Below are 72,089 nucleotides of genomic sequence, written 5' to 3' on the forward strand. Positions count from 1 at the left end.
CCATTAGATTGGGACAACACTCCTGTAAAAACTTGTGAAATATATACACCTGCCTGTGATCTGCAAGTTTGGCAGAAACATACACAGATCGCTGTGATCCATGTATGTTTCTGCCTGTAAATAGGTTTAAAGAGATTAAACGTTAGAAAAAAAAAATTACATGGCTTTAAGAGGGGGAGGGGCCTAAAGCTTAACCAGTTCCGGACTTGCCAGCCAGTCCTGGTTTCTAATATTACAGGGAACAAAATGAGTAGGGTTCCACCATAATTTAGAAACAACACCAGGCTGCAGCACCAGTCCTGGTTTTAATCATAGGGGAAAAAAATTGCGAAGGGGGTCCCCCTATAATTAAAACCAGCACCGGACCCAAAACGGCCGGCTGGGCTGTAATGCCACAGCACAGAGACCCTATTATCAGGCCAAGCTAGAGTTCTCAGGGGCGGTGGGGACCCACCCCAAAAAGATCCCCCCCTCTCCCTTAACCCCAGGCTTGGACTGAAGCCCGAGGCTCCTCCCCCGCACCGCACCCCTGGAGCGTTGTGCCAGCATACCTGCCCTTCGGCACTTGTGGAACTACAAGTGCCAGCAGATGGCTGGCACCCATACCCCACTGTAAAAGTTAAATAAAGTCAAAACTCGCACACCGTGCCTAGTAAAACTTTATTTCATACACCTACCCATTCACACATACTTACCTGTACCAGCCGGTATGTCTTCTTCTCCAAGTAGAATCCGTGTGCCTAGGCCTGCAATAAAGATTGTATACTCTCCTACATCCTGGCACTGCTCTCCGTAACATCCCCGGGACTTCTAAAAAAAAAAAAAAAACAGAGTCACCCAAGCCAGACGGGCCCAGTAACTGTATTTGTGTTGCCACACATACAGATACCTTGCGAATGGCAGCTGAGGGGATGTCTCGGGATTTCCCACGTCCTGCCAGCCAATCAGCGGGTGCTCTACCACTAACTGTAGAGCGCCCGCTGATTGGCTCCAGCTCCTGACCGTTCCCACGTGAGAGCAGCGCCAGGCTGTAGGAGAGTATACAATCTTTATTGCAGGCCTGGCACACAGATTCTACTTGGAGAAGACAGACCAGCTGGTACAGGTAAGTATGTGTGAATGGGTAGGTGTATGGAAAAGTTTAACTAGGGACAGTATGTGTTTTGACTTTAACTATTTATTTTACAGTGGAGTACGGGTGCCAGCCATCTGCTGGCACTTGTAGTTCCACAAGTGCCAAAGGGCAGGCATGCTGGCACCTGTAGTCCCACTGAAAAATACAATAGTTTGCTACTATTCTTCACTTTATTACCCCTGCACCCAACGCTCCAGGGGTGTGGGGAAGAGCCCCGGGCTTCGGACCAAGCCTGGGGTTGAGAGGGGGGGACCCCTTTTTTCAGGGATCCCCACCTCCCGAGATCCCCCGGCTTGGGCTGATAATGCTTTGGCCACTGAGCCCCGGTAATAGGGTCTCTGGGCTGTGGCATTACAGCCTGGCTGTTTTAGGTCCGGTGCTGGTTTTAATTACAGGGAGACCCCTACCCAATTTTTTCAACCCCTATAATTAAAACCAGGACTGGCCCTGCAGCCTGGTGTTGGTTTCTAAATTATGGTGGAACCGTACTCATTTTGTTCCCCATAATTTTAGGAACCAGGACTGGCTAACAAGTCCGGGGCTGGTTAAGCTTTAGGGGGAACCCTATGTCATTTTTTCTTCTAACATTTAACTGTTTTTTTATCAGCCTAGAACACAAGCAGCTGTCACATCTCTCTCTTTTATGTGCAGGCTGCTAGCTCGGTTGAGATTTGCAGAGAGAAAACACTGCAATCTCGGGTGCGTAATCTCCTGCAAAACGTGCTACTCCTCGGAGATCTCTCGATCTGCTTCACCATCGGACATCTGACTCTCAGCTAAACTCACTTCTGGGTAAATTTGAGAGTTTCAGGAGCCTCAAATCACCAGAGTTTCGGCGAAGCTAATCGAGTATAAAAAAAAAAAAAAATGCAGACTTGATTCTTAGTAAATTTACCACTAATGGTGCATACACACGGTCAGATCTGTCAGATGAACGATTTAAGACAGTATTAAAATGAATGAAATCGTCAAAATCTGACTGCAAAACACAATGTCAGATATCGTTCTCTGACATGCGGGAACGCGCATCGTTCATCGTTGCTGGCTCACGTCAGATTTTCTTTCAGATATGAACGATTTTTAAAATAGTTATCGTTCAGATCTGACACAAATTCTGACCGTGTGTACGCACCTTTAGTCTCTGTGGTGTCACAAGTATCATCTAATACCCCTTTTACACCAGAGCAAAAACCTGGGTTTTTGATGGGTCTACCCAGGTTGCAGCTCAGTGTAAATGGGTCCCTGAAAAATAACCTGGGTCAAGTGACCCTGCAATCCAACCCAGGTAGCCACCAGGGTTGGACCTGGATCATGCCTAAAATGAGCTGATTGGTGGCTGCTCCACCTCCCACTTTTAATGACCTCACAGGTTTAGCAGGGCAGACCTGAGTTCAGTGTGAACAGGGCTGACCTGGGAGTAACCCAGATGAAAGGTGCAGTGTAAATGGGTCTGACCAGGGTTGAAACCATGTCCAAAAACCCAGGTCGGACCTGGGTTTTTGGTGGAAAAGAGGTATTATGAATGGACGACGAGCAAAAAAAAAAAAAAAAAGCGCAATTGAATAAAAAGTTAACCCCAATGTGTTTCTCATTTAACAACTTCTGACTGCTCAAGCATCTTCAGCTAGTATAGAAATATTTCAGTCTAGTTCATTCGAAGCTTTGAAACAGACTGGGAACTGAAAAGGCCTCTAAACTAATGTTTTTAGTCAAAATGTTTAATGCCAGTGACATTTCCAGGTCTAATGCTTAAGTCCTTTTTTTGCGTTTGTGTGTTTCTCTGAAAAGTGCTTTTACATGTTTTAATTAGGTTTAGTCTAAAATTGGTTTTATTGAAAGATGTCAAATAAATCATATCAAACCCTAATAACTTTGGTTGTTAATGTTAGAAAGCATTAAAACGTGATTGATCAAGGTTTCTAATACATAGCAAGATGCATTTTTTTTCTCCATTTAAACAAAAAAAACTGGTTTTAAAAAAAAAACAAAAACAAACAGGGTTTTAAAAAAAAAAAAAAAAAAAAAAAATATTTCCAACCCTGTCCCGTCACCCCGAGATACTAATTAAAATTTGTTAACATGTAAAGCATTACCTCAGTGATTCCCAACCTCGGTCCTCGAGGCACACTAAAGCTGGCCACACATCTAAAGATTATCTGTCCAACCAGCCAACTAGCTGGAATGAATATCTGGTAAGGTATGAAAGCAAATGACAATCAGCAATTTGCTCCCAGACGCCGGAAAATGGACAAACTGTTGTTTGAACAAATTATTTAGATCAAACATTTAACAAACTTGTCTGATGACCATTTTCATCTGTTTTCTGGCATTTAGGAGCAAATTGCATTTAATTCCAACCAATTAACAAATTGGCTGGTTGGATGTAAGTTGGTCCAGTGTGTGGCCAGCTTTACAGTCCTGGTTTTAGCGATACCCATGTTTCAGTACACGTGGTTAAATCAAAATAACTGAGGTACTAATTGAGTCACCTGTGCTCAAGTATGGCTATCCTTAAAACATGGACTGTTAGTGTGCCTTGAGGACCGTGGTTAGGAACTCCTGCATTACTTCCATACGTACAGCTAAAGCCCATTCCAGAACTCAGTATATTGAGCTGCTGTGACATCACTGGCCCTGCCCTTGCATTTGAATAAATCAATTTGCACTCTACTGCTGCAGAGCCTATCAGTCACACTGCCAGTCCCTGCCTGCCTGCTCAATTAGAGATCTAACCATGATGGACACATGTAGCTCAGTACACACACTCCAGCTATTTCATCTTTGTGATTCAGCTCTATAATGCGCAGCCTTTGATGTGAAATAAGGATAATTAGTTGCTTTAAGTAAAAGATCTTAGCAAAATGTGTTCAGCTGCATAGCTTGCAGGTGTATCCGTATGTGCTCAATAGACAGCCGTTTACAACGCCGACATCTACAGACGGACAAAAGATAATGTGGTTGGTGCAATAATTATACCATAGAATAATGTAGACTTGCTAACATTTTTTATTGAAATACATTTTTACTTTTTTTTTCCAATTTGATTTAACACTATGGGTTATATTTACTAAAGTTCGTGTTTTATAGAAGTGGAGATGTTGCCCATAGCAACATATCAGATTCTACTTAACATTTATCTAGCACCTTCTAGAAGATAATAGCTAGAATCTGATCGGTTGCTATGGGCAACATCTCCACTTCAAATAACCGGCACTATTAGTAAATATACCCCCCTACATGTTAAGAAACCATGATGAGGGTACCAGTCCCATAATATGATGACTGGCAGGGCACCACTGGAAACATACAGAATATGGGTGTGGTACAAAGTAAACCTGCATTGTGTGTGCTCAATGTTTTAAAGTAGAAATATTATATTATATTAAAAAAAAAGGGACAATCAACCTAGTTTTTAGCCTTTTAAACTATTGCTACCTATTTTTAGCCTGAAATAGCGCCGATCCCTGCATCTCTCAGGCTATTACGTTGTCCCCTGTATCCTGAATAGTTGTCTCTCTAAACGTCACAAATTATCTGGTTCCCTCCTGGTCTGGGCAATTTCACAGGATCACACATATGATAAGTGATCTTAAGGATCTGCTCTAATAATTGGAATTTTTGCATTTGTGGATTTAGGGATGTACGCTAACCCAATGGTTAGCGCACATCTACGATGTTTTGTACTCTGCGCTTGCGCAGAATGGGCCCTGCGATAGCTCAATGGATACGGTCTCTGAATGATATTAATAAATGCAACAAACATTCGATGAGCGTTAATGATCGTATGCGTTTAGGCTTTTACATCATTATGACTAGATAAATGAGTCAATCACTTAAAACGTTCACACACATCCACAGTAGCGACGCCCCGCTGCAGTGAATGTAATGGTGTGTGAAGATCTCAAGGTGCGTATCCACTAGCAGCCTGTGAAACGACTGCACGGTTCCGACATTGTAATTGCGTAGTCGTTTCACAATTTGTGCTGTGCCTACACTGAACGATCAGTCATTCAGCGTATGCACCTCCCTCATCCTCGAACATGGCCAATCTGTCGTTATCGGCAGATTGACCAACATGTTCGGGCGATGATAGATGTGAAAAACGACTAGTGGGAGCGGGCATCGCTGGTAATTTTTTACATTAAACTGCCTGAATTGTGCCCGATTAACAAGTGATTGAATGATGATGACTTATCGTTCAATCGCTCTGTTTAATCGGGTAGTGGATACTCGCCTTTAACTGTAAGATAAGTCAGCGACCACAAATATCCTTCCCTACTGAGGATTGCTACTCTATTATTAAGAGATCACGGGGGAGAGTTATCAAAGCCTGGAGAGACAAAAGTACCAACCCAATCCGCTCCTAGCTGTCATGTTACATGTATGAAAATGACAGGAGCTGATTGGTTGGCACTTTATCTGTCCAAGGTTCCATACATCTCCCTCCATTATATCCATTGCTACTTGAATATTCAAAATCTTTACATCTACCAAACAACTTTTTTTTTTTTTTTTTAGCTGATGTGGAATGACTGCCCCCTAGTGTCCATCAGTCATTGTCACAACACATTCCAAAAACAGTTATATGTTAACTTTATTGTACAATTCAGGGTGGAAAAAAAACATTCCAAACAAGTTTTAAAAAAAATACAAATAATAATTAAAGTCCTTTTGGTTAAGATGATTCCCTGAAAACTCAATAGTGCAGTCAAACTGTATTAACATAAAGGTGTTATATAACAGTAGCAACTTCACGAGGCACCTCAAATAATAGGAGGTACTGTCTGAATCATGATGTGTCATTGACTTATCCGAATCAAAAAAATACAGGAGGAAAAAAAAAAAAAAATGTACAAAATTCTGATTTTGCACTGTACGCAGACTGCTGCCAACCTATTACTCGCTAGCAGTGGTGGTACTACAAGTACCAGCCCAACCTGAGTCAAAATAAACCTATCAATATATGACTTGATATAAAACATTCCATAAGATTAAATAAAATTGTACTTTTCAATTACTTATTGCAGTTAATATTGCACTGCAAAAAAATGCACCAACAATGTATCATTGCATTAGGAGTCATCTCCTCCTTAGGTCATTTGTTCAGTCCAACTATATTTAATTTCACACATTTAAACTGTGGCGTATGGATCAGATCAGGCCTGGACAATCTGTGGCTCTCCTGCTATAGTGAAACTACAAGTCCCAGCATGCTTTACCAGTTGATCGGTGGGAGGGTATGCTGGGATTTGTAGTTTCACAACAGCTGGAGAGCCGCAGATTGATTAGGTCTGGATCAGGCCGTCGACTGTAGTAGCCGATTCGGTGCTAACAGACAAAGAATAAGGCTGGACAACCGGTCATAGAAATCAAAAAGTTCAACAGAATACGACTGCAGAGATTCAAACCATCTACCTTTAATAAGCACGTAACAAATCTATCCAATATATTTTGTATTAGGCATTAACCCTGACTAGGATCATCTGTACCCATTCGATAAATAGAAGATGGACTTTATGACAACATTTGTAGCTAGCAGAGAACGTACCAACATGAAACGATTAATAAACTTCTCATTAAATTCCTGGTATTTTTTGCACCACAACTAAAACCACCTCTGCCGTGTAAACTTATCCGGAGTATCCTATGTACCATGATAGTTTAAGAGGATCGAAACTTCAAACTATAATAGTCTGTCAGGAGGATTAAAAGGTCCATTTAAAAAAAAAAAAAAAAAGAAATCAAATTAAAAATCTACCATTAAACTTAAATGTGGCTTCTCACATTACGTAAATGATCCTTTTTGATGGCAATTTTTGTGCGCCTCTCCCGGATTTGTACATGTTCCCCCATCATTGGAAATTTTCAAAGTCCCATTGGATAAATCACACAGTAACACATGGATATACATGCAGAGGTTAAGTTAGAAGAGGATGCTTTAAACAGATTTTTTTTTTTTTATTAGAACCGGTTAGGAAAAATAACAGCGCTACATATTTACATTATAGTTTCATAATAAATCCCCATTAAGTTTTTTCCTGTATCCTTACTGCGAATGATCCACAGACTGGCTGAAAAAAAATAAAAAATAAATCAAGGCCAAGTTAAATGTCTACATTAACTGTAGGGGAATTGCTTCCAGACAAAAGAGATTTCAAAGTTACATGACGTAACGAGGTATAACCCAAGCTCTATTATAACGTGGATTCCTCATGTTCACCATGAGCACTGGTGGGGGAAAAAAGGGAATGAAAAAATAGAATTTGGGTTTGAACGTATAAACCAATCATGTTCAATGTGTTTTGGGGGTAAAGGATCCAGAACAAGGGAAACAAAAACAAAAAGGAATAAAAGTTCACAAGTTTCCCAAAACAAACAGTACAGGATTCTAAAACTATTTCAGGGAAAAAAACAAAACAAAAATAGTGACAACGCAGTTTGTCACGGGAGATTTCTGAGGTACACAAAAGGGGTCTTCCAGTAAACGCTGCTCACACTATAGCATACTGTGCGTATAAAAGTTCTCTTATTTTATAGAAGTCCTCACAGAGGCAACCCTCTAAACCGATACGTCCAGTCTCCGTCTGCAAAAAAGAGGTCACGCGTTAGTAAAGACGAAACATTATCTGCTTCGGGTTCCTGAATATGAAGGTGCAATCTACAGCTACTGAATCAGACCACAAACTAAGGTCCCACCACCGGAAACAGTGTCCACTACTCACCCTGCGGACAGCTACCACATTGTTACAGACAAGGACGCCCCCGACGAACTCTGCCTGGATACCCTCCCGCAGGAGGACTTGCTTGAAGTCAGACAACCTTGGCTCATTCATAAACACAGACTGATGTCCAGGAACCTGTCCAACAAATCAATGACAGATTAGTCCTGGTCACAGTGCTGACCATATTATTTAGCTGTCAATAAGATCAAGAGGGGTATTCTACCATTTAAAAAAAATTAAACAGAAACTGAGCAATACAGTTTTACTGCACTGCTCTGTGTTAGATGAGCAGTTAATATGGCTGCTCTCACCAATCACCAGTGTTACAGAGAAACAGTGCTTTGTGTACAGAATGACTTCTGTCAAGTATGGGATTAGCTGGGGTTTTGTAACACTGGCACATTGCCGGCAAATTTAAGCACCAAACCACTGAAGTTGTTGGGGTTTTGTAGAAAAGACATTGATGGTGATCCAATGTTCTATTGTAATCTAAAGTCTGGATTCTCGGCTGGGTTTCCAGCAGTTGGGACTTTAGGAAACCAGTCCTTATGCAATACCACCAAAAAAACACTGCTTAAACAGTCACAATGGGGCCTTCAGGAGTCACATTCATCTTAACAATTCAGACTTTGTGAAACTCTGCCTTTAGGGTTTAGCGTCAATACAATACGATCGATATACTACAAACACACATTTATTGCAGCTGTATGGGACATGTGTGCCATAAGATTGCAGACCAGTAATTTCCTAAAACTTTAATTTCCGACACATTTTACTAGAGACAGGCTTATCCTGATGTGTAGCTGCTCCCTCTAATGGATGGATTAACCCAATAACCAACTAAATTGTGCACCTCATTGCTTGGCAATGGTTCGAGTGTAGGAATGATCTCGCTCTCTTCTGAAAACTCCTTTTCATCATCGCCGAACAGGCTCTTCATGACTTTTTGCTGAGCGATAGTGCTGGCATCGACAGATGGAGCGTCCACTTGCATTTCAGAGTCGTCCCCGTCGTCTTTCAACTCCCCTTCCTCCAAGATGACCCCTGTGTCTACCTTTGATACGCGCATGTCAAGCACTCCATCTATCCAAGCTAGTTCGGCGTCTTTAGCTTTGCAGAACTTCAGGGAGCTGACGAGGGAGTCTTTCAACCTGACCTGTTCGGATACAGAAGTCGCTGGAAATTACAGAGCAGAGGACATTCTAAGAAATAAGATTAGATACAATGCAAAACAATTAGATCTTTGTTTCTGAAGCAGCAGAGACTGGAAAAAAGGCAAAGTCCAACCCATCAGCATAGAAAACGAGTCTAGTTTTATCATTTAAATGGAACTGTAAAAGGAAAAACTAGAATCTAGCAATTCTGCAGAATTAGTACAACTTATACGTTACCTGGTAAATGTGAGTTTCACTTGTTGCATCCACGGTCTCATGAAGTTTTGGGGTGTAAACTTTAATATCTTTGCCCCCAAAAGCCCTACAGGCCTCTGCAAGATCCATGCTGGCCTCAGGGGGTCCGTGAACAATTACCAACTGACGGGGCTTCATCTGGTTAATGATCTTCTTGATAGAATCTCCATCTGACCGCCCCTCATAATCGATGTACGTGACTCTTGCCCTGTAGGTAAAGACAGATTGAAGATATTTTATGACGTTCTGCAAGGTCCGCATTAGAACTAGATAACACTCAGGGCAATTCCACAAAAGCTCCTGACTGGTGTTAGTGGAGGAAACTTCTTCTCTCCCGCATTCCGAGAAATTTAGGATTCACTCACTTTATCTCCATTGGCTCTGTTGCAGACACACATTTTGTGGGCACATCGGATAAATCTTGGTCCATTGGTTCCTCGCCATTTGTCATGCCAGATTCCAACTTACTCTTTTCCTCCTCTGTCGCTTGAAGCTCCGGCACCAGGAAGTCTTCAGGCCTTCATAAAAATGAGTCAAAAAACAAAATTATTCAATGTCAGCACAGGTCAATAAAATAATAAACTAAACACTTAAGAGCCCCATTACTTTATTATTTCACCATATTCATCCCATTTGATGCGCTCTTCGGGGGCTGGGAACATGGGGTACGACTTTTTGGCCTGTTTGAAGAAACTTCCTTTCCTGCTGCCTTCGTTCTTCATCATCAGGTCGTGTTTGGTCTTGTGGGACATGGGCTGGTCGATGTCTTCCTCCGCATCGCTCTCGTCACTGGAATCAATATCTGCCCTGGGAGAGGGGATGAGGGACATCGGTCACAATCTAGTGAAGAACGATCTGGACACATAGTGCAAGGAGCAGGACGTACTCTTTGGACTGTTCCAGTTTTTTTGCTGCCTCTTTTTTGAGTTTTTCTTTCTCCAGATATTCTTCAAGTTCCTTTCCTTCCAGCTTGACGCGTTTCCTAAGCTGAAAAACAATACAAGGCTCACATCATCTGCAATTTGGACAAGAGATGAATTGCTAAGCATTTGTAAATAGTCTGCAAAGTCTACATCGGGTTTAGAATAGACTCTCCCTCACTGAATGCATCCATTAAAACACACACACTTAATTACCCTGTAGTTCTAAATATAATTTGAATATTTGCATACTTTAATGTGGCTTGAAGCTACAAAGTGGGGTTGCGATCAGAATCCCGACCGCCGGGATGCCGACACTGTCAGAATCCCGACCGCCGGAATGCCGAAACCTGTTAGAATCCCAACCGCCGGGATGCCGGTGTGGGGTTGCCGGTGTTGGGATTCTGACCACCGGGATCCCGTACCCAACCTAAAGCATAGAGCAAGGTGAAACAGATTTGTTCTTGGTGACTTCCGACACATGAAGAACGTATCGTTAGAGATATGTATTAACTAACCTACAAATAAACACATACTGAATCAGAACAGTGTGTCTCCACAAAGTTGTATGTTACCTCCATATCTATGACTCGTTCTGTGGGATTATCAATCAGGAAGCGGGCGAGAGTCCCTGGGGTGGTCCTATAGGTGAGGATGACAGAGTTTTTGGGATCTTGGCACCACTGGATGAAGAGCTCCCTGGAGAAGCCACATTCTAAGTCAGGCTGGCTGGCCAGAACCACTTTTGGACTGGGGACACGAGAGAGGTCAGCAAAGCCGTGGCACAGGGAGAGGTGACGGAACTGAAAGGGGTTGTTCCTCTTGTCTTCGAAACATCTCATGAGCTTGTCGCTCATCCACTCCACCTGTAACATGAGTGGCCATCGCAGGTAAGGGTGATTGAGCATAGATGATAAATAATAAGAAATAATGCAATATTTTCTGCCAAAAAAGAAAATAAGTTGTTTTTTTTGCAACTAGATACATTGGATTAAACAATTTCTGTGAGCACTACCAATAACCAGCATACCAATGCACTAAAAACTAGTTACATCACTGAGACATCTGGCACTTGGGGAAAGTACCAGCTCTTCAGGAAGTAGTAGGCAGAATCCCAGATATATTCGGTTTAGTCCACAAAATGATTATTGGGCTGACGGTATTATATAGTATACCCTGGGCACAAATTACTCATCAGTGTGGGGACATAATTAGGCAGTAAACAGAAAATAGTAATATAAAGAAAACTCCAAAACGCTCATGTAACCATTGTGTAATATACAAGCTGTCCCAATAAATTAAAGTAGTCGTTTGTTATTGCCAGGTCAGTATGTGCGACGTGACAAGGTGTTACTTAATGTCTATGTGAAATTACCAGGCTTACTTGCAAACAAATACTGAGAACTACACTCGTTTCAGTAGTATTTCTAGGAGAAAGATGCTCCGACTGACTGAGGACCGCAAAGCCGATACTGCCCATCCTTTATTTCTGCAGGTCCTTTATGTTCTTGCAGTACTACAATATCTAATAAATGGAGTACATGGGTGCTGTAGTCCTACTCAACGTCAACTCTCCCCCAACTTATCCATAGACCAGAGCAGGGGCGGCCGACCAACAGTCATTCTACCTTGTCCTGGGAAAGCTGTACAGCTGAAGATGTGGCACGCAGGGTTACTAAAAGGGTCCATTCCTTTCTCAGCACACAATCTAACAAATGCATAATTATATCCAGGAAGGCACAATGCCACCAACTACACAGGATCAACACTATCCTTGGAAGAGACAACAGGAAAGAGTAGTTTAAAGCCTACTTTTTGAGGCTGTGGCGAAATGCGTGGTGAGCACTGCCTATGCACAAGGATATTTAGGAGTAACTTAAGTAGAAACAGCTGGGTTACAGTGCCAATAACAATCAGTGACTAGTTATTTAACACGGAACACAGCAGTCATTTACACCACCGACATGAAAAGCGTTAAGTGTTGCGTAGTTCAAACACGGATGTCACATGATCCGTTGCGCCATTCTCCAGCTGAACCAAGAAACCATTTATGAATAATAGAGACTCACCTGGGACTTTGAGAACTCGACTACGTTGTAGCTGACGTTATTTAGAAGGGCCAAGGAGTACACCCCGAGCCCAGCGTCTTTGGTTCTCCAAATCTGGTCAAGGAGCTGGGCTAGCTCCAACACCCTCCCAGCGGTGTCCACAGCGATTAGCACGTTCCCGTCACCTCGCAGGGTCTCCAGGACATTGGCTGCAGAGTACACACAAGGCGATATACAGTCAGGTGCATAAATATTGGGACATTGACAGAATTTTCATATTTTGGCCTCTATTCACCACCACAATGGCTTTGAAATGAAACAAACAAGATGAGCTTTAACTGCAGACTTTCAGATTTAATTTGAGGGTAATTATATCCAAATCAGGTGAACGGTGTAGGAATTACAATGGTTTCTATATGTGCCTCCCACTTTTTAAGGGGCCAAAAGTAATGGGACTATCAACTCAAAAGCTATTTCATGGACAGGTGTGGGCTATTCCCTCGTTATTTTATTATCAATTAAGCAGGTAAAAGGTCTGGAGTTGATTCTAGGTGTGACATTTGAATTTGGAATCAGTTGCTATCGACTCTCAATATGAGATCCAAAGAGCTGTCACTATTAGTGAAGCAAGCCAAATTGAAAATTCTGTCAATGTCCCAATATTTATGCACCTGACTGTATACAGTATTCATTCTATTTTGTACACATCTCAGGTACACAATCACCATCTACAGACAAACGACAGCGGAGACCGCTTAACTGTTCCGAGATCTCCGCCTTTCCAACTATAGGCATTTTAAGTCTTTGTAGGCACAGGCAATTTCAGACACTGATAAATCTTCAATTTGTCATTACGTTCACAGTGACCTCGAAAGCCCAGTTACAGCACGCTAAGCTTGTATTAAAATGCGTACCCACAATGTTTAGGCGAAAACTTTCTTCTGTTTAGTTTACAAGGGACTTCAACAAGGACTAAGGGCCTGATTCAGAGACGCACGCAATAATGATGGTTTGCGTACATCTCCGATGGCGGCAGAATGGCTCCTGTGTCGTTGCACGCAGTGCCATTTGGGGACGGGGAGAGAGCGGCCATGCGGCACCTTTTAAAAAAAACAGGGGCATGTCGTCCCCATTTTGTAGATGTGCCGAGGCCATGGGTCTGCGTATTCAGACGCAGATTTCCAGGCCCCGGCTCAGGAGTTTCAGCGGCCAATCTGAGCAAGTTTAGGCTTACTCAGACGGCCGATGGCTGCGACCATTGGATGCGGTGCTGTGTGTTCGGACACAGCACTCGGATCTGCAATGCCGGCAGGAAGAGTCTTTTCTATAAACGCCTCATTACCATATTTTTGCATCAATGCTGCATCCAAAGACACGGCAGCGATGCGATCTGCGTACAACTGTAAATCACCCCCTAATTGCACAGGCAGAAGGAACGAGTACGTACTCAGCAGCTGCTCGTCTCTCTGTTTCCGCCTGGGCTGTACGTAAGTGGCATTAAAGCAATCCGTGATGAGCAGGGAAGGTCGGCTGATCATCTCCAGAGAACAGCCGTTTAAATGTCTACAACAGAAAGGAAGCACAGTGACATCATGTACACAGGAAGGAAGCACAGTGACATCATGTACACAGGAAGGAAGCACAGTGACATGTACACGGAAAGGAAGCACAGTGACATCATGTACACAGGAAGGAAGCACAGTGACATCAGCACAGTGACATCATGAACACGGGAAGGAAGCACAGTGACATCATGAACACGGGAAGGAAGCACAGTGACATCATGAACACAGGAAGGAAGCACAGTGACATCATGTACACAGGAAGGAAGCACAGTGACATCATGTACACAGGAAGGAAGCACAGTGACATCATGTACACAGGAAGGAAGCACAGTGACATCATGTACACAGGAAGGAAGCACAGTGACATGTACACGGAAAGGAAGCACAGTGACATCATGTACACGGAAAGGAAGCACAGTGACATCATGTACACAGGAAGGAAGCACAGTGACATCAGCACAGTGACATCATGAACACGGGAAGGAAGCACAGTGACATCATGAACACAGGAAGGAAGCACAGTGACATCATGTACACAGGAAGGAAGCACAGTGACATCATGTACACAGGAAGGAAGCACAGTGACATCATGTACACAGGAAGGAAGCACAGTGACATCATGTACACAGGAAGGAAGCACAGTGACATCATGTACACAGGAAGGAAGCACAGTGACATCATGTACACAGGAAGGAAGCACAGTGACATCATGTACACAGGAAGGAAGCACAGTGACATCATGTACACAGGAAGGAAGCACAGTGACATCATGTACACAGGAAGGAAGCACAGTGACATCATGTACACAGGAAGGAAGCACAGTGACATCATGAACACAGGAAGGAAGCACAGTGACATCATGTACACAGGAAGGAAGCACAGTGACATCATGAACATGGAAAGGAAGCACAGTGACATCATGTACACAGGAAGGAAGCACAGTGACATCAGCACAGTGACATCATGAACACGGGAAGGAAGCACAGTGACATCATGAACACAGGAAGGAAGCACAGTGACATCATGTACACAGGAAGGAAGCACAGTGACATCATGTACACAGGAAGGAAGCACAGTGACATCATGTACACAGGAAGGAAGCACAGTGACATCATGTACACAGGAAGGAAGCACAGTGACATCATGTACACAGGAAGGAAGTACAGTGACATCAGCACAGTGACATGTACACGGAAAGGAAGCACAGCGACATCAGCACAGTGACATGTACACAGGAAGGAAGCACAGTGACATCGTGTACACAGGAAGGAAGCACAGTGACATCATGAACACAGGAAGGAAGCACAGTGACATCATGTACACGGAAAGGAAGCACAGTGACATCATGTACACAGGAAGGAAGCACAGTGACATCAGCACAGTGACATCATGAACACGGGAAGGAAGCACAGTGACATCATGAACACAGGAAGGAAGCAAAGTGACATCATGTACACAGGAAGGAAGCACAGTGACATCATGTACACAGGAAGGAAGCACAGTGACATCATGTACACAGGAAGGAAGCACAGTGACATCATGTACACAGGAAGGAAGCACAGTGACATCATGTACACAGGAAGGAAGCACGGTGACATGTACACAGGAAGGAAGCACAGTGACATCATGTACACAGGAAGGAAGCACAGTGACATGTACACAGGAAGGAAGCACAGTGACATCATGTACACAGGAAGGAAGCACAGTGACATCATGTACACAGGAAGGAAGCACAGTGACATCATGTACACAGGAAGGAAGCACAGTGACATCATGTACACAGGAAGGAAGCACAGTGACATCATGTACACAGGAAGGAAGCACAGTGACATCATGTACACAGGAAGGAAGCACAGTGACATCATGTACACAGGAAGGAAGCACAGTGACATCATGTACACAGGAAGGAAGACGTTACAGCAAAACCTAAATCAGTTTATTTTTCCTTCCTCTCTCAGGCTAGGGCTCAACTTACATCTCCCGCTTGTGATTGAAATCCACGGCGTAAACAATCTCTTCCTCTCCGTCCTTTACGATTTTCCATATGGTCCCACCAATCATGTGACCGGCCGGTAAGGGGGTGATGGACAAACCGTGACCTTTCCCTGTACGAGACAGCGTACACAAACTATGGTGAATGTTTTTACCAGATGCAGTTTTAAAAAGGTTCCCAAAAAGACAGGACTTAAGGCGCATATTCACTACCCGATATAAATGTACGATCACGACATCGTTATCGTTCGTTTATCGTGCAGTGAATGTGCCGGCAACGACAAGCGAAGCGCGCTCCCTCTGGTCGTTGTCGCAATCTGTCATCGCCTGAACCTGCTGTCCAACCTGACGATGTCGTCAGGTTGTGCGGGTTCGGGGATAAGGGAGGGTGCCGGCACTGAACGACATCAGCAGACAAACTTTGCAAATTGGAGACTTAACTACAAGTTTCAATTTACGGAAAATAGAACATCTCAGAGGCAACTGTGCTGCTTTTTTTTTTTTTTGAACATGTTTGGTCTGACCACAGAAAATGTCCCTTAAGTGAACAATATATAATTTAAGGGCCATGAAACCATAACATCATCATCCAATTAAATATGCCGCTGATGTACCTACTACCCTAGACTAGACAACGTGGACCAAATAAACGTTATCATGCTTTACTGCAAAATTGGCAAAAGTATGCTTCTGAGGTTGTTTTTAGGAAGTTCCATTCAAGAAGCTTCCCAGTTTGCAAATCTGTGTACCTGTATACTGAAATAAATATACATACATATATACACACACACACACATTACTTTCGAAGACTCTCTCTGAATGGAGACCAATTATTTAACATTAATAACAGACTATATATATCCCTCCCCCCACAACAAAAAAAACCCTAACAAAAAATTCTACTGTACCTTTCAAATGTACAATTTGAGAGAATTTCAGCTGCTGTATTTTATCAAATGCAGAATCCACATCGTCCAGGGTGTACAAGCTGAAATCCTCTGTGTTGTGTCGCGACTGAAACAAGAGACGTTTTGTGAGTTTTCCCCACCTTGAAGCTTAGATTACAGAGACGGCAGGAAACGTGCCCAGATTATACAGACCTGGTAGAGATCATACATGAACATCTGCCCCATCTTGTACACAGGGATAGTGGCATAAATAGCGCAGTTTAATCCCATCTTCCCCACGGCATAGGGGAGAGCTCCCAGGTGCAGGGGATCTGGGTGTGACAGGAGGACAGCATCTATCTGATGGACATACCTAGAGATTACAGGAGAGATAGTTAAGGTCTTCCACCTATACACAACTGCATATTATAAACTTATGTTGCATTTTCCGTTAGTTACGGCAGTAACGTATCTGCATGAAGCCCATTAATCGGTCTGGGCACCTATGAATAGTCACTAGTATTAATGATACAACAGCAGCTTACATAATGGCAGGAGTGACCTCGGTGATGTGCGCCTAGGAACATCCTGATGCCACCCCACTTGAGATCAGAGCCAGAAGAACGTCTGCCCACACCAACAACCAAGTTAAATAAAGCCCAAGGCCTTAAAGGGCATTTACCCTATACATATCAGTTTAACTGTACTCAGATGGGCCCACTCCCTCAGTGAACAGTTAGCAATCATTGCTTTTATATAGCAGAGACCACCTGCAGTCCTCCTTTGGCCCTTTCTGTAGCTGGGGAGATCAGACACCGGTTCCATCAGCAGCAAAGGGGAACGCGGAGATCCCAGCTTTATGTAAGCTCATCTGTCTAAATACAGTGATTAGAAGGGTCCCAGGGTACAGCCGGTTGGCGTACCGGGCAAGGGTCCCACCAACAAAGTATTATGGGAAGGGAACTATTAAATGTGAAAGTCCTCTGTGAGGCATATAGAGGAGCAGTTTTTATCATGGAGAATGATTTGTGTATCAGTAACTGGATACTGTCGTTATCGCGATGCTATTGTGTTCTTTTCCTTAAACTTATATTAAACGTATTAAACAAAAATAAATAAAAATGTGACTGCCTTGGAAATAGGGCCTAAAACGGCCCATCCATTACACGATGCGGGGGACGACGGCACGATTACGACGCCGTCGACTCCTGCGGGGTGAAGTGTATACACTGAATGTTCAGTGTATGCAGATCAATCATTCCCAAACATGGCAACCTGACGGTGGTCGCCAGGTTGACAGTCGTGTTCGGGCGATGATTGATGTTAAAAACGACCAGAGGGCGCGCGCATCGCTGGTCGTTCTTAACCTTTTACTGCCTGATTTGCGGGCGATTACCAAGCGATGGAGAGTCAACGACCGTCGTTATCGCTCTATCGCTAGATATAATCGCTTAGTGGACGGGCAGCTTAAGTCTCTGAAACCTATAATTAAACAAATAGACAATTACAAGATTTAACATCTTTAAAACATTTTATTAGTTCTCATGTGGAAGTAGTGAAATGTGCTTATTGGCACACTCTCCCGTATATTTGGTTTTACTCCCGAAAGAAGTGTGAAAATTATCTGGTTAATAATAATTTTATTTATAGCGCTTTTATCCAATAAGACTGCTAAGCATTATTCCCCTCACCACCTCTGCTAAACATACCCTTCATAACAACTGCCCTAGGCCCTTCTGTATCTCAGATAAGATGCCCCCTATGCCACAATATCAGCATTATAAAGCGGGTGGCAAGGTCACGACCGTGCTGGCACCACCCCTTTCAGCCGTCCCCACACCACTTGCTGCCCCCTCCCAGAATGTCGGAAAGTATGTCCCAAGCTCTTACTGGGACTAACCAAGCACCCAAAGCCGGTCTAGGGCTATACCTCTACCGCTGGGTCTACTGCGGCAAATGCCCAAAGTATAACATGCCACTGGGTACATCCTAGTCACAGCAGCAACAGGTCTTTATTGCATGGATTGCAGCAAGTGGCCGTACTGAACAAAACTAATCCTAAGGAAAGAAATCAGATCATAATTGGACTTATTGGTCAAGATGGGCAAAAGATTACCTCAGACCTTATGCGGTCATCAAATTGTCACCTGGCTATGGCAACGCGTGGGGCAGTGTAAATACTCCATGGCAGCCCTTACAATGGGACGTACCCAATACGATACAATGGCCGGAGCTACAAGTAAAACTAAAGCAGCAGCATCAAACATTTGTTAAGTGGCTGTGTGACTAACAGGCCTCCCACACAGAGTCAGCGGAGGATAATATATCCAAGTTATAATGCCCAGAGGCCTCCCACACTGAGAATCAGCGGAGGATAATATATCCAAGTTATAATGCCCAGAGGCCTCCCACACTGAGAATCAGCGGAGGATAATATATCCAAGTTATAATGCCCAGAGGCCTCCCACACTGAGAATCAGCAGAGGATAATATATCCAAGTTATAATGCCCAGAGGTCTCCCACACTGAGAATCAGCAGAGGATAATATATCCAAGTTATAATGCCCAGAGGCCTCCCACACTGAGAATCAGCAGAGGATAATATATCCAAGTTATAATGCCCAGAGGCCTCCCACACTGAGAATCAGCAGAGGATAATATATCCAAGTTATAATGCCCAGAGGCCTCCCACACTGAGAATCAGCAGAGGATAATATATCCAAGTTATAATGCCCAGAGGCCTCCCACACTGAGAATCAGCAGAGGATAATATATCCAAGTTATAATGCCCAGAGGCCTCCCACACTGAGAATCAGCAGAGGATAATATATCCAAGTTATAATGCCCAGAGGCCTCCCACACTGAGAATCAGCAGAGGATAATATATCCAAGTTATAATGCCCAGAGGCCTCCCACACTGAGAATCAGCAGAGGATAATATATCCAAGTTATAATGCCCAGAGGCCTCCCACACTGAGAATCAGCAGAGGATAATATATCCAAGTTATAATGCCCAGAGGTCTCCCACACTGAGAATCAGCGGAGGATAATATATCCAAGTTATAATGCCCAGAGGCCTCCCACACTGAGAATCAGCAGAGGATAATATATCCAAGTTATAATGCCCAGAGGTGAGCATACATGTCCATCGGCTGCCTTGCAAATTTCTGTCACCGAGGCCTGAGCCCTCTTTGCCCCGAAATATTACCCCCACTCAGATAGGATGGCCGATTGTTTACTCTGGGACTTTATGTCCATATTTCTAGCATATACAATGTATTGTACATCTGCAAAATAAATAATTAAAGGGAGATCTCTTTCTCAATCTCATAACACATCACAGTGTTAATTCTAGCACCCTACACCTGTCACAGCCAACGCAGCTCCTCTTTCGTGCCTGGGGTGTTGCTCTCTTCTCTGGTGTTTCTAGCACACTCAGCTGATGCAACAAACTGCTGAGAAATACACCAGAGTGTGCTAGAAGCACCAGAGCATAGCGCAACACCCCAGGAAGGAAAGTGGAACTGCACTGGTTATGACAGAATACTACTGATCATTACATGCAAGGAAACCTGAGACACGTACTTTTTAATGGATTCAATTATATCCATGGAGAAATTCTCATCCCAGCCACAGTCCAAGAGAAAGCGAAACTCATCAACCTGCAGCAGGTAACACAGGGCGGACTCCTCCTGCGCTCCGGAGAGCGTAGTCAGCTTAATAATGGACGTCATCCTGACAGATCCTGGAAATCAATTAGATCAGTAAGTATCCAGAGAGCTTGGAAACGGTCCACTAAAAGTAACAATGCTGCACAGTATAACCACAGGGCTCAGGGAATAATGCAATGTTGTCTGATCAATTAGCTCCAACCCCTGCTCTCACTATTAGGCTGGCGAGGGCCGACGCTTGCCCTACAGTTCCTGTTATTGCCTTCATCAGCCACCCATCCCCTACATCCGTACCCACTTATCCCTACGCCACTGCCCTCACAGTACCCACTTATCCCTACACCACTGCGCTCACAGTACCCACTTATCCCTACACCACTGCCCTCACAGTACCCACTTATCCCTACACCACTGCCCTCACAGTACCCACTTATCCCTACGCCACTGCCCTCACAGTACCCACTTATCCCTACACCACTGCGCTCACAGTACCCACTTATCCCTACACCACTGCGCTCACAGTACCCACTTATCCCTACACCACTGCGCTCACAGTACCCACTTATCCCTACACCACTGCGCTCACAGTACCCACTTATCCCTACACCACTGCGCTCACAGTACCCACTTATCCCTACGCCACTGCCCTTACAGTACCCACTTATCCCTACACCACTGCGCTCACAGTACCCACTTATCCCTACGCCACTGCCCTCACAGTACCCACTTATCCCTACGCCACTGCCCTCACAGTACCCACTTATCCCTACAGCACTGCGCTCACAGTACCCACTTATCCCTACACCACTGCGCTCACAGTACCCACTTATCCCTACACCACTGCCCTCACAGTACCCACTTATCCCTACACCACTGCCCTCACAGTACCCACTTATCCCTGCTCCACTGCGCTCACAGTACCCACTTATCCCTAAGCCACTGCGCTCACAGTACCCACTTATCCCTAAGCCACTGCGCTCACAGTACCCACTTATCCCTAAGCCACTGCCCTCACAGTACCCACTTATCCCTAAGCCACTGCCCTCACAGTACCCACTTATCCCTACACCACTGCGCTCACAGTACCCACTTATCCCTACACCACTGCGCTCACAGTACCCACTTATCCCTACACCACTGCGCTCACAGTACCCACTTATCCCTACACCACTGCGCTCACAGTACCCACTTATCCCTACACCACTGCGCTCACAGTACCCACTTATCCCTACGCCACTGCCCTTACAGTACCCACTTATCCCTACACCACTGCGCTCACAGTACCCACTTATCCCTACACCACTGCCCTCACAGTACCCACTTATCCCTACGCCACTGCCCTCACAGTACCCACTTATCCCTACAGCACTGCGCTCACAGTACCCACTTATCCCTACACCACTGCGCTCACAGTACCCACTTATCCCTACACCACTGCGCTCACAGTACCCACTTATCCCTACACCACTGCCCTCACAGTACCCACTTATCCCTGCTCCACTGCGCTCACAGTACCCACTTATCCCTAAGCCACTGCGCTCACAGTACCCACTTATCCCTACACCACTGCGCTCACAGTACCCACTTATCCCTAAGCCACTGCCCTCACAGTACCCACTTATCCCTAAGCCACTGCCCTCACAGTACCCACTTATCCCTACACCACTGCGCTCACAGTACCCACTTATCCCTACACCACTGCGCTCACAGTACCCACTTATCCCTACACCACTGTACTGCGCCCAGAGTACCCACCTGGCCCTACGGCAATCACTTTGCCACCTGCCACTAAGCCAATAGTGGCCACCTACCTCTACCTGACTGTACCTTCCTGCCCCTACACCACTGCTACCTCCCGCCTCTGTGCCGCTGCCCACCCATCCACAGCTAAGGCTGCCAGGCTTATCCTGCCCTCCGCTGACCTGTGCCGGTCCTCAGGCTCGCTGCTCCACCTGCCCTATACCGTCACCCGTCAGGCAGAGACACGGAGACTCTCCCCGGACACGGAGCGGCCTCACCCCATGTACCGGCTGCTGCACAGTGACTGCGGCCCAACTGCCCGGCTCCCGCCTGCGCACTACTCTCACCCCACTGCGCATGCCCGGAAGCCGGCTCAGTCCATCCTTGTCCAAGCCGGAGGGGGGAGGTCGGTGGATAATGATCTTAAGCACCAGACCCCCCACATCTACACACCCGCTGCTTCTCCAGCTATACACCACCCGGTGCTTCATAGGTCTGCAAGTGTATCCTGGTGTGTATCTACCAGTATACCCCGGCCCGGCTCCCCCCCGTCCGGGCGCAGAGTGGTCTCTTCCAGTGTCCTCTTTGCTGTGTGACAGCGGCCCTCTGCTAACCATACACCGGGAGACGGTGAGACGGGGCCTGCTAGCTGGGAGAGGAGGACTGGGGGCACTGGTGAGATGGGGGAGGGGAGGACTGGGGGCACTGGTGAGATGGGAGAGGGGAGGACTGGGGGCACTGGTGAGATGGGAGAGGGGAGGACTGGGGGCACTGGTGAGATGGGAGAGGGGAGGACTGGGGGTACTGGTGAGATGGGGGAGGGGAGGACTGGGGGCACTGGTGAGATGGGAGAGGGGAGGACTGGGGGCACTGGTGAGATGGGGGAGGGGAGGACTGGGGGCACTGGTGAGATGGGAGAGGGGAGGACTGGGGGCACTGGTGAGATGGGGGAGGGGAGGACTGGGGGCACTGGTGAGATGGGAGAGGGGAGGACTGGGGGCACTGGTGAGATGGGGGAGGGGAGGACTGGGGGCACTGGTGAGATGGGGGAGGGGAGGACTGGGGGCACTGGTGAGAGGGGAGGACTGGGGGCACTGGTGAGAGGGGAGGACTGAGGGCACTGGTGAGGTGGAGGACTGGGGGCACTGGTGAGATGGGAGAGGGGAGGACTGGGGGCACTGGTGAGATGGGAGAGGGGAGGACTGGGGGCACTGGTGAGAGGGGAGGACTGAGGGCACTGGTGAGGTGGAGGACTGGGGGCACTGGTGAGATGGGAGAGGGGAGGACTGGGGGCACTGGTGAGAGGGGAGGACTGAGGGCACTGGTGAGGTGGAGGACTGGGGGCACTGGTGAGATGGGGGAGAGGAGGACTGGGGGCACTGGTGAGATGGGAGAGGGTAGGACTGGGGGCACTGGTGAGATGGGGGAGGGGAGGACTGGGGGCACTGGTGAGATGGGGGAGGGGAGGACTGGGGGCACTGGTGAGATGGGAGAGGGGAGGACTGGGGGCACTGGTGAGAGGGGAGGACTGAGGGCACTGGTGAGGTGGAGGACTGGGGGCACTGGTGAGATGGGAGAGGGGAGGACTGGGGGCACTGGTGAGATGGGAGAGGGGAGGACTGGGGGCACTGGTGAGATGGGAGAGGGGAGGACTGGGGGCACTGGTGAGATGGGGGAGGGGAGGACTGGGGGCACTGGTGAGATGGGAGAGGGGAGGACTGGGGGCACTGGTGAGATGGGGGAGGGGAGGACTGGGGGCACTGGTGAGATGGGAGAGGGGAGGACTGGGGGCACTGGTGAGATGGGGGAGGGGAGGACTGGGGGCACTGGTGAGATGGGAGAGGGGAGGACTGGGGGCACTGGTGAGATGGGGGAGGGGAGGACTGGGGGCACTGGTGAGATGGGGGAGGGGAGGACTGGGGGCACTGGTGAGAGGGGAGGACTGGGGGCACTGGTGAGAGGGGAGGACTGAGGGCACTGGTGAGGTGGAGGACTGGGGGCACTGGTGAGATGGGAGAGGGGAGGACTGGGGGCACTGGTGAGATGGGAGAGGGGAGGACTGGGGGCACTGGTGAGAGGGGAGGACTGAGGGCACTGGTGAGGTGGAGGACTGGGGGCACTGGTGAGATGGGAGAGGGGAGGACTGGGGGCACTGGTGAGAGGGGAGGACTGAGGGCACTGGTGAGGTGGAGGACTGGGGGCACTGGTGAGATGGGGGAGAGGAGGACTGGGGGCACTGGTGAGATGGGAGAGGGTAGGACTGGGGGCACTGGTGAGATGGGGGAGGGGAGGACTGGGGGCACTGGTGAGATGGGGGAGGGGAGGACTGGGGGCACTGGTGAGATGGGAGAGGGGAGGACTGGGGGCACTGGTGAGAGGGGAGGACTGAGGGCACTGGTGAGGTGGAGGACTGGGGGCACTGGTGAGATGGGAGAGGGGAGGACTGGGGGCACTGGTGAGAGGGGAGGACTGAGGGCACTGGTGAGGTGGAGGACTGGGGGCACTGGTGAGATGGGAGAGGGGAGGACTGGGGGCACTGGTGAGAGGGGAGGACTGAGGGCACTGGTGAGGTGGAGGACTGGGGGCACTGGTGAGATGGGGGAGAGGAGGACTGGGGGCACTGGTGAGATGGGAGAGGGTAGGACTGGGGGCACTGGTGAGAGGGGAGGACTGAGGGCACTGGTGAGATGGGGAGGGGAGGACTGAGGGCACTGGTGAGATGGGGGAGGGGAGGACTGAGGGCACTGGTGAGATGGGGGAGGGGAGGACTGAGGGCACTGGTGAGATGGGGGAGGGGAGGACTGGGGGCAATGGTGAGATGGGGGAGGGGAGGACTGGGGGCAATGGTGAGATGGGGGAGGGGAGGACTGGGGCAATGGTGAGATGGGGGAGGGGAGGACTGGGGGCAATGGTGAGATGGGGGAGGGGAGGACTGAGGGCACTGGTGAGATGGGGGAGAGGAGGACTGAGGGCACTGGTGAGATGGGGGAGAGGAGGACTGGGGGCACTGGTGAGATGGGGGAGGGGAGGACTGGGGGCACTGGTGAGATGGGGGAGGGGAGGACTGAGGGCACTGGTGAGATGGGGAGAGAAGGACTGGGGGGCCCAGGGGCGATGGGGAGATCAGGACTGGGCACCACGGAGAGATGGGGGAGATCAGGACTGGGGGAGCTGAAGAGATGTGGGAGAGGACTGTAGGCCCCAGAAAGATGAGGCAAACTAGACTTGGGGGTGCCCCAGAGAGATGGGGGATTTGGGGAAGAGGGAGACTTTGTATCTTGGAGAAATGGAGGATATGAGATATACAATGTTAAGCTAAAACATACATTTCTGTATAAAGTTGTATAACCAGGGTTGCATTTTGTTTTGTGTTTTAGCCACCATGGTGAACGTTATCAATTACATACGGGATATGTGGACATACGCATTCTTGCCTGCAGGATTTGCCATTGGACTGTATTTTGATAGGTGGAATGATTCCAGGTTGACTCAATTCAAAAATAAAAGCAAACTATTCCAAAGGTCAGTTTACCTGCGTTTAGAACACTTCCTTCCATCTATTTTATTTCCATTTTACCTCATAGATTATTTTACTGCAATCTGCCATTTTTATAAATGTTATCCTTTATGTAGGTCCATCATATCCCTCAGTACTGTATATACCATTAAACAAAACAGATGGGCCTTGTTTTATTAAGCATCCATAGTCTGAGCGCCTCATGCCTATAGCCGGAGCCAAACCTGAGGATTGTGGAGGTCTCTAGAGAGCTAATATTGCCCGTGACCGCTTATCTGAGTAGCCTGATGGTTTGTGTCATTCTATAGCTGAAGCCTTTCTGTAAGCATAAGGGATACAGATACTATGGGCGACTTATTAGGTCAGTGGCTTTGGAAGGACTGCATACTAAATTTACCCCCTGACCTTTCCCCACGTTGCCTCTGATACTCCCCACCTTGCTGTATTGGAATCAGCATGATTTGCCGGCGGTTGGAATCCCAACAGCGGCATCCCGGCAGAGGAGGAAATCCCGATCGTCAAAGGTAAGTATATAGTAACCTATTTCTACCCCTTAACACTAACCCTCCCTTAGGGGTGCCTAACCCTAACCTTCCCCCCCCCAGTGCCTAACCCTAATCCCCCCTCTAAGTGCCTAGACCTAACCCCCCCCCCTTCCCCACCGCCTAAACCTAAGTCCCCCGGGGGGGTGCCTAACGCTAACCCCCCTTCCCCTAGCCTAAACCTAACCTCCCGGGAGGGTGCCTAACCCTAAGTCCTCGGGATGTCGGGCTCCCAGCGTATGTCTAATGACAGGCATATCAACGCCTGTCTTTAGACCCTTGCCAGTATATGACAGTCGGGAAGCCGGCTGTTGGGATTAGGGCCCTGATTCAGAGCCGCTCGCTCTGACCAGAGCGCTCGCTCTGAATCAGGGCCCTCCTCCATTAAAATGGAGCGTCCTCCTGGACGCTCGTATAGCTGTGGGTGACCATCGCGACCATCGGACTTGCGACGGAAACCCTGCGGTAGGGTTTCCCAGCCACAAGTCCTGGAGTGATTTTGGCTCTATCAGAGCCCAAATCACTCCCACTGACATCACTAGTGATGTCAGTGGGGCCGGCTTCAGATGGTAGGCGTTCCCATGGGAACGCCTCCGTCTGGCCGCCACGCCCACCAAAGGGGGCGTGCTGTCAGTCACCATCGACAGCACGCCCCCTTTGTTGCGAGACCCGGAGCGACAGCTTGGCTGTCGCAGTCCGGGTCTCGCGCATGAGCACGACGGAGCTCCCTCCGTCGCGCGCATGCGCAGTGGGGACCATCGACCCACTTGCGAGCGTACTGCCGCTTGCGAGTGGGTCTGAATGACCCCCTAGGTCCGCCGACTTCCCGACTGCATACCGCTGTATTATTTAGTGGTTCTCCTCATAGTGACTGCAGGAGAATACATGTGTCAGAGTTGGATGAAAGTCGGTATTTCTGACGGATTTTGTGATATTTTTTTTTCCGTCACTGCGCAGGCATCTTAGCAAACGCAGTTTGGCAGCTATGTGCAATTCGGAGTCCTGTATCTTGGCTGCATCCCAACTTGCAGCTAAATGAGTGTAACCGGGTGTTAGCACCTAAGCTAAGTGTTCTGCAGGTGTGCATGGAGGATCAAGTGCTGGCTATTGAGTGTTAGGTGTCGCAGATACGTTTGATTTCAGACACACCAAGTCTAGGGCTGGTGCAGATGCACTAGAAAAGTTTTATTTTTTTGGGAAAGACTGCCGCAGTGAGACATATAGCTAAACATAATTAATCAGTTTAGTAGATTTAATAAATATAATAAATTCGTAAAAGAATGGCTGAATATAACAATACCAATTTATTGCTAAATAAGTATCCAATCACATATAACATTCACAATAATAGCAGCATATTTCAGCAGATAAAATATACACCTAAAACCACAATAAAGAATATATAATGAGTGAATAGAGTCTTTTGACTTTGTTATTATGAGTTAAACAACGGGGACTTCTATAGTAATAGTTTCAATCCAAAGTTCCTTTAGAGTAGTTATTTGTTTGATGTCAAAGTAAAAAAAAGTTTTTGTTGATGGGGATCCACAGATATTGAGTGTTTGTTTGATACAATGTAACTTGTGAAACAAGCTGATGTTAGTAATGAGAAATACAAAATATGGAATACTCACCAGCCGTGGCACTAGTCTATGTGTAATAGGAACAGTTGTTGGAAAGTTCTCTACAGCCGCTTTTTATCCAGGACAGGGTGTGCACCTCTGATGTTTAATAGCCGGCAAAGTGATGGGAGAACCGGGCGGCTGTGGGAGCACGAGCGGTGGTCCTGAATCAGCACGTTGCACTCCTCCTATAGGAGGCCAACTTCTCACAGCCCAGCGGTGTAGCATTAGGTTCTCTTACTTGCGTACTTGTATGTCCGTGTTAATAGCAGCTGCAGCCCGGCTATCAGACAGGGAAAGCGGGCCGGTGAGGAGAACAATGAGGGTCGCAGCTTACGGAATCGGTATGATTTACGTCCGGTGGTTGGAATCCCGACAGCGGTTGCCCAACATGGGTGAAAATCCCGATCGTCCCTAAGGTAAGTATAGACTAACCTAATTCCCTCCCCTAACCCTCCCTTAGGGGTGCCTAACCCTAACCTTCCCCCCCCACTGCCTAAACCTAGCCCCCCCTTCCCCACCGCCTAAACCTAAGTCCCCCGGGGGGGTGCTTAACCCTAACCCTCCCTCCCCTAGCCTAACCCTGACCTCACGAGGGGGTGCCTAACCCTAAGTCCCCCCCCCCCCCCCCCCCCCGGGAGCCCTAATTGTAACACACACACCCCCCCCCGGCTGTCTGCGCCCGGCATCCCTTCGATCAGGATGCCGGTCTCCTGGCGTCAGTAAAATGACAGGCGTCTAGATCTAGACGCCTGTCATTTAACCATCGCCGGGATAAAGCAGTCGGGAAGCCGGCTGTTGGAATTAGGTCCGCCGGCTTCCCGACTGCAATACCCAGTTGCCACCCTCCTGGGGGATCCCCCTGCTGCTGAAGGCGGACACAGAGGGAGGAGGAGCCTCAAGCACCAGGGGGATTCTGGGAGCTGCAGTGAGGAGAATCTGCTGGAGGCGTTTGGTTGAAAAGACACCGCCGTCACCAGCGCTGATTGGATGTTGTGGCTCTGCGCACAGACAGGACAAACCACACGTCCTGCAGGACCCGCTCAGTTTAAAAAAACGGGTCCCCACCTTCCTGTAGCGCGTAAAAACTATATAATAAGGTTCAAACCTACATTGGAGAACGGGACTGGTACTTAAACTTTTCTGCACTACACTGTTGAGTATGTTGACAGGATTGTTTATTTTTAGAATACAATCTAAAGCAGATATTTGTCAGAAAAGCCAGTAACCTTGTGTATTCCACAAAAGGATCCGTACGAAACAATCTCATGGGGATCAGTGTGATTCTGTAATAGGTCCACCCAGTCCTGTTTTAAGAACAGTAGTTATAACGCTCCTATCCTTAACATCTTTTGTTCAGGTTTGACATTTTTATATTTATGCTTCTATGATAAAGACACCGTTATTCCTTTACGTTGTAAACTGCATTATTGTAACTAATGGTTCATGTCCTCTTGTGTCTCAAGGGAACTGAAACCCGGTGAAGAGCCGTGGAGTTGAAAAGACAAATGGCCGCCTGTATAATGGGAAGCCGGATGCCTCTCTGTATAAAGTGTGGAACTTAGATCTAGTTCTAAGTTATATGTATAATAAATACTATTTCAATGAATTATGTTCAATTGCTTCATCATTTAAAAAGTAAAATTACAAAAAAGTGCAAAAATAAAGTGAACGCAAAGCGGCCTACGGAAAGTGCATGGTGCGTATAATATTACTGTACAGAAAGAAAGACTGCTCTCATTCTACATGTCACGTTGTTTCTATCGCTGTCCCCTGTGTTTGCAATTGCCTAAGATATACCGGTCACAAGATACAGTGTTTATGAACTGCGCTCAATGAAGAGAAACTAGTAAAGTAACGTGTATATACCACCATGGGCTAAAGTCAACAGAGTGCAAGCCGGCTCCGTTGCAGGAAGACATGCGAGTATTCGGGTATTTTTAAAACCGCAAGCATGTTTATGAAAGGACTGCATTTTGCGCTTGCATTTTGCGAGCGGCTCTGAATGAGATCCTTAGTCCCATAGGTCTACAGACCAGGATACAGTCATAATAGTTATGCTGACATTCTGCAGGGACCAGAGGGTTAGGTTGCGGCAGCAGAGGGTTAGGCTTAAGCTCTAGGGGAAGGGTTAGGCTGCGGGAGCGGAGTTAGCAGTATTCATCGCCGGAAGTGCCGCAGAATCTGCGAAGGCGCAGGTGGGCGTCTCAATTCAAAAGGCGACACCTGCATCATCCACATACCTACCCAGATTCGCTGCTACCGAGGATGCAGCACCGATCTCTCCTGCATTTATCTCTGAATCAGGTCCAATATCCATAATATTCTGTATATAAAATTATAGTAAAGTCGGCCCCAATAGCATGTGGGGGTCATGGCTATGCCACACTGCATATCGTGCGTCACTGAAGGGATTGTGGCCACACCATCTTGGGGGCATGACTGCGCCTCTATGGCATGCTCCATCCTGGATGTACTTGCGCTTCTGACCTCTCGGGTCCCTTAATAATAATAATAATAGTAATCATCATTATAGATGACCATTAAGAATAATAAAGTGAACTGATACATACAGATGAATGACCCTTATACCAATATTATATTTTCTATTTTATTATATCAAGTCTTTTTATTAAAAATTTCTACTTCAGGGTCCATAGGGGGTCCACAGGGTTGACCTTGGGGTATAGGTTGGTGAACCAAATCCGGGCACCACGCAGTTAAAGCTTTTAGCTCCCAGGATGCACTTGGGTCCACTCTCCCTATAACCCCTCCCCCCAGCCAGAGGCACCTGAGTTTAAGTTGGTGCCCGGACGGAGTCGGGTCACCGTTACTGCAGGGGGGCTGCTTAGCAGCCCCTAAGCTTAAAATTTATTTTAAAGAGTTTTATTTTATTATTTTTTACTACTCTTCAGAGCGGCAGCATCAGACTGTCCAATGGACGTCTAAGCTGCCGCTCCTACACCCCGCCGGCCCTGCGACGCCAGTACAGATCTGGGGATCGCAGCAGGACCCCAGAGTCTGTACTAGCCGGGCTCTGGAGGAATCCCTGGGCTGCTGCCGGATCGACGGGGACAGGTAAGTCGCGTGGTCACCGCTTGCGGTGACCCACGTGTACATGCAGCCTTATGCCTCCGGTCTCTGGGGACAGAACGGAGGCGCTAGCGGTGGCGGCGTGCTCCCCCTCCATGGAGGCATAGCCTGCGTGTCCACAGCCCACCAGGGATTATAGCGGCAGCGGGAGCCGGCATCCCGGGGGGTTAATTGCTAGCCAGGGGAGGAAGCCTTCCCTGTCTAGCGGCTCCTCCCCGCAGCTCAGCGCGCCTTTCAATACTACAGTCTGGCGTCGCTGAGCTGCTTCCTCCGCGGGCCACGCTTCTTCTGAGGTCTCCAGTGGCCATTTTCTTTCGGTGGTGCTGCAGAACTCCTAGGATGACAGTGAGCCCAGTCCCCCTGCGTACCTGGCCATTTTGGGTGAGTGTACACAGAGCTATAGCCTTCCCAGACACTGAATCTGGGCAGTTGAATGTAGCAACATTGTGCAGTATATTATATGTCATGCTTATGTATGTACAGTATATATGTCTGCATTGTATGTGACTTATGCTTGTGCTGACTGTCTGCTTTTTCTCTCACCTGTCAGTGTATATCTATCCCTTTTCTTTATCTGCCCTAATACAGGTGTACCTGGGGTGGTTCTGAGACCTCACATATATATACTTGTTAATATTTGTGAGGTTTGTCACATACTGTTGCGTGCTGCACGTTGCCATATTTTAGATGGAACTGTGTGTTGCATACGCTGATAATGGGTCCCTGCAGCTACTCTTAGCGTTAGTCAGGACCGGTATGGCGCTGCTTAATATTTCCGTCAAGATAGTCAAATATATCTGACCAGGAGATTGCACACGATACTGCACCCATTATTGCTATTCTGCAAGTCATAGCCTGCAGGAATTAGTGCGGAGGATTTTAACTCAGAAAGGTTTATGTATGCGGCGCCATCTGGTGCCGGGCCCCTTGCACGACCCCCTTAAAGGGCAGTTTATTTCTCAGGATCCTCTCCTTTGAGGATCGCCGGGCGGGCCCCATTGTCGTCACTCGCTTGGAGTTACTTCACCATACTGTCCTTTTCAACTCGGGGTATCTCGCAATTTCTTGCGGTTTACCCGTGTCACAGACTATCGCTCCCTGACGGGGTTTTTCACAGTACATGAATTACCTCCGATACCACATCGGTCTGTCATTCCCCTTGCAGGGATTACCACAATGGCCACCCTGGTGGATGTCGTTTTCTACGAAATACTAAATGGCGTGATATACGCCCTGTGGTTACTTCCCAGTGGCTCTGCCGTGAACTGGATGGTGTATTTGGCTCTTTCCCTCTCACATGGGGGGAGCCGATTTCAAGTATTATTATCCCTGCTTTGGGGCTGGTAGCCAGGTTCATTCTGGATATAGAGAATGTCGATCCTGCACCTGTATCATACTTTTCCAGTTTCTGCCCAGCGGGTGGATCTCATGGCGGGAGTCTGGCTTTCGCCAGATACGAGGAGTCACAAAGGCCTCCTGTTTCCCATTCCCTGAGGGTCCTCACAAGTAATGGAATCTCCTTCTGGGGTGGATTTGTATGTTCATCATCGGATTACAGGCATTAATACGCCTCCCATCCCAGCCTGGACGGATTTTACGGATCCGTTGGTGGTAGCTTTGCCTGAAATCAATGTACTCGTTTTCAGGGCCTGTTGCCCGTCCTACCATGGCCATCGCATGGTGATGCTTTTGTAACGTTTTTCCCCTCCAACACGTCTGGGGTTCAAATGTCTCACATAAAATATGCAGTGGTCGTGTGGGATTACCTACATGGGATGCCGGTCTTCTAACTTTCAGGGTTTCGGCTGTGACTGTATCCGCCGCAATACCCTATGGCTACGTTATGGGAAAGCAGAGGTGCAGACTCCTTCCATGGGGAAGATCTTGTTTGGTCCTGACCTTGACAAGATTGTTGCATCATTGGCAGTATCACTAATGGAGAGATACTGTCTTTAGCTATTCCCACTACATTCGGACTAACTCTGTTAAGTCTTTTTGTCCTCAGGGTCAGCCTAAAGGCCTGTTTTTTCCTAGGCTTTCGGCCTCCACGGGGGCCACCATATCCAGTACCGAGCAGTCCTGGACTTACGGACGACCCTGCTTCTACGCCTGAGGATAAACCTTCAGTCTGACGGGACAGGTCTACATCTGGGGAATTCCAGAGTGAGGTACTGATTCTCAACGGCCTCTCATTGCTCAGGCGGCCTCCTCACAGGCGTTGTTCCACGGGCCCTTCTTCAGACGATCAGGGCCTTACATTCCCAGAAAGCTATACAGTCTTGGCGGTAAGCAGAGCTATTTCGGCCAGCCTCACTATCTCAGCGAGGGACTGGTTGTTCTACTTTCTTTCTGGGGCAGTGACCGACTGGTCCTCATTTGCCTATACTCTGTCTCAAATCCCTCAATCAGATTCCAAGGGTGCCTGGACTCAGGTGGAATCCTTCATGCTCCATCATCCGACATTTGGAACCTGGGGATTTTATGGTATATCTGAGTATTCAGGATACTTACCTACGGGTACATACAGAGCCCTCTCATCAGCATGGGTTCAGCTTTGCTGTGCCACAGCAACATTTGCAAGTTTCGGGCCCTGCCTGTTGGGACTGTCCTCAACTCCACCGGGGTTTGCAAGCTTTATGGATTTTCTGACAGTTCACCTGTTCAGTGTATCCGAATGCTCCTTTATCTGGGCGGCCTCCTGCTTTTAGCAGGATCACCGAGGTACTTTACCGCTAGGTCAGGCTAACCGTGGCTTCTTCTCGGCACAGATAAGTAGTCAACGGAGAAAAAGTCCTCCCTGCATCCCTTACAGGGTATTCTTCATCTGGGAGCACTGCTGGATTCTCAGAATCTTAGAATTTTTCTGGCGTAAGACAAGATCTCAGCTCTTCAACTTGGAGTGTGTGGATGTTTACGCAGTCGACATATGTCATTACTCTTGGTGATGCGTGGTCTACCAGAGTGTTTACCTTTTGGTAGGGTGGAATGTGCTCAGTTACATTCCAGGCCTTGCCATAATTGACTCCTCTCCGGATGGATCGAGTTTTTTCAATCGGATCGCTGTTCGCACGATGATGCTCTCTCTGGAGGCGAGTCAGTCTCTGTCCGGGTGGCTATGGCCATCTCGTCCAGTGTATTCTTTGCTACAGACGGTGTCTGGTCCGCATTCGTTTCGGGGCAGCTGGACGTCTGTCGCTTCCGCCCTGCCACTTAACTTGTTGGAACTTTAGGCTGTCTTGGGCCTTCACTCTGGCCTAACCCATATGTCACAGTGAACCTGAATAGGTTCAGTCCGACAGTGTCACAACAGTGGCTTCCATCTAGGCAACACTGGTAGTTGGGTGGCAATGACAGGAATGTCATACATTCTGACATAGTCCAAGGGTCTTCTCCTGGCCAACGCTGCAGTGTTTATTCCCGGAGCTCTCCGTTGGGAAGCGGGCTTCCTCAGCCGTCACGACGTGCATTCCGGGGACTAGTCTCTTCTCCAAGACAGGTTTCAACTCCTGGTGAGCAGAGGGGGCCTCCCTGAGGTGATTGATCCTTATGGCCTTCTGACTCTATCATACATTGCCGGTGTTACAGTCCAGCTCTAGGAGTACTGAAGCTACCTTCAGTGACTCTTTGTCAGTGAAGTGGTCCTTCCACTTTGTGTACCTGTGTCCTACGGTCTCCCTTCTTCCTCGAGGTCTTCGGAAGTTTAATTAGAGACGGAAGGGCTTTCCTTCTGGGGGCTCCAGTTTGTCCCAGACATCACTGGTACTAAGATTTTCGGAGTCTCCTCATCGATGCTCCGTTCCTACTGCTTCACTATCTGGACCTGTTGTCTCAGGGTCCTTGTTTTTCCCTAGACCTGGATCGTTTGTCTTTGACTGCGCCCCTACTGTGGTCCTAGGGCTTCCCTGGCTCTGTCTTCATTGAGATGTTTAGAGCAGATAGGCCAGACTTTGCTGGCATCTGCCCGGCCTGTGGCATACATAATTCTTATGGTATCGTACCTGTCAATACGATTCTTCGGTGTCCAGGATTTCCAGATATTCTGGCATTCCTTCCGGCTGGCTTGGGTTTCACCCTCGGCATGGCCTTCCTGACAGTGTGGATCTCTACACTGTCAGTATGGTTAAGATGTGGAATTGTTCCACTCTGGTATCCAGTTCATCCTTTGGAGTGTTTTTCTGGATTATGCTTCCATTTATCCTCCCTAGGGACTCCTTGGGAGTTAGTAGTGGTTCTTCGTTCCCTCCGGGGACAGTCAATGGAACCACTGGTTGTGATAGCCATTTCATGGTCTATTGCTTAGGCTCTCTCTTTCTCTCAGGGTGTTTATATCAACCAGGAGAGTGTCTGAATTGGGAGCGTTCTCATGTGGCTCCCTCTTCTGGAGGGCATCATGTCGGGGTGTGAGTTGCTCTCGCCCTGTGATTTTTAGGTTCCATATTATTCTGGAACTTATGGTACGGCCATTCAGTCCCCAGTCCTCTCAGCTGGTGTGGCCTCATTGACTGTGGTCCGGCCTCTGTGGGTTTATGTGATCCGTTCAAGTTCCTTACGGAAATCGGACTCCTTATTGGGGGTCTGAGATTTCTGGTTTTAACAGGAAAGGATGGCCGGCCTATGGCCAAATGTTGGCTGGATGGCCTCGTATGTCTTCTTCAGGGGCCTACACATGGGTAGGCCTTTCTGTTGTTGATGCTTGTTTTTTCTCGGGCCATGTAACCCTTGTGGGCGCCTCGCTGTGGCGCCTTGGCTGTTTTGCCTTGCTAGGTGGCCACGTGGTCTTCTGTCCACACCTTTTTTTTTAAGGTTCTAGGCATTGGTTTCCTTTGCCTTTCAGGATGCTTCCTTTTTGGCGGCGGATTCTCCTCTCAGCACAGGAGCGTCCCCACCCTTGGTTGAACTGCTTTGGGACATCCCCAAGGTCAACCCTATGGACCCCCTTGGACCCTGAAGTAGAAAACAAGAGATATGGTAAGAACTTATCTTTGTTATCTCTGTTTCTACGAAGTCCATAGTGTCCACAGGGCGCCCGCCCTGACGCACCTGGCTTCATATGGGCTGTGTTACTGGTCACCGGTTTCCCGTCTCCTTTTCTGTGAGAATGGTTCTTGAGTGTTCCAGTTTTCTCTCTCTTTTTCTCTCCTCCTTCGGCCTTTGGCTACTTACAAACTGAGGTGCCTCTGGCTGGGGGGAGGGGTTATAGGGAGAGTGGACCCAAGTGCATCCTGGGAGCTAAAAGCTTTAACTGCGTGGTGCCCGGATTTGGTTCCCAACCTATACCCCAAGGTCAACCCTGTGGACCCTATGGACTTCGTAGAAACAGAGATAACAAAGGTAAGTTCTTACCATATCTCTTGTTATTTATACATAATGAAATACGTGCACATACAAACACAGCAGACATTAAACCAAGCAGTAAAGCAAAGCGAAAAATAAAATTAATCTAAATCAATAAAAAATAAAATAAATCAGTTCTAGTCATCAATAGATCAGTTAAAAAGCTGTTTACCAGTGTTATAAGGTAGATACACAATAAACATTACCTTTTCATCAGGTTACTAATGATGACTCAGTGCTGGTGCCCTGGGATCAATCCAGACTAAAGCTGGGTACACACTATACGATGCATCGTACACTATATCGCGCCGATGTGTGTGTGTACACCCGATCCGTCGTTTGCGATGGCATTTTATCGCATTGTCCCATCTGCTATTCTGCACAGCAGATGGGACGATGCAATGAATGGCGCCATGCTGCTACATGTATTGTTACAGTGTGTCATTCCGTCGCTGGGTACACACGTCATATAGTGTGTACTCAGCTTAAGAGGGAGGTATATCAAAGCTTGGAGGGAGATAAAGGGCCTCAGAGGCGGTCGGAGGATGCAAGCGGTCGCTCAGAAACTGGGCGGCCACTTGCATCCTGACCGCCCGCCTCTGTTTCGGTCGTTAGGCTGTGGGTGTACACCCACAGCTCTAACGACCGCTAGGGTGATGGTCGCGATGGTCAGAGACCATCGCGACCATTGGGGCTTACGACGAGACCCTAGGGTAGGGTCTCACTTGTCGTAAGCCCCGGAGAGCTTCTGGCTCTGTCAGAGCCGGAAGCTCTCCACTGACATCACTAGTGATGTCAGTGGGGCCTCCCCCAAACGGTAGGCGTTACCATGGGAACGCCTCCGTTTGGGCTGCCACCCCCCCGGCCCGCCTTCCAAACGGGGCGAGCTGTCAATCAACATCGACAGCTCGCCCCCTTTGGAAAGAGACCCGCTACGACCAGCGCTGTCGGTCGTAGCGGGTCTCACGCATGTGCACGAAGGAGCCGGCTCCCTCGTGCGCATGCGCACTTGACAAACATCGAGGCGGTCGTAGACCGTACGGCCGCCTCTGAATGAAGGCCAAAGTACCAACCAATCAGCTTCTAACTGTCATGTTACAGGCTGTCTTTGAAAAATGACAGGAGCTTATTGGTTGGTATTTTGGACCTGATTCAGACCCGCTCGCTAAGAAGCGTTCACTTGTAGCTGACGATGGTTCGCAATGTGTGTGTGCATCGCAGTGCGCAAATTAGTTGGAGCGATCGGGAAGCGTACACTCGCCCAGCATAGACAGCCCAGCTGAATGAGTGACAGGAGAGGCCGTTTGTGGGTGGTGACGGGCTGGCCACTAGAAACGGGGGAGCGGAGGTGTGAACGCAGGCGTGCCTGAGCGTCTTAACGCCGTTTCAGAGGAGTGCATAATTAACAGGCAGCGTCATAGTACACATCACCTGGTTGAATTTTACACTGAAGTGATCACAGTGCTTGCGGTAGGGTACAGTCAACCTCAAGCGCTGCGAATGCATCCGAAGGTTTGCATACACTTCCTGGAGATGACGTGCGCAAGTGGGCGTCTTAAGACAGACTGGTGGGCATCTGCATTCACAAAGCGATCGCACGCCAAGACATGGTGGGCATGCTTATGCCTTGCCGTGCTATCGCCTGCCTTGCTGGGCGTGCGCTGGATTTGCATACGCAGGGTGCGAGCGAACACTTCTTAGCGTCTGGGTCTGAATCGGCTCCTCAGAGCTCATTAGATTTCCTTTCTCCGTGAAATCGATGTATGATTATGGGGCCTATTTTCAGAGAATTGTCACTTTTTTTTTAGTATCAGGGCTATTCAACAAAGAGGTGCTGCAGCAGGAACTGAATATATCTGCCCAGACTTCTCAATTTACGATCGCAAATCTGTGTGGGGACTGTGAAAAGCCCTAGGGACCCATATATCATTGAATATTTGAGGTATAAACCCCGAAAACACTAGTTTTTCGGAGTTTACCTCAAATATTACGTTTCCCTGAATGTATTAAGGAGGGACGGCAGCAAGTATCTCCGATACCTCCTGCGATCCCTCCATTCCCGCTGGCAGCCGCATCCCCTATAGCTTTCTATGGGGGATGCAATGCTGCCAGATTTACCAATATCTGGAATGTGATGTATGCTGTAGCCTATGGGCTACGCTGCGCATGATTAGCGAGTGACTATGGCCGTCGCACATCTGCAGTCAGCGGGATTGTACATGCGCGGCAGCCCCGGCACTGGTCGGCAGCTCTCCGAGCACATCGTGTCCTTGTATGTGCCGGATGATACATCCAGACGATATGAGCGCATATTGCAATGCGATCATGGGCGCTGCTGACATGCCCAGATCGCATTGCAAGTGCGATCATTAATAAATGGGGGCCATAGTCCCCAAACTTTCTCTGTCTTTGAAGGTGGCGAGTAGGCATAAAGTATCACACAGAAGCAGGGTTCTCCCCTGTGAGTCTGTCTGTCCTCTCTCTGGCGGGGCAGGGAAAGCCATCTGCGGGGAGTGTTGGGCAGAGCTCCAGAATTGTGCGCCAACGTTCAGAATGCATGTTCCCATCTTAGGGGCCTCTTAGTCTTCCTATTTCGTTTGTGACTTAAAGTGGGGCACATCGGTGGCTATTTGCCACTGTGCACTATGGGCTTGGTTCAGACCCACTCACGAGCGCATAGCGCTTGCAAGCGCCTCGATGGCCGGGCAGTGCGCACTGCGCATGTGCGAGCCCCGTAGTGAGTGAATTTTCACTCGCTGCGGGACTCACTACAAGTCGGGGCGGCTGTCGATTGTGATTGACAGCTCGCCCCGTTTTGTAGGCGTGCAGGGAGGGTGGCTGGACAAACTGAGGCGTTCCTGAAGGAACGCCTGCTGTTTGTGGGCGGCCCTACTGACATCACCAGTGATGTCAGTAGTGAGCTTCCTGCTCTAATAGAGCAGGAAGTTCACTGGGGTTTGCGGTGGACGAGACCCTACCACAAGGGTCTTGTTGCAAGCCCGATGGTCGCGAGCTTAGCGAGCGGCCTGGGGGGGGTAAAAAAAAACCGCCCTGAATCAGAGCAAGCGCTCACAAAGAGCATCCAGCTCTGAATCAGGGCCTATATCACATTGGGGCTTGGTGTCCACAAGGCCTACGGTCAAAGAGAATATATAATAGATGGTGCATATACCAACATCGCTGTAAATGAACGTAATACTCATCAATGAAGTAATGACAACAATCATTCATACAACAGAAACTCAGTACAGCATACTGACAGTGACGCTAGCATTCAGAGGATTTCTCCTGTCTATAGGTTCTCTTTGGCGCACATTACCCTTAGCAAACTCGCACCGTCACTCTCGCTGACAGCATTTTCCTGTAAGGCCACTAGAGGCTGACAAAGATTCATCTATACATCCACAATATTGTCTCTGGAATCTTATAACCATTCACAACTGAGACAAAAACTCTACAGGTTGCAAGCTGTCTTTGTAGTGTCTGCCTGAGCACCATGCCTAGACCCACACCTAGCCTGCGGGAAAACAACTGTTATGGGGGGAGCAGGGGCAGCAGCAGCCCTTCATCCCATCTTAATCCAATTACCTCGGTGTATTGCTAAACCAACCTTGTTTCAATATCTTACTACTACAGAATGGAGAGGTACAAGAAGGAGCCACAGAAGAAGGATCTTGGCAGATGAAGATACTTCTCTCCCCCATTCTGGCATGTGACACTGCTTGAAAAGTTTGGATTCACTAATCACAAATTCACCTGTCCTCTTCTCTCTGGCAAACTCTACAGTCTTGTTCCCACATAACAGGAGTCCAATGACATTTTACAACATTTAAAATCTCTGCCGACCAAACAAGAACTTCAGGAAACAAACAAGAGGTGACCAACATCCCCTCTATAATATCAGCCCTTGACATCAGATTAAACTCTCTGGAATCTAAGGATACATCTGCTGAGTTTCACTCCAAACCGTAGTAATCTGTAGAGCCCAAAGCTTTACAATACAAGCTCGATGAACTCCATAATAAAGGTTGTAGAAACAGTTGACGTATCAGGAACTTATAGGAGAACATTTCTCTACGGGGCAACATCAATGGCCTGATCAAAAATTTGTGATGACCTACTAGAACCAGTGGCGTGGCCAGGGAGGTGCATGGGGAGGGGCCGGGTGAAAATATGTGCCTATTTGGCGCCTGTGCCACTGCCGGTCCCAAAGGGATGTTACCTGGTCTGGATGATGATGCTCCATGGCATCATCAACATAAGCGACCACCAAGAGCGTGTGTGCTAGTGGCGGCAGCAAGGACAGGGGGCGCTGTCAGGGGCTGAGATCGGCTACCCGATCCCTGGAGGTGGAACAGTGCTAAGATGAAACTCCATCACTGTTGCAAGTTCCCCAACCACCCCTGTATTCACTTTTGCCCTCTTTTACACCTTAGTATCTTCCACCTCTTTTGCTTGAGTTGCCAGACACGGGCGTGTCGCGATAAGAGGCAGCGACTTTTTACGCAGGCTATGTCCAGACAGACATTATATGCCTCCATAGGGATTAGTGCATGTATTAATGGTGTGACCAATGTGCAAACGATGGTGCGACTTTTAACGCAAAGCAGCGGATTAGCGCCGCAGCTGGAGGGCATCTCAGCGCAAATTCCACCGGCTGCGGCATTACCAGCGCATTTGGCATTTACCACCTCTTCTTACATCTCCCCCAAACTTCCATCGCGCTGCGTAGAGAGTCGCAGACATGGCAGCATTAGCGTCCACCTTCGAATCAGGCCCAGAGATAGAACTTTTCGCTAGTACCTTCTTAATTATGGGCTACGACTTAAGCCCCCCATACATCAGCAATTGTGCAATTTGCAATCGATTGTGTATAAAAATCTTTCCCTTTTTCAATCGATTGCAGAATTGCCACAATCGATTGAAAAAGGGAAAGATTTTTATAGACAATCGATTGCAAATTGCACAATTGCTGATGTATGGGGGTCTTAAGTCGTAACCCATAATTAAGAAGGTACTAGCGAAAAGTTCTATCTCTCCTGCATCTCTTTCCCAGGCCAAATCGTTAGCATCTTCCAAGGGTTGTACCAAGCAGAAAGCACTGTGGGAAGGGAGTGAGGAGTATGAAGTGAGTGGTAGAATGACACCGTTGTAAGTGCTGACAGAAGACATTGCGGGGAAGGGAAAACCAAGAGCAAAGTTCTGCAAAATCAGGAAAGGATGGCAAGGGGACTAGATCAAGGGGCAAAAGTATATTATGTTTAGTCCATGCATGGAAAGACCTGTGATTAAGTCTCGAGCGGGGAGGTTGAATTATTCCACAGAGGAACTAAAAGGGAGCTAGCGAAGTGCAGGTGATAGCAGCGGGTACAGGGTCTGATTCACTATGGAACGTTATTGCGATCGCAGCTGCGATTATGCATGCAGAAAATATGCGAATGAATGCTATTGCAATGCTGTCGCACAGCAAGCATATAGAGACGCCCACTGCCGCTATCTCACATCCGTAATACCTTGCAGTCCTGCGTATACAACGGGAACATCGAGTAACATCAGACCATCACGCACAATTACAGCAGGTCGGACCTTACTCAGAAACTGCTAACCTCGTCGCACGCAGTGAGTACTCAATCTGCGTATGCCGTCACAGTGGCTAATTTATGCACGCCCACGCAACAGCGTTCAAACGGACAGGCATGCCTGCGTTTTCTCCAACCACTCCCCCATCACCACCCCCCAAATGATGACTACCTGTCAATCACTCTGCGATGGCTTACCGTGATCGCAGTGTGATTGCAGTTTAGCCGTCGCGCATTGCGATGCATACGCATGCGCAGTATGCAACAATCAGCCGATTGCGTACGCTGTTGCAGTTGCTATCCGTAATGAATCAGGCCCACAATGGAGCCTATGTATCAAGCGGTGAAAAGCGTGAAAAGGTGAACCAGTGGAGAAGTTACCCATAGCAACCAATTAGCTCCTACATATTATTTTATAGACTGTACTTGATAAATACTTCAAAGCTGATTGGTTGCTATGGGCAACTTCTCCACGCTTTTCACTGCTTGATACATAAACCTCAATATTCCTAAATCAAAAGTGAAAATCGAATAGTGGAAATGGCTTTGCCTTTAGGAGGGCGAAGCGGAGCCGGGACCTACAACAGACAGTAAGGGGAATAAAGAGAAAGACCATCCACCTCTATAGTAGACCAGGATCTGTAGAAGGGGGTAGCATGCCACAAGACACATTGAGCTAGGTGGGTCGCATTTATCTAGTAGTTGTTTTGCTTAAAAAAAATTAATATCATGTAACATTATACTTTTATGGTTTAATTTTTTTGTTTGTTTTATTAAATGTTTACTCTTTTTACATACTAGTGCTAATCGTTAATTCTGTTTGCTATTTCAGCTGTGTTACACTTGGTTTATTCCTTTTATTCCATTGAGAAACTTGCAGAGTCCCATGCACAGAAGAATTGCTTCGTAAAACTCAGTGCTGTGAGGTAATGGGAGCTATAGTTCTTCCTGCTCCACCGCTTATCGAGGCAAAGCAGGAAGCAATATGGCTGAGATGTATTAACATCTCAGCCGCCGGAGTGGGGTAGAGAAAACTCCCTTCTCCTGCGATCTCTGCAAGACCCTCAGACTAGTGCTAATGTGCTGTGTCTAACATCCTGACCGGCCACGCGACACATGCTGGAGATTTCGCAAACATCGCCAGATCTCATGCGCAGACTGAGATGCCGGCCAGCCGCTGCAGGCTAGCGCACATACCAGCAGGTAATCCTGCTGATATGTAAAAAAATGATAAGCCACAAAAGTGCACTCATCGTCTTTTAATAACAACCGAAGTCCAAAATCTATTTTGCTTTAAACCCCTTTTGATGAATAATAATTGACGATAAGTTTCTGAATGATGAAAAACATTCAGGATACAAAGAGTAGAAGGAAAGCCCAACCTAAAGGCTATTGGATTTATAAATTGAAGAAACTTAAATCTATATAATAGAAAGTGTGTGTGTGTGTGTGTGTGTGGGTGTTTGTGTGTCTGTTTGTCCTTTATGCACAACCAGAGTTTTGTAGCTCCACCAAATTTGGCATGGTAGTGTAGTTTGACCAGGATTAGATTTGTTGCTATGTTTGAAGTTCGTTCGGGTCATGCAGGTCTACATGGTGCCCACCAAGTAGGTAGTGGAGTCTCTGATTTGAAATTTTGGTTGAAGCAAGTTTGCTCAGGATGTCTTCCAGTGTCTAAAACTGTACTGATCTGAATGCACAGGCTGATATGTACCAGTGGAGGGGGGCAGACAGAGCTCCAACGGAAGAGCAGTGAGTCAGAGGATCAACTGTCACACTGCACCTGCACTGACAGTTACTCATTTCCTCCAAGCACATTTTCATATGCCATGCTCTCCAATATTGGCCTGCAATGTAAAAAATTAAGGCTGCAGATGTATCTCAAGGTCCATACTTTAACCCAGGCAACACTGAATATCCTATTTAGTGGTACAATAATCCAGGAACAGATTTTATGCTTTGTACATTCAGCCATAAATGGTGTGTAGATAACCAAACACAGGGCCTGATTCAGAGCCGGACGCTCTGAATCAGGGCCGTCCTAGTTAAATTTGGAGCGGCCTTTTGGACGCTTGCATAGCTGTGGGTTACCACCCACAGCTTATGCGAGCATCCATGATGATGGTCGCGATGGTCAAGACCATCGGGCTTGCGACGAGACCCTGCGGTAGGGTCTCGCTGCCGCAAGCCCTGGAGTGATTTTGGCTCTATCAGAGCCAAAATCACTCCCACTGACATCACTAGTGATGTCAGTGGGGCCGGACCCAGACGGTAGGCGTTCCCATGGGAACGCCTCCGTCTGGGCAGCCACGCCCCGGCACGCCCACCAAAGCCACACCACGCCCACCCATCGATAGCACGCCCCCTTTGGTGCGAGACCCCGAGCGACGGCTTACCCGTCGCTCGCCGGGTCTCGCGCATGCGCACGACGGAGCAGCCTCCGTCATGCGCATGCGCATTTGGGTACCATCGACCCGCTTGCGAGCATCCTGCGCTCGCGAGCAAGTCTGAATGAGACCCACTGTCTCTGGGAATTAACTTGGGTATAACTTGTCCTCTCTCAGTAGCAAAAATGTTACAATGAGTGGATTTTTTTTAGATTACTCTTGACCTATAGTGTATATCTAAAAATCTCTGGACTATTTGGCAAAAGGAACTGGAAATGTAAGCAAGATGGTAATTCTGGCAAAGCTAAATGAAAATCATATTGGACTAAAGTGAAACGAATGAGGACTAGTGGAAGAGGTTTTTGTAGGCAAATGCACCCAAGGCAGCAAGCCCACCCAGTCTTCTATGTTGCTGAGATATGAGTCCTTGTTTGCAAATTGACTTGATCCATTACTATGGGGACGATAGGTTGTTAACAAATTCAATTTAATGTTAATTCTGCTCAGAAACTATTTCCTGTGGGAACTCATGTAATCTGAAAACATCTTTTTGTGAAATGGTTGACTGATTTAGGTGCTGACTGAAAGTGTATTGCAATATGGATTAAGTTTAATACCTGCAAGAGACTAAGCTAGAGATATATACATGCTGACAGCTCGATATATGTGCTGATTGAGTTTCTATTGAACCAGCTGACTTATGCTGGGTGCACACTGGCCTATATAACTGGCTTATATATCGTCCGTTGAATTGTGTGCGTCGGCCAGGTGTACAGACGATATGCATGTGAATGACGTCGTTCACAGACATATCTCGTCGGTTATGCAGCTCAGCCAATGCCCAATATATCTGCAGATATATTGGCGCATCGCGCTGACCACCCGTACACTTGCTGCAGAGGCCACCAGTGACTGACATCACAACTGGATGGGCACACCTAAATGCCCGCCCAGTCATGTCATCAATCACAACACATAGCGGCAACGATTGGTAAGAGTGTATGCGCTTAACAATCATCAAATAGGACGGCGGATCGGATGTCCGGCCGTTCCGCCGTCCTAGTTGACAATTGGTAAGCGCACACACATAGACATCCGATCCATCATCCTAGTGTGTACCCAGTTTACGTCTATTAGTTTCACGAGAGAGGAACCTATTTTGTGAGAAAGATCATGTAGGTTGACTAAACTACTGATACTATTGAGTGCTGAAGGTAACTGTGCTACTAAAGTGGAACTGTATTCTTTGTGCTTTTTAATTGGAGAGTGAAAGCTTTAGTTCTTTGCAATCAAGAAAGGCCAACATTAGATGCTAATTGTGTTATCTTTGCCTATTGCGGATTACAAGTACATGCATGTAATAGGACAGTGACCATCTAGCAAGAGAGTACTCCAATGAAAGAACCGTCTGTTCACTTTAAAGTCATTGATGACCAGTCTGGGGTTTTGCTAGTCTGTTAAGTAATAGCTATTTCTTCATATATGTGTTGTTAAGAAGGTTATTGTGTGTTTAGAGTACAGGTTGAGTCTCCCATATCCAAAATGCTTGGGACCAGGGGTATTTTGGATAACGGAATATTCCGTATTTTGGAATAATTGCATATCATAATGAAATATCTTAGGAATGGGACCCCAATATACACACACAATGCATTTATGTGTTATATACACCTTATACACAGCCTGCAGGTCATTTTATACAATATTTTCAACAATTTTGTGGCTCAAGCAAAGTTTGTGTACATACATGAAATAAATTTATGTTTCATTTACACCCTATACACACAGCCTGAAGGTAATTTTATACCATATTTTTAATAATTTTGTGCCTTAGACAAAGTTTGTGTACATTGAACCATCAAAAATCAAAGGTTTTATTATCTCAGTCATGCCAAAATTATTCCGTATTTCGGAATATTTGGATATGGGAGACTCAACCTGTATACTACTGCTGAAGTCATGTAATTGAGAAAACATATTTTTCATAGTTATAGCCAAGGAGGGGCTATAGAATTATTGCCTATTTAGTACCTTATTGCTAACTACTGTCTTGTGTCTGTCATATTTCATTTGTGTTGAAATGATGGTCATCTGTATGGTGATTATCATTGTCTCCATATTTAACTCCCTGAACCCATGTCCTCTTGCTTCTGCTTTAAGAAATCTACTAGATTATTCTCTTTATCAAGGCAGTCACATTAAGGGGTCTATTTACTAAGCAGTGTTAGGAGACAGAGTGAAAAGTGATAAGGTGCCAGCCAATCAGCTCCCAACTGTCATTTTTCAAACACAGCCTGTGAGATGACAGTTGGGAGCTGATTGGCTGGTACCTTATCACTTTTCACTCTGTCTCCTAACACTGCTTAGTAACTAGACTCCTAAGTCATGTTACTGTGTGTATGGGACTGGCCTCTCTGCTGCAGCCTGAGAAGGATAGTCTTCTGGAGCTGCTGTCTCAACTGTATGCTATCATCTAAGCCTAACTCATCTGTGCCCACGCCAATACCCAGGGTACCACAAAAGGATTCTACCAGTAAATACGTTGTACTTTCTCCTAGCATGAATGCGGGGAACTTGGATTGTGTTCTAATTTATACTGTTATATTCTGTCCTTGCTCAATTGCACATGTTCCGTTACCCTGAGAAAGCAGCTGGCGCATCTGACGGAAACGAAATAAAAACAATAAATAACCACTTATCCATGTTATTCAATAACACTGAGAGCTGCAATTTGTTCACTGCTTTCCAGGAATAAGAGCAAAATAATTCCCAGAGATGACTAGAACGTATAGCATCAAAGCATCATGGGAAAAACAAATGCTTTATCTTAAAGGAAAATATAGGGCCTGATTCAGACCCACTCGCGAGCGGCTGTCCGCTCGCAAGTGGGTCGATGTTATGGACTGAGCATGCGCACGACGGAGGGAGCTCCGTCGTGCGCATGCGCCAGACGCGACGAGCGAAGGAAAGCCCTTCGCTCGTTGTGTCCGATCAAAGGGGGCGTGCTGTCAATGTTGATTGACAGCACGCCCCCTTTGGTGGGCATGCCAGGGGCGTGCCTCCCTGACGGGGGCGTTCCCACGGGAACGCCTCCCGTCAGAAGCCGGCCCACTGACATCACTAGTGATGTCAGTGGGAGTGATTTTGGCTCTGATAGAGCCAAAATCACTCCGGAGCTTGCGGTTGAAAACCTCAACCGCAGGCTCCGGCTCGCAAATTCGATGGTCGCGATGGTCTCGACCATCGCGACCATCACAATGCACGCTCGTATAGCCTGTGGGTGGTGACCCACAGCTATACAAGCGTCCAGGAGGACGCTCCATGAAAATGGAGCCCGGCCCTCATTCAGAGCGTGCGCTCTGCTCAGAGCGTACGGCTCTGAATGAGGGCCATAGCCTTTTATTAAAAATAATTAATATTCACTTCAAGGTTTCATTAAATACTTACATCTACTAAATATGTCTCTGGATATTGACATTTGTTGAGTGGCAGCTGTTACTATGTATATATCTAAGGTAAAAGTGAGTCTCAGCCACAGAAATCATTTTTAAGCAACACTTCTGTCCAAACACAGCAGTATTCTACCTGGCAATGGGGATGAATATATAAAGTACTCAGGGGTCTATTTACTAAGCAGTGTTAGGAGACAGAGTGAAAAGTGATAAGGTACCAGCCAATCAGCTCCCAACTGTCATTTTTCAAACACAGCCTGTGAGATGGCAGTTGGGAGCTGATTGGCTGGTACCTTATCACTTTTCCCTCTGTCTCCTAACACTGCTTAGTAAATAGACCCCTCATTGTGAAACAAACTAACAACAACAAAAAAGTAACAGCAAATATAGTGGTTGACTTATTTGGGAGATCTATATGTTAGATCCCTACTTTCCTACTCTCCCGGGAATGTAGCGGGAGACTCACGATTATTTTGGGTAGTCCCCCACACACCCGGAAGAGTGGGCAGAGCTCCCTATCCTGCCCACTTAACTAAGACATACTGGAAACCATGGCTTCGGAGGGAGGGGCGGGGCTAAAATGAAGCCCATTGCATTGTTTTAGCTCCGCCCCTTCCCAGGGAGCTGCATTTTGAAGTAACAGGAGGTGGGGGTCTATTGAGATAAACAGTCTGTCCCCATCCCCAAAGTGGTCATTTGATCTCCTTTCCAGGCTTCTTCCAGAGAGAAGAATTAAAAAGTAGGTAGGTACTGTATAGTTAGATCAATGTTTTCCAACTCCAGTCCTCAGGGACCCTTAACAGTGTATGTCCTACAGATCTCTTTAGTATAAGAATTGAAAAGCATTAGCACCACCTGTTGATTTTTTAAAATGTATAATGAATACACAAATAGGAGATCTGAAAAACATGCACTGTTAGGGATCATTGAGGACTGGAGTTGGGAAACACCGCATTGGATATAGACATACATGGAACAGGGTAAAGGGCGGATCCTGCTGGATCTATACAACCCTAACTGAAATAACCGGATCCAAACTAAGGCCCTCATTCAGAGCCGTACGCTCTGAGCAGAGCGCATGCTCTGAATGAGGGCCGTCCTCCATAACTATGGAGCGTCCTCCTGGACGCTCGTATAGCTGTGGGTCACCACCCACAGCCTATACGAGCGTGCAGTTTGATGGCCGCGATGGTCTTGACCATCGCGACCGTCGAAACTGCGAGCCGGAGCCTGCGGTTGAGGTTTTCAACCGCAAGGTCCGGAGTGATTTTGGCTCTATCAGAGCCAAAATCACTCCCACTGACATCACTAGTGATGTCAGTGGGCCGGCTTCTGACGGTAGGCGTTCCCTTAGGAACGCCCTTGTCAGGGAGGCACGCCCCCAGCACGCCCACCAAAGGGGGCGTGCTGTCAATCAACATCGACAGCACGCCCCCTTTGATCAGACACAACGAGCGAAGGAAAGTCCTTCGCTCGTCGCGTCTGGCGCATGCGCACGATGGAGCTCCCTCCGTCGTGCGCATGCTCAGTGCAGGACATCGACCCACTTGCGAGCGGACAGCCGCTCGCGAGTGGGTCTGAATCAGGCCCTAAGTTTATTGAAAAACTGGATCCGCATTAAATTTACACACACACACACGCATGCGCAGACACAATGAAAATGGATCTGTGAGCGGATCTAAACAGAGGAGGGGGCCCATGTGCAGTCTCCATCACAGTCCCCCTCCTCTCAGTCCGGCAGCCGGGAGCACACTGAGTGCAGCGCCGCGGTGATAGATTCTGATAGAGTGTGCCCAGAGTCTATACCGCATGGGCTGGTCACCGGGAAAATGGCCATTTTCCCTGTACTGCGCATGAGCAAAACGACGGGAAAATGGCCGCGGTGGCCATTTTCCAGGCATTTTTACAGCGCTGACACCGGCGCCGACGTGGGACTCTGGAGAGGTAAGTATAATATGGTGCAAGGTGTGCTGTGTGGGGCCCCCCTGGACCCAGAGGCCAGTGTGCACCGCACACCTTGCACCCATTATAAATACGCCCCTGTCTGTGAGGTATCACACAGTTAGCTATCAAGCAGTGGTGCCCCAGGATTCCCCCAACCCGCGGCTGCGGTCACAGAGGAGCCGCGTGCAGCTGAGGATGGGTCTCGTTACTTCCAGCGCAAGGTATTACATCTGACAGTGTGCATCACGCTACAGCGCATGTGATTACACAGGTAGATAGTTCCCAGCAGCCTCAGCAGCCTGCCATTACTGTGTATAAAGGTGTCCCCTCTCGCCCCGTTTATTCAACCTTGCTCTTGACCCCTTGCTTAAAATTTTACAGTCTGGTACTTTTTTTTCCAAGGTATCAAAATAGGCAACAGAGAAATTCTTTGCAGATGGCATTCTGCTCTATATGTCAGATCCCTCAGAGCCCCTCGATCGTATGTTTGATACTTTAGCTGACTTTGGCTTCATATCAGGTTTTTTTTGGTCAGTATCACTGAGTCGGTGGTGCTTCATCTGGGTCAGCCCTCTTCTCGCGTCCCTTTTTCTTCCAACATCCACGTTATATGGGCTACACAAAGTTTCACGTATTTAGGTGTCCAGCTTTCACGTAACCCCCATCTTCTCTTCAGTAATCAGATCTGTTTGAATGGAGCTGGATGGTTGGAAGAATTTACTATTATCTTACTTAGGCAGGGCCAACCTGATTAAAATGATATTGTTCCCTAAACTAATGTAATGTTCTTCCCTTCCTGCTTTCTAATAAAGATGCCCAATTGGTTAATTATATTTTTAGGAAATTCATCTGGAACGAAAAGCGCCCGCGTATTGGATTAAATAAGTGCAACTACTCAGGTCTCGCGGGGGAATTCATTTTTCCCAGTGTGCAATTGTATTCTTACGCTACTCATTTCAGATATGTTAAGGATTGGCTGCGCAGCCGATACCTACACGCTAACACTTATCTTGAAAGTGAATATTTGGAGGGCGGTGATCTTATTAACTTTTTCACACTCACGATCAGGAAGTCGCCCAGGCATTGCGAGATAACCCATTGCTTTGGCAGACTAGGAAAACGTGGCACGTGGGTGTAACCAGTCTGAGGACAATAGTGCCAATGATGACCTCCTACTGGTTCCCGTAAGGTCTGTCAGTCTGGTGGCCCCAGGGTCCCTTCCGGAGGCTCAGTGTGTCCGACTTCTCTTGCAGGGTAGACCTTCTCCGGCTGTGCCGGACCGGAGTCCCAGGACCATCGGTGGGAGCGGCATTGGCGGCCTGAAGGTGAGAGCCACAGGGTCCGAAAGGTAAGTGTCACGCCACACCTGCACGGCAGCAGGCGCACACATCAGCACACCTAGGGGGAGTCTTGCAGGCATTTAGTGCAGCAGCTTGTAAGGGTATTCTACAAACCTGGATAAACCCCGCACACCCACCCACACCTTCCCATTATAAAGCCAAGTTACATTACTTGTTTAGAATGAATTGGGTTGAGGTCATTTTAGAATAAGATCTCAAAACGGAGAAATTCTTCCTTATGTGGGAGAGTTATATAGAATTTTATAGATACATTTTCTTCTTCTGTGCGTTCCCAAATCCATCACAATTTACAGAACTCATCTGGGTATCTGTTACAACTTGCAGCTAATGACCCTCCGATACAATTATAACATTGAATTTTTTCCTTTCAATCATTTTTCATATGTACATTTGGTGAGCTGTGGGGGAGACGGGGGAAGGTGGCGAGCTATCTAGCTTATTTATTTTTTTATATTATCTTTAGAATGATTTGTTGTACTATTCTAATTTTCTTTTGTACCGCAATGCTTCCATATATGTGAATAGAACCTACTGTTTGGATGATGTTATACACCATTTGTCCTATTGTACAACTATTTGTGATCAATGTTTTCCTATTTCATAAACATTTGTAAATTTGATCATTGCGATGTCTGTAAATGTGAAACTTGACGCTTCAATAAAAGAAAATGTTAAAAGAAGTAAAGTGATTACATATTTAAATGTATTTGAGGTTTTGGACCTCTGCTACGGAACTGCACATGGGCCGGCGTCCGCTGGCGCATATTCCTAATATAGTTAATTTTGCCTCATAGTGTGATACTGGGTATACCCCTTCAAAAGTACTCTCATTTAGGGGTCTATTCTGCAATTTCTATAAAAGCAGGTTAAAATAAACATATCACCTGCTTTTGTAGAAATTACATTTTCGGGCCATTCATCAAAAGGTAATGCAGGTGATGTCACAGATATATCCTACTTACCTTCCTCTCCCGGAATGGCCGCTGTCCCCACACACTAGTATCACAGATATCTCCTGCTTACCTTCCTCTCCCAGAATGGCCGCTGTCCCCATACACTAGTATCACAGATCTCTCCTGCTTACCTTCCTCTCCCGGAATGGCCGCTGTCCCTATACACTAGTATCACAGATATCTCCTGCTTACCTGTCTCTCCCGGAATGGCCCACTGTCCCCATACACTAGTATCACAGATATCTCCTGCTTACCTGTCTCTCCCGGGATGGCCCGCTGTCCCCATACACTAGTATCACAGATATCTCCTGCTTACGTTTCTCTCACGGAATAGTCCGCTGTCCTCATACACTAGTATCACAGATATCTCCTACTTACCTTTCTCTCACGGAATAGTCCGCTGTCCTCATACACTAGTATCACAGATATCTCCTACTTACCTTTCTCTCATGGAATAGTCCGCTGTCCTCATACACTAGTATCACAGATATCTCCTGCTTACCTTCCTCTCCCAGAATGGCCGCTGTCCCCATACACTAGTATCACAGATATCTCCTGCTTACCTTTCTCTCCCGGAATGGCCGCTGTCCCCATACACTAGTATCACAGATATCTCCTGCTTACCTTCCTCTCCCGGAATGGCCGCTGTCCCCATACATTAGTATCACAGATCTCTCCTGCTTACCTTTCTCTCCCGGAATGGCCGCTGTCCCCATACACTAGTATCACAGATATCTCCTGCTTACCTTTCTCTCCCGGAATGGCTCGCTGTCCCCATACACTAGTATCACAGATACCGCCTGCTTACCTTCCTCTCCCAGAATGGCCGCTGTCCCCATACACTAATATCACAGATATCTCCTGCTTACCTTCCTCTCCCAGAATGGCCGCTGTCCTCATACACTAGTATCACAGATATCTCCTGCTTACCTTTCTCTCCCGGAATGGTCCGCTGTCCCCATACACTAGTATCACAGATATCTCCTGCTTACCTTTCTCTCCCGGAATGGTCCGCTGTCCCCATACACTAGTATCACAGATATCTCCTGCTTACCTTTCTCTCCCGGAATGGCCGCTGTCCCCATACACTAGTATCACAGATATCTCCTGCTTACCTTTCTCTCCCGGAATGGCCGCTGTCCCGAAACACTAGTATCACAGATATCTCCTGCTTACCTTCCTCTCCCGGAATGGCCGCGGTCCCCATACACTAGTATCACAGATATCTACTGCTTACAATCCTCTCCCGGAATGGCCCCCTGTCCCCATACACTAGTATCACAGATATCTCCTGCTTACCTTCCTCTCCCAGAATGGCCGCTGTCCTCATACACTAGTATCACAGATATCTCCTGCTTACCTTCCTCTCCCAGAATGGCCGCTGTCCTCATACACTAGTATCACAGATATCTCCTGCTTACCTTCCTCTCCCGGAATGGCCCGCTGTCCCCATACACTAGTATCACAGATATCTCCTGCTTACCTGTCTCTCCCGGAATGGCCCGCTGTCCCCATACACTAGTATCACAGATATCTCCTGCTTACCTTTCTCTCCCGGAATGGCCCGCTGTCTCTATACACTAGTATCACAGATATCTCCTGCTTACCTGTCTCTCCCGGAATGGCCCACTGTCCCCATACACTAGTATCACAGATATCTCCTGCTTACCTGTCTCTCCCGGAATGGCCCGCTGTCCCCATACACTAGTATCACAGATATCTCCTGCTTACCTGTCTCTCCCGGAATGGCCCGCTGTCCCCATACACTAGTATCACAGATATCTCCTGCTTACCTGTCTCTCCCGGAATGGCCCGCTGTCCTCATACACTAGTATCACAGATATCTCCTACTTACCTTTCTCTCACGGAATAGTCCGCTGTCCTCATACACTAGTATCACAGATATCTCCTACTTACCTTTCTCTCACGGAATAGTCCGCTGTCCTCATACACTAGTATCACAGATATCTCCTGCTTACCTTCCTCTCCCAGAATGGCCGCTGTCCCCATACACTAGTATCACAGATATCTCCTGCTTACCTTTCTCTCCCGGAATGGCCGCTGTCCCCATACACTAGTATCACAGATATCTCCTGCTTACCTTCCTCTCCCGGAATGGCCGCTGTCCCCATACATTAGTATCACAGATCTCTCCTGCTTACCTTTCTCTCCCGGAATGGCCGCTGTCCCCATACACTAGTATCACAGATATCTCCTGCTTACCTTTCTCTCCCGGAATGGCCCGCTGTCCCCATACACTAGTATCACAGATATCTCCTGCTTACCTTTCTCTCCCGGAATGGTCCACTGTCCCCATACACTAGTATCACAGATATCTCCTGCTTACCTTTCTCTCCCGGAATGGCCGCTGTCCCCATACACTAGTATCACAGATATCTCCTGCTTACCTTTCTCTCCCGGAATGGTCCGCTGTTCCCATACACTAGTATCACAGATATCTCCTACATACCTTTCTCTCACGGAATAGTCCGCTGTCCTCATACACTAGTATCACAGATATCTCCTACTTACCTTTCTCTCACGGAATAGTCCGCTGTCCTCATACACTAGTATCACAGATATATCCTGCTTACCTTCCTCTCCCAGAATGGCCGCTGTCCCCATACACTAGTATCACAGATATCTCCTGCTTACCTTTCTCTCCCGGAATGGCCCGCTGTCCCCATACACTAGTATCACAGATACCGCCTGCTTACCTTCCTCTCCCAGAATGGCCGCTGTCCCCATACACTAATATCACAGATATCTCCTGCTTACCTTCCTCTCCCAGAATGGCCGCTGTCCTCATACACTAGTATCACAGATATCTCCTGCTTACCTTTCTCTCCCGGAATGGTCCGCTGTCCCCATACACTAGTATCACAGATATCTCCTGCTTACCTTTCTCTCCCGGAATGGTCCGCTGTCCCCATACACTAGTATCACAGATATCTCCTGCTTACCTTTCTCTCCCGGAATGGCCGCTTTCCCCATACACTAGTATCACAGATATCTCCTGCTTACCTTTCTCTCCCGGAATGGCCCGCTGTCCCCATACACTAGTATCACAGATACCGCCTGCTTACCTTCCTCTCCCAGAATGGCCGCTGTCCCCATACACAAATATCACAGATATCTCCTGCTTACCTTCCTCTCCCAGAATGGCCGCTGTCCTCATACACTAGTATCACAGATACCGCCTGCTTACCTTTATCTCCCAGAATGGTCCGCTGTCCCCATACACTAGTATCACATATATCTCCTGCTTACCTTTCTCTCCCGGAATAGCCTGCTGTCCCCATACACTAGTATCATAGATATCTCCTACTTACCTTCCTCTCCCGGAATGGCCCGCTGTCTCCATACACTAGTATCACAGATATCTCCAGCTTACCTTCCTCTCCCAGAATGGCCTGCTGTCCCCATACACTAGTATCACAGATATCTCCTGCTTACCTTCCTCTCCCGGAATGACCCGCTGTCCCCATACACTAGTATCACAGATATCTCCTACTTACTTTCTTTCCCGGAATGGTCCGCTATCCCCCATACACTAGTATCACAGATATCTCCTGCTTACCGACCTCTCCCAGAATGGCCCGCTGTCCCCATACACTAGTATCACAGATATCTCCTGCTTACCTTCCTCTCCCAGAATGGCCGCTGTCCTCATACACTAGTATCACAGATACCGCCTGCTTACCTTTATCTCCCAGAATGGTCCGCAATTCCCCATTCACTAGTATCACATATATCTCCTGCTTACCTGTCTCTCCCGGAATGGCCCGCTGTCCCCATACACTAGTATCACAGATATCTCCTGCTTAACTTTCTCTCACGGAATAGTCCGCTGTCCTCATACACTAGTATCACAGATATCTCCTACTTACCTTTCTCTCACGGAATAGTCCGCTGTCCTCATACACTAGTATCACAGATATCTCCTACTTACCTTTCTCTCACAGAATAGTCCGCTGTCCTCATACACTAGTATCACAGATATCTCCTGCTTACCTTCCTCTCCCAGAATGGCCGCTGTCCCCATACACTAGTATCACAGATATCTCCTGCTTACCTTTCTCTCCCGGAATGGCCGCTGTCCCGAAACACTAGTATCACAGATATCTCCTGCTTACCTTCCTCTCCCGGAATGGCCGCGGTCCCCATACACTAGTATCACAGATATCTACTGCTTACAATCCTCTCCCGGAATGGCCCCCTGTCCCCATACACTAGTATCACAGATATCTCCTGCTTACCTTCCTCTCCCAGAATGGCCGCTGTCCTCATACACTAGTATCACAGATATCTCCTGCTTACCTTCCTCTCCCAGAATGGCCGCTGTCCTCATACACTAGTATCACAGATATCTCCTGCTTACCTTCCTCTCCCGGAATGGCCCGCTGTCCCCATACACTAGTATCACAGATATCTCCTGCTTACCTGTCTCTCCCGGAATGGCCCGCTGTCCCCATACACTAGTATCACAGATATCTCCTGCTTACCTTTCTCTCCCGGAATGGCCCGCTGTCCCTATACACTAGTATCACAGATATCTCCTGCTTACCTGTCTCTCCCGGAATGGCCCACTGTCCCCATACACTAGTATCACAGATATCTCCTGCTTACCTGTCTCTCCCGGAATGGCCCGCTGTCCCCATACACTAGTATCACAGATATCTCCTGCTTACCTGTCTCTCCCGGAATGGCCCGCTGTCCCCATACACTAGTATCACAGATATCTCCTGCTTACCTGTCTCTCCCGGAATGGCCCGCTGTCCTCATACACTAGTATCACAGATATCTCCTACTTACCTTTCTCTCACGGAATAGTCCGCTGTCCTCATACACTAGTATCACAGATATCTCCTACTTACCTTTCTCTCACGGAATAGTCCGCTGTCCTCATACACTAGTATCACAGATATCTCCTGCTTACCTTCCTCTCCCAGAATGGCCGCTGTCCCCATACACTAGTATCACAGATATCTCCTGCTTACCTTTCTCTCCCGGAATGGCCGCTGTCCCCATACACTAGTATCACAGATATCTCCTGCTTACCTTCCTCTCCCGGAATGGCTGCTGTCCCCATACATTAGTATCACAGATCTCTCCTGCTTACCTTTCTCTCCCGGAATGGCCGCTGTCCCCATACACTAGTATCACAGATATCTCCTGCTTACCTTTCTCTCCCGGAATGGCCCGCTGTCCCCATACACTAGTATCACAGATATCTCCTGCTTACCTTTCTCTCCCGGAATGGTCCACTGTCCCCATACACTAGTATCACAGATATCTCCTGCTTACCTTTCTCTCCCGGAATGGCCGCTGTCCCCATACACTAGTATCACAGATATCTCCTGCTTACCTTTCTCTCCCGGAATGGTCCGCTGTTCCCATACACTAGTATCACAGATATCTCCTACATACCTTTCTCTCACGGAATAGTCCGCTGTCCTCATACACTAGTATCACAGATATCTCCTACTTACCTTTCTCTCACGGAATAGTCCGCTGTCCTCATACACTAGTATCACAGATATATCCTGCTTACCTTCCTCTCCCAGAATGGCCGCTGTCCCCATACACTAGTATCACAGATATCTCCTGCTTACCTTTCTCTCCCGGAATGGCCCGCTGTCCCCATACACTAGTATCACAGATACCGCCTGCTTACCTTCCTCTCCCAGAATGGCCGCTGTCCCCATACACTAATATCACAGATATCTCCTGCTTACCTTCCTCTCCCAGAATGGCCGCTGTCCTCATACACTAGTATCACAGATATCTCCTGCTTACCTTTCTCTCCCGGAATGGTCCGCTGTCCCCATACACTAGTATCACAGATATCTCCTGCTTACCTTTCTCTCCCGGAATGGTCCGCTGTCCCCATACACTAGTATCACAGATATCTCCTGCTTACCTTTCTCTCCCGGAATGGCCGCTGTCCCCATACACTAGTATCACAGATATCTCCTGCTTACCTTTCTCTCCCGGAATGGCCCGCTGTCCCCATACACTAGTATCACAGATACCGCCTGCTTACCTTCCTCTCCCAGAATGGCCGCTGTCCCCATACACAAATATCACAGATATCTCCTGCTTACCTTCCTCTCCCAGAATGGCCGCTGTCCTCATACACTAGTATCACAGATACCGCCTGCTTACCTTTATCTCCCAGAATGGTCCGCTGTCCCCATACACTAGTATCACATATATCTCCTGCTTACCTTTCTCTCCCGGAATAGCCTGCTGTCCCCATACACTAGTATCACAGATATCTCCTACTTACCTTCCTCTCCCGGAATGGCCCGCTGTCTCCATACACTAGTATCACAGATATCTCCAGCTTACCTTCCTCTCCCAGAATGGCCTGCTGTCCCCATACACTAGTATCACAGATATCTCCTGCTTACCTTCCTCTCCCGGAATGACCCGCTGTCCCCATACACTAGTATCACAGATATCTCCTACTTACTTTCTTTCCCGGAATGGTCCGCTATCCCCCATACACTAGTATCACAGATATCTCCTGCTTACCGACCTCTCCCAGAATGGCCCGCTGTCCCCATACACTAGTATCACAGATATCTCCTGCTTACCTTCCTCTCCCAGAATGGCCGCTGTCCTCATACACTAGTATCACAGATACCGCCTGCTTACCTTTATCTCCCAGAATGGTCCGCAATTCCCCATTCACTAGTATCACATATATCTCCTGCTTACCTGTCTCTCCCGGAATGGCCCGCTGTCCCCATACACTAGTATCACAGATATCTCCTGCTTAACTTTCTCTCACGGAATAGTCCGCTGTCCTCATACACTAGTATCACAGATATCTCCTACTTACCTTTCTCTCACGGAATAGTCCGCTGTCCTCATACACTAGTATCACAGATATCTCCTACTTACCTTTCTCTCACAGAATAGTCCGCTGTCCTCATACACTAGTATCACAGATATCTCCTGCTTACCTTCCTCTCCCAGAATGGCCGCTGTCCCCATACACTAGTATCACAGATATCTCCTGCTTACCTTTCTCTCCCGGAATGGCCGCTGTCCCCATACACTAGTATCACAGATATCTCCTGCTTACCTTCCTCTCCCGGAATGGCCGCTGTCCCCATATATTAGTATCACAGATCTCTCCTGCTTACCTTTCTCTCCTGGAATGGCCGCTGTCCCCATACACTAGTATCACAGATATCTCCTGCTTACCTTTCTCTCCCGGAATGGCCGCTGTCCCCATACACTAGTATCACAGATATCTCCTGCTTACCTTTCTCTCCCGGAATGGCCCGCTGTTCCCATACACTAGTATCACAGATATCTCATACTTACCTTTCTCTCACGGAATAGTCCGCTGTCCTCATACACTAGTATCACAGATATCTCCTACTTACCTTTCTCTCACGGAATAGTCCACTGTCCTCATACACTAGTATCACAGATATATCCTGCTTACCTTCCTCTCCCAGAATGGCCGCTGTCCCCATACACTAGTATCACAGATATCTCCTGCTTACCTTTCTCTCCCGGAATGGCCGCTGTCCCCATACACTAGTATCACAGATCTCTCCTGCTTACCTTCCTCTCCCGGAATGGCCCGCTGTCCCCATACATTAGTATCACAGATCTCTCCTGCTTACCTTTCTCTCCCGGAATGGCCGCTGTCCCCATACACTAGTATCACAGATATCTCCTGCTTACCTTTCTCTCCCGGAATGGCCCGCTGTCCCCATACACTAGTATCACAGATACCGCCTGCTTACCTTCCTCTCCCAGAATGGCCGCTGTCCCCATACACTAATATCACAGATATCTCCTGCTTACCTTCCTCTCCCAGAATGGCCGCTGTCCTCATACACTAGTATCACAGATATCTCCAGCTTACCTTTCTCTCCCGGAATGGTCCGCTGTCCCCATACACTAGTATCACAGATATCTCCTGCTTACCTTTCTCTCCCGGAATGGTCCGCTGTCCCCATACACTAGTATCACAGATATCTCCTGCTTACCTTTCTCTCCCGGAATGGCCGCTGTCCCCATACACTAGTATCACAGATATCTCCTGCTTACCTTTCTCTCCCGGAATGGCCCGCTGTCCCCATACACTAGTATCACAGAAACCGCCTTCTTACCTTCCTCTCCCAGAATGGCCGCTGTCCCCATTCACTAATATCACATATATCTCCTGCTTACCTTCCTCTCCCAGAATGGCCACTGTCCTCATACACTAGTATCACAGATACCGCCGGCTTACCTTTATCTCCCAGAATGGTCCGCTGTCCCCATACACTAGTATCACATATATCTCCTGCTTACCTTTCTCTCCCGGAATAGCCTGCTGTCCCCATACACTAGTATCACAGATATCTCCTACTTACCTTCCTCTCCCGGAATGGCCCGCTGTCTCCATACATTAGTATCACAGATATCTCCAGCTTACCTTCCTCTCCCAGAATGGCCTGCTGTCCCCATACACTAGTATCACAGATATCTCCTGCTTACCTTCCTCTCCCGGAATGACCCGCTGTCCCCATACACTAGTATCACAGATATCTCCTACTTACTTTCTTTCCCGGAATGGTCCGCTGTCCCCCATACACTAGTATCACAGATATATCCTGCTTACCGTCCTCTCCCAGAATGGCCCGCTGTCCCCATACACTAGTATCACAGATATCTCCTGCTTACCTTCCTCTCCAAGAATGGCCACTGTCCTCATACACTAGTATCACAGATACCGCCTGCTTACCTTTATCTCCCAGAATGGTCCGCTGTCCCCATTCAATAGTATCACATATATCTCCTGCTTACCTTTCTCTCCTGGAATAGCCTGCTGTCCCCATACACTAGTATCACAGATATCTCCTAATTACCTTCTTCTCCCGGAATGGCCCGCTGTCTCCATACACTAGTATCACAGATATCTCCTGCTTACCGTCCTCTCCCAGAATGGCCGCTGTCCCCATACACTAGTATAACAGATATCTCCTGCTTACCTTTCTCTCCCAGAATGGCCCGCTGTCCTCATACACTAGTATCACAGATATCTCCAGCTTAACTTTTTCTCCCGGAATGGAAAGCTGTCTCTATACACTAGTATCACAGATATCTCCAGCTTACCCTCCTCTCCCGGAATGGCCCGCTGTCCCCATACACTAATATCACAGATATCTCCTGCTTACTTTCCTCTCCTGGAATGGCCCGCTTTCCCCATACACTAGTATCAGATATCTCCTACTTACCTTCCTCTACCGGAATGGACCGCTGTCCCCATACACTAGTATCACAGATATCTCCTACTTACCTTTCTCTCCCGGAATGGTCCGCTGTCCCCATACACTAGTATCACAGATATCTCCTACTTACCTTTCTCTCCCGGAATGGTCCGCTGTCCCCATACACTAGTATCACAGATATCTCCTGCTACTTACCTTTCTCTCCCGGAATGGTCCGCTGTCCCCATACACTAGTATTACAGATATCTCCTGCTTACCTTCCTCTCACGGAATGGCCCGCTGTCCTCATACACTAGCATCACAGATATCTCCTGCTTACCTTTCTCGCCCGGAATGGCCCGCTGTCCCCATATGCTAGTATCACACATATCTCCTGCTTACCTTTATCTCCCGGAATGGCCCACTGTCCCCATACACTAGAATCACAGATATCCCCTGCTTACCTTTCTCTCCCCGGATGGCCCGCTGTCCCCATACACTAGTATCACAGATATCTCCTGCTTACCTTTCTCTCACGGAATGGCCTGCTGTCCCCATACACTAGTATCACAGATCTCCTGCTTACCTTCCTCTACCAGAATGGCCTGAGGTCCCCATACACTAGTATCACAGATATCTCCTGCTTACCATCCTCTCTCGGAATGGCCCGCTGTCCCCATACACTAGTATCACAGATATCTCCTGCTTACCATCCTCTCTCGGAATGGCCCGCTGTCCCCATACACTAGTATCACAGATATCTCCTGCTCACCTTTCTCTCCCGGAATGCCCCGCAGTCCCCATACACTAGTATCACAGATATCCCCTGCTTACCTTTCTCTCCCGGAATGGCCCGCTGTCCCCATACACTAGTATCACAGATATCTCCTGCTTACCTTTCTCTCCTGGAATGGCCGCTGTCCCCATAGACTAGTATCTCAGATATCTCCTGCTTACCTTCCTCCCCCGGAATGTCCCGCTGTCCCCATACACTAGTGTCACAGATATCTCCTGCTTACCTTTCTCTCACGGAATGGCTTGCTGTCCCCATACACCAGTATCACAGATATCTCCTGCTTACTTTCCTCTCCCGGAATGGCCCGCTGTCCCCATACACTAGTATCACATATATCTCTTGCTACCCTTTCTCTCTCGGAATGGCCCGCTGTCCCCATACACTAGTATCACAGATAACTCCTACTTACCTTTGTCTCACGGAATAGCCTGCTGTCCCCATACACTAGTATCACAGATATCTCCTGCTTACCTTCCTCTCCCGGAATGGCCCGCTGTCCCCATACACTAGTATCACAGATATCTCCTACTTACCTTTCTTCCCGGAATGGCCCGCTGTCCCCATACACTAGTATCACACATATCTCCTACTTACCTTTCTCTCCCGGAGTGGCCCGCTATCCCCATACACTAGTATCACACATATCTCCTACTTACCTTTCTCTCCCGGAATAGCCCGCTGTCCCCATACACTAGTTTCACAGATATCCCCTGCTTACCTTTATCTACCGGAATGGCCCGCTGTCCCCATACACTAGAATCACAAATATCCCCTGCTTACCTTTCTCTCCCGGGATGGCCCGCTGTCCCCATACACTAGTATCACAGATCTCCTGCTTACCTTCCTCTCCCAGAATGGCCGCTGTCCCCATACACTAGTATCACAGATATCTCCTGCTTACCTTCCTCTCCCAGAATGGCCGCTGTCCCCATACACTAGTATCACAGATAACTCCTGCTTACCTTTCTCTCCCTTAATGGCCCGCTGTCCCCATACACTAGTATCACAGATATCTCCTGCTTACCTTTCTCTCCCGGAATGGCCCGCTGTCCCTATACACTAGTATCACAGATATCTCCTGCTTACCTTCCTCTCCCGGAATAGCCTGCTGTCCCCATACACTAGTATCACAGATATCTCCTACTTACCTTTCTTTTCCGGAATGGCCCGCTGTCCCCATACACTAGTATCACTGATATGTCCTGCTTACCTTCCTCTCCCAGAATGGCCGCTGTCCCCATACACTAGTATCACATATATCTCCTGCTTACCTTTCTCTCCCGGAATAGCCTGCTGTCCCCATACACTAGTATCACAGATATCTCCTACTTACCTTCCTCTCCCGGAATGGCCCGCTGTCTCCATACATTAGTATCACAGATATCTCCAGCTTACCTTCCTCTCCCAGAATGGCCTGCTGTCCCCATACACTAGTATCACAGATATCTCCTGCTTACCTTCCTCTCCCGGAATGACCCGCTGTCCCCATACACTAGTATCACAGATATCTCCTACTTACTTTCTTTCCCGGAATGGTCCGCTGTCCCCCATACACTAGTATCACAGATATATCCTGCTTACCGTCCTCTCCCAGAATGGCCCGCTGTCCCCATACACTAGTATCACAGATATCTCCTGCTTACCTTCCTCTCCAAGAATGGCCACTGTCCTCATACACTAGTATCACAGATACCGCCTGCTTACCTTTATCTCCCAGAATGGTCCGCTGTCCCCATTCAATAGTATCACATATATCTCCTGCTTACCTTTCTCTCCTGGAATAGCCTGCTGTCCCCATACACTAGTATCACAGATATCTCCTAATTACCTTCTTCTCCCGGAATGGCCCGCTGTCTCCATACACTAGTATCACAGATATCTCCTGCTTACCGTCCTCTCCCAGAATGGCCGCTGTCCCCATACACTAGTATAACAGATATCTCCTGCTTACCTTTCTCTCCCAGAATGGCCCGCTGTCCTCATACACTAGTATCACAGATATCTCCAGCTTAACTTTTTCTCCCGGAATGGAAAGCTGTCTCTATACACTAGTATCACAGATATCTCCAGCTTACCCTCCTCTCCCGGAATGGCCCGCTGTCCCCATACACTAATATCACAGATATCTCCTGCTTACTTTCCTCTCCTGGAATGGCCCGCTTTCCCCATACACTAGTATCAGATATCTCCTACTTACCTTCCTCTACCGGAATGGACCGCTGTCCCCATACACTAGTATCACAGATATCTCCTACTTACCTTTCTCTCCCGGAATGGTCCGCTGTCCCCATACACTAGTATCACAGATATCTCCTACTTACCTTTCTCTCCCGGAATGGTCCGCTGTCCCCATACACTAGTATCACAGATATCTCCTGCTACTTACCTTTCTCTCCCGGAATGGTCCGCTGTCCCCATACACTAGTATTACAGATATCTCCTGCTTACCTTCCTCTCACGGAATGGCCCGCTGTCCTCATACACTAGCATCACAGATATCTCCTGCTTACCTTTCTCGCCCGGAATGGCCCGCTGTCCCCATATGCTAGTATCACACATATCTCCTGCTTACCTTTATCTCCCGGAATGGCCCACTGTCCCCATACACTAGAATCACAGATATCCCCTGCTTACCTTTCTCTCCCCGGATGGCCCGCTGTCCCCATACACTAGTATCACAGATATCTCCTGCTTACCTTTCTCTCACGGAATGGCCTGCTGTCCCCATACACTAGTATCACAGATCTCCTGCTTACCTTCCTCTACCAGAATGGCCTGAGGTCCCCATACACTAGTATCACAGATATCTCCTGCTTACCATCCTCTCTCGGAATGGCCCGCTGTCCCCATACACTAGTATCACAGATATCTCCTGCTTACCATCCTCTCTCGGAATGGCCCGCTGTCCCCATACACTAGTATCACAGATATCTCCTGCTCACCTTTCTCTCCCGGAATGCCCCGCAGTCCCCATACACTAGTATCACAGATATCCCCTGCTTACCTTTCTCTCCCGGAATGGCCCGCTGTCCCCATACACTAGTATCACAGATATCTCCTGCTTACCTTTCTCTCCTGGAATGGCCGCTGTCCCCATAGACTAGTATCTCAGATATCTCCTGCTTACCTTCCTCCCCCGGAATGTCCCGCTGTCCCCATACACTAGTGTCACAGATATCTCCTGCTTACCTTTCTCTCACGGAATGGCTTGCTGTCCCCATACACCAGTATCACAGATATCTCCTGCTTACTTTCCTCTCCCGGAATGGCCCGCTGTCCCCATACACTAGTATCACATATATCTCTTGCTACCCTTTCTCTCTCGGAATGGCCCGCTGTCCCCATACACTAGTATCACAGATAACTCCTACTTACCTTTGTCTCACGGAATAGCCTGCTGTCCCCATACACTAGTATCACAGATATCTCCTGCTTACCTTCCTCTCCCGGAATGGCCCGCTGTCCCCATACACTAGTATCACAGATATCTCCTACTTACCTTTCTTCCCGGAATGGCCCGCTGTCCCCATACACTAGTATCACACATATCTCCTACTTACCTTTCTCTCCCGGAGTGGCCCGCTATCCCCATACACTAGTATCACACATATCTCCTACTTACCTTTCTCTCCCGGAATAGCCCGCTGTCCCCATACACTAGTTTCACAGATATCCCCTGCTTACCTTTATCTACCGGAATGGCCCGCTGTCCCCATACACTAGAATCACAAATATCCCCTGCTTACCTTTCTCTCCCGGGATGGCCCGCTGTCCCCATACACTAGTATCACAGATCTCCTGCTTACCTTCCTCTCCCAGAATGGCCGCTGTCCCCATACACTAGTATCACAGATATCTCCTGCTTACCTTCCTCTCCCAGAATGGCCGCTGTCCCCATACACTAGTATCACAGATAACTCCTGCTTACCTTTCTCTCCCTTAATGGCCCGCTGTCCCCATACACTAGTATCACAGATATCTCCTGCTTACCTTTCTCTCCCGGAATGGCCCGCTGTCCCTATACACTAGTATCACAGATATCTCCTGCTTACCTTCCTCTCCCGGAATAGCCTGCTGTCCCCATACACTAGTATCACAGATATCTCCTACTTACCTTTCTTTTCCGGAATGGCCCGCTGTCCCCATACACTAGTATCACTGATATGTCCTGCTTACCTTCCTCTCCTGGAATGGCCCGCTGTCCCCATACACTAGTATCACAGATATCTCCTACTTACTTTTCTCTCCCGAAATGTCCCGCTGTCCCCATATACTAGTATCACAGATATCTCCTACTTACCTGTCTCTCCCAGAATGGCACGCTGTCCCATACACTAGTATCACAGATGTCTCCTGCTTACCTTCCTCTCCCGAAATGGCCCGCTGTCCCCATACACTAGTATCACAGATATCTCCTGCTTACCTTTCTCTCCCGGAATGGCCTGCTGTCCCCCATACACTAGTATCACAGATATCTCCTGCTTACCTTTCTCTCCCAGAATAGCTGCTGTCCCCATACACTAGTATCACAGATATCTCCTGCTTACCTTTCTCTCCCGGAATGGTCCGCTGTCCCCATACACTAGTATCACAGATATCTCCTGCTTACCTTTCTCTCCCGGAATGGCCTGCTGTCCCCCATACACTAGTATCACAGATATCTCCTGCTTACCATTCTCTCCTGGAATGACCCGCTGTCCCCATACACTAGTATCACAGATATCTCCTGCTTACCTTTCTCTCCCGGAATGGCCCGCTGTCCTCATACACTAGTATCACAGATACCGCCTGCTTACCTTTCTCTCCCGGAATAGCCTGCTGTCCCCATACACTAGTATCACAGATATCTCCTACTTACCTTCCTCTCCCGAAATGGCCCGCTGTCTCCATACACTAGTATCACAGATATCTCCTACTTACCTTCCTCTCCAGCAATTGCCCGCTGTCCCCATACACTAGTATCACAGCTATGTCCTGCTTACCTTCCTCTCCCGGAATGGCCTGCTGTCCCCATACACTAGTATCACAGATATCTCCTGCTTACCTTTCTCTCACGGAATGGCCTGCTGTCCCCATACACTAGTATCACAGATCTCCTGCTTACCTTCCTCTACCAGAATGGCCTGAGGTCCCCATACACTAGTATCACAGATATCTCCTGCTTACCATCCTCTCTCGGAATGGCCCGCTGTCCCCATACACTAGTATCACAGATATCTCCTGCTCACCTTTCTCTCCCGGAATGCCCCGCAGTCCCCATACACTAGTATCACAGATATCCCCTGCTTACCTTTCTCTCCCGGAATGGCCCGCTGTCCCCATACACTAGTATCACAGATATCTCCTGCTTACCTTTCTCTCCTGGAATGGCCGCTTTCCCCATAGACTAGTATCTCAGATATCTCCTGCTTACCTTCCTCCCCCGGAATGTCCCGCTGTCCCCATACACTAGTGTCACAGATATCTCCTGCTTACCTTTCTCTCACGGAATGGCTTGCTGTCCCCATACACCAGTATCACAGATATCTCCTGCTTACTTTCCTCTCCCGGAATGGCCCGCTGTCCCCATACACTAGTATCACATATATCTCTTGCTACCCTTTCTCTCTCGGAATGGCCCGCTGTCCCCATACACTAGTATCACAGATAACTCCTACTTACCTTTGTCTCACGGAATAGCCTGCTGTCCCCATACACTAGTATCACAGATATCTCCTGCTTACCTTCCTCTCCCGGAATGGCCCGCTGTCCCCATACACTAGTATCACAGATATCTCCTACTTACCTTTCTTCCCGGAATGGCCCGCTGTCCCCATACACTAGTATCACACATATCTCCTACTTACCTTTCTCTCCCGGAGTGGCCCGCTGTCCCCATACACTAGTATCACACATATCTCCTACTTACCTTTCTCTCCCGGAATAGCCCGCTGTCCCCATACACTAGTTTCACAGATATCCCCTGCTTACCTTTATCTACCGGAATGGCCCGCTGTCCCCATACACTAGAATCACAAATATCCCCTGCTTACCTTTCTCTCCCGGGATGGCCCGCTGTCCCCATACACTAGTATCACAGATCTCCTGCTTACCTTCCTCTCCCAGAATGGCCGCTGTCCCCATACACTAGTATCACAGATATCTCCTGCTTACCTTCCTCTCCCAGAATGGCCGCTGTCCCCATACACTAGTATCACAGATAACTCCTGCTTACCTTTCTCTCCCTTAATGGCCCGCTGTCCCCATACACTAGTATCACAGATATCTCCTGCTTACCTTTCTCTCCCGGAATGGCCCGCTGTCCCTATACACTAGTATCACAGATATCTCCTGCTTACCTTCCTCTCCCGGAATGGCCTGCTGTCCCCATACACTAGTATCACAGATATCTCCTACTTACCTTTCTTTTCCGGAATGGCCCGCTGTCCCCATACACTAGTATCACTGATATGTCCTGCTTACCTTCCTCTCCTGGAATGGCCCGCTGTCCCCATACACTAGTATCACAGATATCTCCTACTTACTTTTCTCTCCCGAAATGTCCCGCTGTCCCCATATACTAGTATCACAGATATCTCCTACTTACCTGTCTCTCCCAGAATGGCACGCTGTCCCATACACTAGTATCACAGATGTCTCCTGCTTACCTTCCTCTCCCGAAATGGCCCGCTGTCCCCATACACTAGTATCACAGATATCTCCTGCTTACCTTTCTCTCCCGGAATGGCCTGCTGTCCCCCATACACTAGTATCACAGATATCTCCTGCTTACCTTTCTCTCCCAGAATAGCTGCTGTCCCCATACACTAGTATCACAGATATCTCCTGCTTACCTTTCTCTCCCGGAATGGTCCGCTGTCCCCATACACTAGTATCACAGATATCTCCTGCTTACCTTTCTCTCCCGGAATGGCCTGCTGTCCCCCATACACTAGTATCACAGATATCTCCTGCTTACCTTTCTCTCCTGGAATGACCCGCTGTCCCCATACACTAGTATCACAGATATCTCCTGCTTACCTTTCTCTCCCGGAATGGCCCGCTGTCCTCATACACTAGTATCACAGATACCGCCTGCTTACCTTTCTCTCCCGGAATAGCCTGCTGTCCCCATACACTAGTATCACAGATATCTCCTACTTACCTTCCTCTCCCGAAATGGCCCGCTGTCTCCATACACTAGTATCACAGATATCTCCTACTTACCTTCCTCTCCCGCAATTGCCCGCTGTCCCCATACACTAGTATCACAGCTATGTCCTGCTTACCTTCCTCTCCCGGAATGGCCTGCTGTCCCCATACACTAGTATCACAGATATCTCCTGCTTACCTTCCTCTCGAGGAATGACCCGCTGTCTCCATACACTAGTATCACAGATATCTCCTACTTACCTTCCTCTCCCGGAATGGCCTGCTGTCCCCATACACTAGTATCACAGATATCTCCTGCTTACCTTCCTCTCCCGGAATGACCTCCTGTCCCCATACACTAGTATCACAGATATCTCCTGCTTACTTTCCTCTCCCGGAATGACCTGCTGTCCCCATACACTAGTATCACAGATATCTCCTGCTTACCTTTCTCTCACAGAATTGCCCGCTGTCCTCATACACTAGTATCACAGATATCTCCTGCTTACCTTTGTCAACTGGAATAGTGCGCTGTCCTCATACACTAGTATCACAGATATATCCTGCTTACCTTTCTCTCCCTGAATAGCCTGCTGTCCCCATACACTAGTATCACAGATATCTCCTACTTACCTTGCTCTCCCGGAATGGCCCGCTGTCTCCATACACTAGTATCACAGATATCTCCTACTTACCTTCCTCTCCCGGAATGGCCTGCTGTCCCCATACACTAGTATCACAGATATCTCCTGCTTACCTTCCTCTCCCGGAATGACCTCCTGTCCCCATACACTAGTATCACAGATATCTCCTGCTTACTTTCCTCTCCCGGAATGACCTGCTGTCCCCATACACTAGTATCACAGATATCTCCTGCTTACCTTTCTCTCACAGAATTGCCCGCTGTCCTCATACACTAGTATCACAGATATCTCCTGCTTACCTTTGTCAACTGGAATAGTGCGCTGTCCTCATACACTAGTATCACAGATATATCCTGCTTACCTTTCTCTCCTGGAATGGTCTGCTCTCCCCATACACTAGTATCACAGATATCTCCTACTTACCTTTCTCTCCCGGAATGGCCCGCTGTCCTCATACACTAGTATCACAGATACGCCTGCTTACCTTTCTCTCCCGGAATAGCATGCTGTCCCCATACACTAGTATCACAGATATCTCCTACTTACCTTCCTCTCCCGGAATGGCCCGCTGTCTCCATACACTAGTATCACAGATATCTCCTACTTACCTTCCTCTCCCGCAATTGCCCGCTGTCCCATACACTAGTATCACAGCTATCTCCTGCTTACCCTCCTCTCCCGGAATGGCCTGCTGTCCCCATACACTAGTATCACAGATATCTCCTGCTTACATTCCTCTCCCGGAATGACCCGCTGTCCCCATACACTAGTATCACAGATATCTCCTGCTTACCTTTCTCTCCTGGAATGGCCCGCTGTCCCCATACACTAGTATAACAGATATCTCCTACTTACCTTCCTCTCCCGGAATGGCCTGCTGTCCCCATACACTAGTATCACAGATATCTCCTGCTTACCTTCCTCTCCCGGAATGGCCTGCTGTCCCCATACACTAGTATCACAGATACCGCCTGCTTTCCTTTCTCTCCCTGAATAGCCTGCTGTCCCCATACACTAGTATCACAGATATCTCCTACTTACCTTGCTCTCCCGGAATGGCCCGCTGTCTCCATACACTAGTATCACAGATATCTCCTACTTACCTTCCTCTCCCGGAATGGCCTGCTGTCCCCATACACTAGTATCACAGATATCTCCTGCTTACCTTCCTCTCCCGGAATGGCCTGCTGTCCCCATACACTAGTATCACAGATATCTCCTGCTTACTTTCCTCTCCCGGAATGACCTGCTGTCCCCATACACAAGTATCACAGATATCTCCTGCTTACCTTTCTCTCCCTGAATTGCCCGCTGTCCTCATACACTAGTATCACAGATATCTCCTGCTTACCTTTGTCAACTGGAATAGTGCGCTGTCCTCATACACTAGTATCACAGATATATCCTGCTTACCTTTCTCTCCCGGAATGGTCTGCTCTCCCCATACACTAGTATCACAGATATCTCCTACTTACCTTTCTCTCCCGATATGGCCCGCTGTCCTCATACACTAGTATCACAGATACGCCTGCTTACCTTTCTCTCCCGGAATAGCATGCTGTCCCCATACACTAGTATCACAGATATCTCCTACTTACCTTCCTCTCCCGGAATGGCCCGCTGTCTCCATACTCTAGTATCACAGATATCTCCTACTTGCCTTCCTCTCCCGCAATTGCCCGCTGTCCCATACACTAGTATCACAGCTATCTCCTGCTTACCCTCCTCTCCCGGAATGGCCTGCTGTCCCCATACACTAGTATAACAGATATCTCCTACTTACCTTCCTCTCCCGGAATGGCCCGCTGTCCTCATACACTAGTATCACAGATATCTCCTGCTTGCCTTTCTCTCCCTGAATAGCCTGCTGTCCCCACACACTAGTATCACAGATATCTCCTACTTACCTTCCTCTCCCGGAATGGCCTGCTGTCCCCATACACTAGTATCACAGATATCTCCTGCTTACCTTCCTCTCCCGGAATGGCCTGCTGTCCCCATACACTAGTATCACAGATACCGCCTGCTTGCCTTTCTCTCCCTGAATAGCCTGCTGTCCCCACACACTAGTATCACAGATATCTCCTACTTACCTTCCTCTCCCGGAATGGCCTGCTGTCCCCATACACTAGTATCACAGATATCTCCTGCTTACCTTCCTCTCCCGGAATGGCCTGCTGTCCCCATACACTAGTATCACAGATATCTCTTGCTTACTTTCCTCTCCCGGAATGACCCGCTGTCCCCATACACTAGTATCACAGATATCTCCAGCTTACCTTTCTCTCCCGGAATGGCCGCTGTCCCCATACACTAATATCACAGATATCTCCTGCTTACCTTCCTCTCCCAGAATGGCCGCTGTCCCCATACACTAGTATCACAGATCTCCTGCTTACCATTCTCTCCCAGAATGGCCCG

The 72,089-nt window shown here is 48.0% G+C and overlaps 3 protein-coding genes across 5 annotated transcripts; 2 read left to right on the forward strand and 1 right to left on the reverse strand.

Moving 5' to 3' along the window:
* Window positions 1-7,078: 7,078 nt before the first annotated feature.
* On the reverse strand, window positions 7,079-22,506 carry CPSF2 (cleavage and polyadenylation specific factor 2). Of its 2 annotated transcripts, none has more exons than XM_088464312.1 (15): window positions 22,437-22,506; window positions 20,264-20,423; window positions 16,892-17,051; window positions 16,700-16,805; window positions 15,775-15,904; window positions 13,682-13,797; window positions 12,256-12,443; window positions 10,762-11,052; window positions 10,153-10,253; window positions 9,873-10,073; window positions 9,632-9,784; window positions 9,249-9,474; window positions 8,711-9,013; window positions 7,858-7,992; window positions 7,079-7,719 (listed from the first exon to the last, which is right to left on the reverse strand). In XM_088464312.1, exons 2-15 carry the CDS (start codon window positions 20,410-20,412, stop codon window positions 7,627-7,629), a joined length of 2,352 nt encoding a protein of 783 aa, XP_088320438.1. In that variant the 5' UTR covers window positions 20,413-20,423; window positions 22,437-22,506; the 3' UTR covers window positions 7,079-7,626. The 2 variants fall into 2 exon arrangements, with proteins under 2 accessions (XP_088320438.1, XP_088320437.1); XM_088464311.1 differs by lacking the exon at window positions 22,437-22,506 and adding an exon at window positions 22,272-22,430.
* Window positions 20,526-22,149, forward strand: LOC148442067 (uncharacterized). Its single transcript, XM_088464288.1, has 2 exons — window positions 20,526-20,672; window positions 20,773-22,149. Exons 1-2 carry the CDS (start codon window positions 20,526-20,528, stop codon window positions 22,147-22,149), a joined length of 1,524 nt encoding a protein of 507 aa, XP_088320414.1.
* Window positions 22,472-29,379, forward strand: NDUFB1 (NADH:ubiquinone oxidoreductase subunit B1). 2 transcript variants are annotated; one of them, XM_088464313.1, is made up of 3 exons: window positions 22,472-22,600; window positions 25,467-25,611; window positions 29,237-29,379. In XM_088464313.1, exons 1-3 carry the CDS (start codon window positions 22,507-22,509, stop codon window positions 29,268-29,270), a joined length of 273 nt encoding a protein of 90 aa, XP_088320439.1. In that variant the 5' UTR covers window positions 22,472-22,506; the 3' UTR covers window positions 29,271-29,379. The 2 variants fall into 2 exon arrangements, with proteins under 2 accessions (XP_088320439.1, XP_088320440.1); XM_088464314.1 differs by lacking the exon at window positions 22,472-22,600 and adding an exon at window positions 25,082-25,099.
* The last annotated feature ends 42,710 nt before the right edge of the window (window positions 29,380-72,089 follow it).

This window comes from Taudactylus pleione, unplaced genomic scaffold, assembly GCF_031769625.1.
Source record: "Taudactylus pleione unplaced genomic scaffold, aTauple2 ptg001628l, whole genome shotgun sequence".
In the NCBI taxonomy this organism is placed as follows: domain Eukaryota; kingdom Metazoa; phylum Chordata; class Amphibia; order Anura; family Myobatrachidae; genus Taudactylus; species Taudactylus pleione.

Excerpts from the sequence above, each read along its gene's own strand:
- CPSF2 (XM_088464312.1), bottom strand. The coding sequence starts at position 20,412 with ATGACGTCCATTATTAAGCTGACTACGCTCTCCGGAGCGCAGGAGGAG. Across the intron at positions 15,905-16,699 it reads TCAAATTGTACATTTGAAAG|GGAAAGGTCACGGTTTGTCC; the intron begins GTACAGTAGAAT and ends TGTCTCGTACAG. Across the intron at positions 9,785-9,872 it reads GAATATGGTGAAATAATAAA|GCCTGAAGACTTCCTGGTGC; the intron begins GTAATGGGGCTC and ends ATTTTTATGAAG.
- LOC148442067 (XM_088464288.1), top strand. The coding sequence starts at position 20,526 with ATGTTGTCTGATCAATTAGCTCCAACCCCTGCTCTCACTATTAGGCTG. Across the intron at positions 20,673-20,772 it reads CCTACGCCACTGCCCTCACA|TACCCACTTATCCCTACGCC; the intron begins GTACCCACTTAT and ends CTGCCCTCACAG.
- NDUFB1 (XM_088464313.1), top strand. The coding sequence starts at position 22,507 with ATGATCTTAAGCACCAGACCCCCCACATCTACACACCCGCTGCTTCTC. Across the intron at positions 22,601-25,466 it reads AGGTCTGCAAGTGTATCCTG|CCACCATGGTGAACGTTATC; the intron begins GTGTGTATCTAC and ends TTTGTGTTTTAG. Across the intron at positions 25,612-29,236 it reads AAAAGCAAACTATTCCAAAG|GGAACTGAAACCCGGTGAAG; the intron begins GTCAGTTTACCT and ends TTGTGTCTCAAG.